This window comes from Lathamus discolor, chromosome 2 (genome assembly GCF_037157495.1).
Source record: "Lathamus discolor isolate bLatDis1 chromosome 2, bLatDis1.hap1, whole genome shotgun sequence".
Lineage (NCBI taxonomy): Eukaryota > Metazoa > Chordata > Aves > Psittaciformes > Psittacidae > Lathamus > Lathamus discolor.
Window position 1 is genome coordinate 115367934 of NC_088885.1, and position 63227 is coordinate 115431160.

The following is a 63227-nucleotide window of genomic DNA, read 5'->3' on the forward strand; positions in this document are numbered from 1 at the left end:
ATTTCATCTCTCTTAGCAACCATCAACTATAATTACTCCATAATTTGCAGCCAAGAGCCCAAACAACAAGTTCAACGGAGCTTCAAAATGCATGCAGACCTTTACACACTTTTTGCAAACAGGTATTGCGTGTTATCTCCTGAGGCTGTTCCTTGGGCTGCTCTGCTGTTTCTTCCTTCTTGCCGTGGTTTCCAACCAGAGAGGTCCGATCTTTCTTCCCAGTTTCTCTAAACTTGCCCCTTCCTTTTCAGTACTCCTGCCAGGGTTGCATGCTTTCACTAGGTTTGCCTGAATGACAGCAATCCTCTTTTTGAACGCTAAATTTTGGTCCTCTTGGCTCAAAGCAGCAGCAATTGAGTTCATTCCCTTGGTAATCATTCTGCCTACAGGCACCATATGCACATGATCTTGTTTTCCATTACAGTGAAGGACCTCAGTTTTCTCTTGGAAAGCTCTATCCAACTGTTCTCACTCCTCTCTTCCTCGTTTCCCTCCCAGTGGCTGAGTTTCCTTTTGCTCTTTCATGAACACCAGTTCCCTCTGCGCACTTCCTGCATTCCCTCTTCCACTTCACAGCATGCAGCTTTCTCAGGACCTTTGTCACAGTGTCACTACACACAACTCTGAGAGCAACTTAGGCTGAATTTTTGTACCAGGCACCTATTCTTTTACCCCCAGGTGGCATTCTTCTCTAATAGTCTTAATCAGCTTTTTAAGTACTTTGGAGATGACCATTCATACAAGCAGCACACCACTAGATACTAATAAATGTATGCAAGTTCTGTAACCAAACCACAAGTACATGGAGTATTAGGCACCCTACTTTAAAAAGGAAGATTATTTTGCTGATTTGTAAGAGAGAGAATTCAGGCTGGCTGAACTACTAAAGAAAGCAGAAGTAGCATGGAAATAAACATTTTGAATTACATTTATTATATAAACTGGACAAATATTAGAAACTTAAATGATGTGTAGAAGTCAGCTGCAGACCAATAGATCGTCTCTTCACTCTCAAACTACACCTTTAGAAACTTTGCATGCTTTCTGTATCACATCTACAGCCTACTGAAGACACTATAAACCCTATTACTCCAGATTTGTGTTGCACAAGGCAATACTCTCCCAGTGAAGCATTTCACCAATTTTCAGCAAAGCAGCCTAGAACCATCTGAATTCCCATAGCACAGGACAGAGCAGTGCATGCCCTGAAGTATCAAAGTGATGACAGAATTTACCTCATTTCAGGAGCAAGTTTATTGGTGGCTGAACTCAAATAAAAAGCTTACTTTAATTTTCTTAGTCTACTAAAGTATGGAATTATTTCTGTGGCTTATGAAATAAAAGATTAAATTATTCCCAAATCCCCCACCATGCACAGAATTTCACTAAAGTAAGTTAGGTTTGTTCAATTGTGCTGGTTTGGAGGTGTTTTTAGGTATGTGATACTCTGTCTATAGCATAACCAGTTGGCTTATTTGTAGGGTTGACAGCCTACCCTGCTGAGCTTCGCAGAACTCTTTGGGAACACTTGGTATCTGTACAAAATAACCTCATGTCTAGATACACAGACATAGAAACACATCTCAAAACTGCATGCTGAAGAGGCTGCTATTTTTAGCCATGCTGAATAAAACATTACTTCAACTCTTAGCCTCCAGCCACATCATTAGCTCACCATAATCCTATAAACATTCTCAGAAACATGAAGGGTTCATCTAGACACAGTGTTTCCTTGAAGCCAAGCTACATAATGTGTGTTATCACAGGTTTTTACATACATTAGCAATAACGGACATGACAAGCATTGGTTTACTTAGTATGAAAGTTAGGATCACTGACAAGGCATACACCCATCAACAGAATAGCACAGCTTGGTAGTTTCTGCAGTTAGTCAAGCCTTCAGCAAGCCTGCTCTTTACAGCAGCACAACTTCAAAATCACAGGAGATACCACTTCTTATCAGTTTCTTCTGATAGACTGAAAAGCAGTTAACCTTCTAACCCGTACCTCAAAGAACTCTTGTGGAAACATCCTCTATGAGAATAAAGTGACTTGCGCCACTCGAGTATTTGAGAAAGCCTTAAAAATATGCTAATGATTACTTAGAACTGTGGCCTACAGCTGGACAGCTGAATAGCATCAATAATGATTTTTCTTTCTCTTTTGAGTGCCAAGACAGAAAGAGGGCCAATGAAATAGCGTAAGGTCATAATGCCATGAATCATTTAGAAAGATCAGCCATTCAATCTGCCCAAAAAGCAGAAAACTCAACATGAAGCAACATAATCATTGTTAGATAATACTCAAGTATTCCATTATTTTATCAACCTGATCCAGAGTCACAGTGAATACAACTACGAAAGGTCATGTGCCGTGAAGCAGTTTTAAGACTCTTCAAGAAGTCTTAAGTCCTGGAGACAGTCACACAGTAGTGTTGATCATGAGTAAAATTGGAAAACTTAACTAAAATGGTAGATGTGCTGTTTCATAAGCCAGTGTTGTCCTGTGAAAGGATTTCCTTCAGCCACAAGATAAAGAAACCTGAGACTTGTGTCAGTCTGCTCTAGGTGCTCAATTTTCCCTGTACTCCACTAACCCATCCTAAGCCATAACTCTTAGCTTACCTGGCTTTGCTGCGCTCAGTTGCTTCACACAGCCTTCCCTACATTCAGCTGCTGTTACTCAAAAATCCCCAGCATGTAGCAAGTAATCAAGCTGATCAATGCGTGTAGCAAGCTAAATCAATGCATGTAGCAAGCTGAATCAATGCATGTAGCAAGCTGAATTCTGCGCTGTACCTCAGAATGGGATTCCAAAGGCAAATACAGCAGCCACTACATGTTTCAGTGTACAGCAACACAACATATGGCAACACAACAGGAACTTCACATGAGCAGAGACCACAATGAAGACAGTGCAGGATATATACACAATACACCTGTAGGTAGCTACATCTGTATAGGGAATAAAAGGCCACGTGTCCATACAGTGAATATGGTGTATGTTTTATTCTATTTACAGTACATTTGTTATAAATATAATACATTTCTTGAAAATCTTGAGTAGATTTTTTTTAAAACAGATCAATTGTTATAGTTACATAATAAAGTACGTGACAAATGACGATCTCATGGTTGTGAAATAGTGCATTCTGTGTTGAGATGAATGTGAAAATACTCAAACTGGTTGAAGAACTCATTTTTTGTTTAAACACCTTAGGTGGGACGTGTATGTAAACCTTGAAAGGTCGCCAGTTTCCATAAATACGAAAACTCAAAATCTGGAACTAAAGAACTGAGAAACAGAAGTGGATTTGAGAAACCTTCTTGAGCTTCACAGTAAGGTTGGGATTTATCATGACTAATGGCTTCAGACAGGAAAAAGCCAATGAGGGTTTCTTCCTGAATCATATCCTAATACAGCCACAAATATTAAACACACCATGCTGGAAGTTGTAACAGCAGTTAAGCTGCATTTTTGACAGGGCATATGACATACAAATATGTTCAGATCTCGAGTTAGATTATTTTGTGTTATGAGTATCTTAATTACCAGAGAAGAAATACATTATAAAAGGATAAACTTATTTTCAGTCCAACGTGCATTGCATTGAGAAACAAATTGACAAGTCGTCCAAATATTTTGCTATTTCCTTTCCTACCCAATCTTTAGTAACAAGTTAGATGTTTGAGGTGCTATTTCCAAAAACTGCAGCAAAATGTCAACCAACAACGTAAGAAAAGAATCCCATTTATTTTGTCTTTTAGTGTGATTTTTTTTTCAGGAAGTGGTCAGATATTATTGATAATAATCAGTGCAGGCATGGAGTTCTGCTGACTCGTTTCAAACAAAGTAACTTGGTCCACTAGCTTGGCAAATACTCTGGGAGTTCCAAGATTATAGACACCTGTATGAACGAAGCAAGCTTTCAGCTGCAGACTATAGACCTCCTGGCTTTTAAGTTGAAGCTTGTACTGTGTTTGTCCAAGCCATGTAAAAGATCCATGGATTTCTAGTGCTTCTGGGCTGGAAAAGAAGGTTACAACATTATTTCTTTGCATCTGAAGCATGTATTACCAGTTTACATGATTCCCTCCAAATTCAAGTTTTCCCAAGATTTCAGAAACCACTGTGTGTCCACCACCTCCCCCCCCCCACCCCTTACAGAGATAGGCTTGTTTCTGAAAACTTCAGTAGTCAGGAATTGGGAAATGAAGTGACTATTCTGGCAGGCTCTGAATGTGAGAGTGCCCACTGCCATTTGCTTTAGGAACTGCCACATCTTTTTGACTGCTTGCCTATGATAACTTCCCTTAAGTCAATGCCTTCCCCAAATGCACGGTGCTGTGTTCCACACGCCCTCTCTACCCTTTATCGCTAAGAGATTAAGGTTTTTCTATAGCACGACAAAGACAAGACTTTGAAAGGATAACAGCTGCAATCATAGGTATAGACAGAATTGTGCTTAACATTTTACCAAGATTCTAAATACAGCTTTGAAAAAAAAGTCTATATATATCCCTTTTACCCTTTCCTATTATATCCACACATGCCCATCTGTACAAGGATATACACACTCTGAGACAGAGTACCTAAGTTATCCTTGTGTACCTTTATGGATCCTATGTCCACCCAATTTAACTATGGGTCATTACTTCTTACCAAATACGTCTTAATGTTCTCACACTTAAGATTCTTTACAGCAGCTCTGCCCTTGGCTCAGATGCATCAGTACAGATACTTAAATTTCTCTGGTTCCTAATACAGTGCATACTATATACACAGCATCAATTATATATATGTTTATTGATAAATTCCAGTGTACTCCCAGCTTTCTACAGAACCAGCAGATACACTAACAACAGACATAGTAACAAAAACCAAACTGTCACAGTTTTATGAATTCCCACATAAGGTATTCTTAGGCTTCTCTCTTGAGCTAGAGTTAAATCAGTATGCATGTCACACAGAAATAATCAACATAAATAGACACTGTTTTAGACATATTGCATTAATAAGCTGGGGGGTGTTTAACACATTTCAAGGCACAACTACATTATCCTTCCAAAGACATGTCTTAGCAGTGCTATTACAAGACATGATCATCTCCTAAAAAAAAAAAAACCCAAAAAAAAAAAACCAGTTCAGTGAATAGATTCCTAATGTTAACTGAAAAATAAAACATACTTAAGCCTTCTATCCTCTATTTCTCAATGTGTGTATTAGGTCCTGGGCTTTTAACTTCTTATTTGTGTGAATGGACTGCTGGCAAAAAGCCAGCATTTCCCATGACCAGGCGTACCTCAATTCCTCACAATCTGTCTTCACAATCCCCCTAGAACACTCAGTGAAGGATCTTACAGTCTATTTTGTGGTAAGCATATCAAGTAGCATGATGGAATTGTCACCCGAATTACATGAGTTAAATTGCCTCGTTTTAACAGAAGTGGAAGAAATAACAATGGTATATCATGGTTCTCAATTCTCTCCTACAGAAATCCTTAGTAAAACCCTTAAAAGCAATTCACAAAATATTTCCTCAGTGCTAATACTTCTGCACATAATACTACAGTTCTAAGTGAACAGCCAGGCATAAGAACCAGCTGATAAACCTACAGGAATTCTTAAATGTACCTAAGGTTATATGACATTTTATACTAAGCCAAATTGCAGGAGGAAGTACTTGAACTTCAAAAGTAGTTTTCTACAAGTTACTTTACATATAAAAATGAAAGTCCAACAACAATTTTAACTAATTTAATTTAACTTAATTTAATTTAAACTAAGGTTACTGAAGCCTATATCTCACCAGTTCAAAAGCATTTCTGCTTTTCTAGAAAAAAACTGCAGAGTTAAACTACTCAAAAGTCACAGTTCAACGTCCTGTCTTACCGATAGTCAGAAGTAAAACTGAGCACTAACAGAAGACTCCCATTTGACTGTATGAAGCTTCTACCCCCTCAAAGAAGCCACTGTTGAAAAAACAATCCTATTCTAGATATTCAGTGCAGGTAAGACATTACAAGACTCCCCAGACTAGAAAGCCCTCTCAGAAAATACTGTTTCATTAACATTCACACATTACCTTGTTTTATGCCGCAAATCAATCATCACATCTACAACAGCCTGGGAACAATTCGAAAGTAGGAGAGTGACAGGAACCAGACAGAGGCTGCAAAAGGAAATAGTTCCATAATAAACAAAAAAAGTCTTACCCTGGACAGTTTTAATTATACTCTTAAGTAGTTAAAATGAATTTCACATAATGTAACATGTAGCTATTATGCAACATGTCAGCGTACAGAGCAATATAATCACACTGACTAGAGTTACTTCTAATAAAAGCTATTGATTGAAGCAAACAGCACTGGCTCAACTGAGCCAAATGAAGTTCAGACTTCCCCTCATCCAGCAGAGAAAGGCTAGCAAAAGCACAAAGTTGTCTATTATGACAACAGACATTTCAGAATGGGATAACATGATCCAGTATGGTGTTCAGCACATTTTGCCTACATACTTTTCTTCTGCAGTGCCTCATATAGAGGAATTGCTGGCATCTAGCCTAAAGTTTTTGCCAGAGCAGTGCCCAAACCAGACTGCACATACACATTTGTGTTAATTTAAGACACTACCCTGAACAAAACTTTATCCTGAATAAAACTATTGCTCACAATTAGTATGATTGTTTTTATAAATAATGCTGCAGCAAGAAAGACCCCAAGATATCTACAGGCAGGTAACCAAACTACCAGAGTTGAAACAGATCTATGTATACAGTAAGTGATTCATGTCACTCGAATTCCTTGCCATTGCTTATCACCTTAAATATCCTAAGCTAGACTAACAAGAAAAGAACAATTAGCAACTGTAACAAATAAGATATGAACTTGTTACTGGAACAATGTATGCTTTGTAACTGTCAATTAAGATATGCCACCTTACAAAGTATTTAAATGTCAGGGTTTTTTAAAGAAAGAAATCCACTTCTTTTGACGACTTACTTATATCAATTGAAATTCTAGAAAAATTTCAACAGTAAAGTTCTCAAATAAAATACCTCAAACCTAAATAGATATCTTTGTTACAAATACAAACCCTTTCATGAAATGAAACCCAGAGGGCTTTGTTAGTATCATGCTAACTTCAAAAGACTCATAGATCTTACAGGCTCAAATTAATTCACTCTAGCAGTCTGCTTTTTGACAGGTTAATTCTGGTATGCTTCTATGAGACAAGCCCCAGTGATCTAAACTGTTACCGCCTTCCCTCCTGACATAAATCAGAGCCATGTGCAGCTAATCTTGGCAAATCAGATGCTGTAGATATAATAGTTCTTTTCACTTAAAAGTACCTCTTACTTTCTGTCTAGCTTCTCAAAGTAGCACATTGTTTACTCTGACACCAAAAATAAATACAAAAGCAGGAAAGTATTTTCCTTTTAGTAAGTTTGATCACATTACTATTTAATATCAAAACTGTAAACTGTGGTATTACAGTATTTTGCTCTACATTAAACTTTTACCTTCAAAATTCTGCAGCAGTGAATTTAAGAATTGAGTATGATTACACCCTTGCATATCAGACTTTTATCTTTCATATCATAACCCACACTGCATCTCAGGCACCATAACCCACATAGCATCAGGGGATTTATGTCAAATTAACAATATTTCAGAAGTTCCTAATGAATGTTGCACCTTTTTTGATGAAAAGAATGACTGAAAGACTCTGGATAATGAAGACTTGTCTTGATAAGATTAGAAAGCTGCTCTGGTGTTGGTCTTGCAGGTGCTGGTGTGTTTTCAGGTCGAAAAAACTTTAGGAGAACCATTTCTGGTAATTCCTGAAACATAAATTCAGAATTACATTTAAAATATTGATATAAGGTACTGTGCAATGCAACACAAGAAATCCAGCCATAGAAGCTACAATTCACCATTATGAACTATAACTCCAGGGAAGTAAGTCTACAGCACCAGGAAGCTCAGTTTTTTTCCTATGTGTTTTGTATTTAAGCGTGCTAGATGAAGAACTGATGATTTATCTGCTGCCTTCGAGACAGATTTCACAGCTGCCTGTGAAAATGCTATGTATAAAAGTTTAAGAAAAGCATGCCACTGTTGCAGGACTTTATTAGTGTTTGGTTTTGTTTCTAAGAAAAAGGGACAGCCTTTACACAGCTCCATATACAGCAGCTGTACCTAAAAAAAAACAAAAACCCAAACAAACAATCCATCACCTGCCCTGGGAAGTTCACAACAAGAAAGAAAATACCAAAGTTTCACAAAAGAGATCCAAAGTAAAGCAAACAGAAGTGTACAGGAACATGCTAACAGTGACAGAAGAATTTATAATGCAGAATATCTTAAAAATTGTATAGCAAGCTCTTGCAGAGATAAAAGCTAACTGTCCCCAGTTGAAAACCCAAGCCAAGCACTGACACACTACTTGGGATTCATCCTAACCCTGTCGGCAGAATCAATCTCTGAAGCAGAAGAAATTAGATGATATAAGAAGATGCAACACCAAATGAAGCAATCAGGCTTCATTTGGCCCAGCACTACAGCACTGCTGTCACTCTGTCCAACATCATCTGGATGGTTTTGTTGGACAAAACACAAGTCTCTTTCATGAGCTGGATTCATTCAGGAAGGCGCTGCCTTTTAGTGTTCCTTTACAAATCTATTCCACAAAAAGTCTACCTTTAGAACAAAACAATTTGCAGCAATAAGTGTGACTGAATACTAAAGGGATGTGAAAGAAGATTTAAAAAAGCCATGTAAAGTCAGTAAAATGTAACAAATACTTTAACAGTGATGGATTGTACCTTGTAAGTTGAAAAGAAATACTACAAGCAACAAAACCTGACTCAGTAACAGACACGCTGGGTGTTCTGCAGTATGTATGAACATCTCAATCACTGTTCACCTGTGCTGGTAATACCAGGAAGACATCAAATGTTTTATAAGGCTTATGATTCTTTCTCCTTGAAAGGAAGAGTAGTTTTCTTAAAAAGTAATTTAAGAAGAAAAAAAGATATTTCACAGTAACAGTGAAATGTATTTTAAGCTTTGAATGAATCTGGCATTTCCACCCTACCTTATGACAGCATGAAATGCACAAGAGATGAGATTATAGGCTTTCATTTAAATTGATCTTTCCCTTCAAGTTACAGTCAACCAATTATTCAATGGCCTCTTCAACCACATATCAATATCCTACACACTGTAGTTTGCCCTAGAGTCAATTACCTGTTCCAAGTCCTCCCAATCAGAATTCCCGAGTATTTTTTTTAAACCCTACAAAAGACAAATATGAACGTTTATCTCTACAGACAAAAGCATCATAAAATGCAGCAGGAACATTTACTGGTGAAAGTGCAGAGCGACGTTAATATTTCAAATCTTTAGTTCTAATATTACAGCTCTGTTGAAGGACTGGAAAACAGTGAGATTAAACTATTTACCATCACAGAGCTAAACCTTACTTCCAACCAGCCTAGGTGTGTCTCAGTCAGAAAAGGTCTTTGTCTCCAACTTCAGATGCTCAGAGTCTAGGTTTATTGTAATTGTGTACCTAAAACAAAGGCTAAGACATGACATTTAGTATATGATTCTCCTACCTAGTGGTTCTGGTCAAAACAAAGCACTTGCAAATGGTAACCAAGAAGATACACATACAGATCAGGGAGTTACCTATAAACACCTAATAAATACTGAAGTTTTACAATGCATTAAATTTCTGTTCTACTCTGGAAACTGGGAAACTGGATCTAGCCTATATAAAAAAAAAAAAAAAAAAAGATGCCTATACCTACTTGGGCACCTGTACCCTCTCTTCAAGAACACGGATCAAGCAGGTAACAGCCTCAAGACTTGTGGTTATTTATACTTCAAAACAAAGTAAAGCAAAATCAAGAACCAAACAGGTTGCTGAACCCCCAGAATAGCAGCCCAAATGGGCAAATACTGAAGTTCTGACACCTGAAGTCTGCTTGTTGACCCATTATGATTCCTTGCAAAGCTTCTAGCAATACCATGGGCTAAACTAGACAGCAAACACCATATACTGCATACAAGAAGGCAACAACAATAGTTAAGATGTTCCCTTAAAAAAAAAAAAAATGGTTAAGGTGTAATTTGAAGGCCTCATCCAAGCATACTGGTAGAGATCCGAAAAAGCTTAACTCTAAGAAGCTTCATCATAAGAAGAGTTTGGAAGAACGGGGGGGGGGGGGGGGCGGGGAGGAGAGGGAAGTGCTTTTTGCTGTCATTTTAAATTACACAGCTGTATTTTTAAGCTTCTGATTTGTTAACAAGAAACACACACCATGCAGTAGCACCAGGACCACAGCACTCCCACAGTTACTTTCCAAGAGCTATGAACTGTGCAACTGGTGCTAGGAAAGTTGTTTCTATTTTCATAAAACTTTTTACTCCCCAAAGCCCTCTAAAAAGGCCAGCTTCAAATAAATACACTCAAAACTAGACATAAGCTTGCTGCTCCAAGTAGAATAATCTCAACATTATCTCTAGTACAAAATAATCTCAACATTATCTAGTACAAAAGAGCCAGGACCTTCAGCATTTTGCTATTTCAAAACAAATGTATACATCTTCCCTACTTATACTTCTGACATTGCGTATTACTTGTTCACACTTGTTTAGATATCTCGTGCAACTGTACTAAGCTAAAAGTTGGAAAAGTCAAAATTTTCACCATTCAAAGCATCTTTTCCATTATCTGATAGATTTAATAGACAGGTCTGCTCATAATACGTTCCTTAATTTCTTAGGACACACTTCCAAATTGTAAAGTTCTTCCTTTCTGTCAGATAGATGGAAATAATGATATCCTCACATGCAGTCATTTTAAAGGACTTTTCCATGTGATATTAGACAACTTAAAAGTTTTCAATTTCAAAAAACAAACCTGTCAATAACAGGGTCAATGTGCTCTTAAACACACAAAGTTGAACAACACAATTTGATTTCCAAGTTGTATGTAAATTCAACATATCTGCCCCATACATCTCAAGTTACTTATAGCCAGAATAATTATTAACATGCCCAGTCAAGTATGAGGGACAAATATGCACAGCAAGAAAGAAAACCCAAACAGGAAACTCTGGAATGCTACTAAAGCATAAGTAAAAGCAGAGTACATGAAAGCAGGAGAGTAAGAGGGAGACAAACTAATGTGCCTTTCTCCTTTTCCCATTTTAGATCAGACAATTTCCATTTTTAAACCTCAATTTTAAGTTGGTTTCCTTCACCATGTGATTCATCTATATTCAGTCTAGCTCCTAACCATAGAAATGATGACTCCAGGAACAGCATTTTGCTAACACACCAGCAATAATGCGTTTGAAAACACAAAATATCATCAGTCTATCAATGGGTAAAGCAGCAGATTTCTTTTTTGCTACTTGGAATGTTTCATTCATGGCAATAACATAGGCCAGTCCTCCAAAACTGGTACAGTTTTTTTCCTGCTCTGTATTAATTATGTTAATTAACATAAAATGTGGAAAAAGTCCATTTCTGCTCTTTATGTTTATTTACCCTTAATAATTTTCTTTAAATCAGATTAGTGGAGGGTAAGCAAAGCCTTCAATCCACTCCAACAATCTGTATTTGATTCAAGTACTCCTTCCCTTTTTTTTATTCTGTAAAAAAAACCCCAAATTCCTGAACTAGCACAAGTTGCTACTTCCAGTAATTCACCGTTTGGAAATGTACAGTTATTTGAATGCTACCCTCTCCTACTTTTAAGATCTTCTTAATTCCACCTCTATTAAGAAGCAGTGTTACCAAAACTTATCATCTCTGAAGTGAAACAGTTGAAGGCCAGGTTGGACGAAGCCTTGGGTGACATGGTTTAGTGTGAGGTGTCCCTGCCCATGGCAGGGGGGTTGGAACTAGATGATCTTAAGGTCCTTTCCAACCCTAACTATTCTACGATTCTATGAAACAGTGCCAAAATGCCTGCATCCACGCAGTATGCATTTTATGGGTTTTTACTTCGGGCTACCACAATCTAATCCACAGGACTAACAAACAGCCCAGAAGCACATCATGTGCAGTCCTGGAGCATACCTGGATTAATTCTACCTGGAAGGTACCCACTTTGTGCAATACACAACCATTTCACAATGAAAACAGAGGGCTTTAATGGTGACAGCATGTTGTAAAAAGCACACCTGATCTAAAACACAGTCATAGGCATTTTCTCTCATATAGACTTCAGTCAAAACTAAGTTTACACTCTCTAATGTGTTTCAGAAGTATGGATACACTATTTCCAAATATGCTGGGATGCCCAAGTGAAAAGCCCCTACTAGACCACATCTCAACTTCCATAAGGATGAAGTCTTTGCCAGTCAGAAGTATGCCAAATGCCCCAGCTCCACACTACTACTTCCATGCCACTGTATTACACTGTGCTTTTTCCTTTGGAATCTTCTGAATTCACCAGAGTAGAAAAATACAGAAGACAGCAATGAGAATACTGATGAACAGCCCCAAATGTAAATGGATGTTTGAAGTATTTGAAGGTTTTGCCCTATTATTAAGTGAGGGTAGAGGGATCATGAACAAGAGACAGAATAACTATTTTGGATGCAATCTAAATTGACCCGCTATCTGTTCCGCATCCCTGTTACAAGCATTACATGTTCCACCTGTCCTTGCATCTCAGTCAGTAGTCTCACATCCTGGCTTGGACATATGACGAAGATGACTTTATACCAGTGCACCCAACTACCAGCAGTTGCTGGTAGATTGGAAGAACTTAAACATTACTCTGCCAATGAATACTGATCTACTGTTCTTCTCAGTGCTTTCCTGCAGCTTTGTTTTTTTGAACAGTTCTGGAAGTTTCTATAAATCCAAACTAAATCCTTAAAAGCTGTCAAAGAATTAGTGAGATATTCCAGAACTGACAAAGCAGTAGAAATCGACCAGCACACAGAATTTAAACAAAATACAAAGCAAGCTACCTTGATTTGTTCAATGTAGCTATTTGATGAATTCAGCTAAGATTTGAGTAATTTCTCAGTGGGCTAGAAGAAATAAAGATGCAGACAGAAATCTTGTTCATGTTTTTCCCAAGTATACGAGACCCTGTTCTTGGTTGATAATGGCTATATTGCCAGGCAGACAAAAATTCCTTTGCTGGCTGCAACAGCATGAAGCGGAAGCAGCACAAGTCAAGAAGAAAGTCACTGAAGAGCAGCCACAAATAGAACACATCAAGCAATACAGACAGCAGACTCTTGCATTCTAGGTGCACCCTGTTCAGAATCTGCAAATTTATTTTTTTCCCCAGATCTGAGCAGACCTTTATAATGTAAGAACGGGTAACCAACATTCATTGGGTAAAAAGCACGCATCTCCATCTCCCTCTGCTGTCTAGACCACAGAAAACAACTTCTGTACTGTCAGCACAAGACAGTCAGGAACAGTCTAGTTCCAAGTCCCATGTATGATTTAGAGAATAAATACAGATTTGCATGAGAAAAAATTTGAATGCTACGTACAAGCTTCAATACAATATACTAAAAAAATTGTTAGAAATTTGGGTTCAGGATTCCCCCAGGCCTCCACTCCCAGCTTTTCACTACTTGTGAAAATTTAACTCAAGAGCAAGATAATTCAAAAGACAATACACAGTCCTTAATTGTTCATTATTTTTCTCTACCTAGCCTCATTTAATCCTATTTTGGGGATTCTTTTAATTCTTAAACGTGAACAAAGTAAACTGCTGCAAAGTCTCAAATCAATTAATTTGTTATTCTTCACCTTCCATGTCAGAAGGGTTTATCTACTCTCCTCACAGTATAAAGTGCCAATTAAAAGAAAGTGGTACATGAGGCACATACAATTTCTCAATCCTTAACAGTCCCAAGACTGCAAGCTCTCAAAATCCAAGTTAAATCTGGGCTTTGCTTATTATGAGGATACAGAATCTACAGATTTATTAAAAACAACCACTACTACTCTTGCACCAGATTTCAAGTGCATCGCAACACAGAGGTATTTTGGCTTCTAACCAAGGTACAGAATACTTCAAAGGAAGCATGTGCCTTATGCTCAAGTGAATACCATAATCAGTACAGCATCTATTTGATTACAGCTGTAATCATAATAAACAAACTAGAAAGATTATAGACAGAATACTTATATAGTATGTATTCCTCAAAACAAATTGAGAATACATCTGGATCATCCTTGTTGCTGGTGGCAGGATTCAGTTCTTAGTTTGAAACTGAATTTGAGGGAGACAGCTAGAGTTCCAGTGCAGTCAACAAGAAATGTAAATTTCTACCTCTACCATGTCCACTTGTTTGTTTACTTTAGGATGCAGTTATGATTCAATCCTACTTGTCTTCCCACCCATTTGCCAGAACTAGACCTCCAGAAGATCATAAGTCCACAATGTTTTCTCTCCTGATGTCTGCAGAATGATCTACTGTTGTATTATTTTTAATGTCTTGAGGTGCATGCACCAGAGTGGGCAGCTGTCACTAGACTAATACACCTAGCATTGCTCAGCATAGCTTGAGTTCACATGTGGAAAGGCTTTTTTGGGGGTGTGGGGGTGTTAAGTGAAAACACAGTCTTCAAACATTAGTACTTAAATTTTCCTATTTTTCAGTACTAATGAACACCAACCAGTTCAGCTCAAACTACACTCCCCTTTTGACCTATTTTCATCTATTTCACAGCACAAAGAAGTAAATGGAAAGATCATCCTAATGATGTGTAAATACTTACAGGCTTATGAACCAAAATCAAGAGCACAGCTTCAGAGTAATTCACAAAATGCTATAGCATTTATAAAAAGACATATTTGTCCTATATTGCTTTCTGCACAAATACAATGTATAGTAGTACTTTTTGCTGCAACTTTGAGTAAGAGCTCACTAAAAGCTATGTATGATGTTTGCAACATTGGTAAAAACAACAGGATCAGCACCAAAGCAAGAACAGCAATGCACTGCTCAGCAGAAGACCAAACAAGTACAAGACTTGTACTTCATTTTGCACATTCTTCTTTAAACACTTGAACTGCATCTAACATAGGTGCTTTTATAGAAATTATCTATAGCTTCCATAGATGTTTCTGATTCATGTAACAGAAGACATCCACCAGTTTCTTACAGATGCTGTTTTCTTTGAACAATCAAACAGGCTACAAAACTTCAATGTGATAAAATATACTATTAATAGATCAGTTCCAGTGAAGCTTTCAATGTCTTTAACTGACCCAGTGTTTCTGCTTTTCTAACATTTTACACTAAAGATCGTCATTTAAAAGTTGTGAAGAGTAGCAGAATTTATAAAAGTGATTTTGTACGACTCAAAACCAATTTCATCACTTTACTATTGACTTTGTTATGAAGTAATTGTTAACTTTGTCTTAGCGCTATTAATAAGCTCCTGATTCTACCATGAAATGCCACAGAACAATTCAGTCCAACTGCATAGCAGTATACTTACTTGTATATTGCTTTTCTCATCTTTAAACTGAGCCTAGCTATTCCAAATAGACAACTAATCAAAGCTGAAGTCAGTCTGGATTATTCAGTAATAACACACATCTAATGTTAGATTCTACAAAAGCACCCAAAGCTATTCCATTTAGAAGAAAACGGATCGAGTCTATTTTCAGAAAGAAGCAACTGTAAAGGAAAACTTCACACTAGATTACCTGCTTCTGAGGAAACGAAAAAGCCTCCTTCCCAACTGTATGAAGGGCAACATGATGCTGGCCCTCCAAAATAAGCTGCTTGTTGTCTTCCACAACATATGCCTACAAAACATAATACAAAGACATTGGCAGACCAGAAACCACCATAAGCATCATAATACAGAATTACTGTCTTTCCCTCTAACATAAGTGGAAGATGTTGTACTGTTCAAAATTTAAAGACTAGCATGACATATTGACTTTACGTGTATGCCTTTAATTTTGCAAGCACAGAAAACTGCTGAAGTTTAGACTGCCAATTTCCACTATTTAGTATTTGTGTTCTGGTAAATGAGATCCTCCCCTTCAAAGACAGACAGGATCACTGTTACAAGTCTATGATAAAAGAAAGCACAAATCTCTAAGATTTCAGAATTTTCTCTTTTAAGAGAAGAGCTTAAAAGAACTGGGTGCATCCAGAGTAATGTAAAACCACTTAAGCATACTTATTACTGTAATAGCTGTTAAGACTGTCTTTGCTTCTTAACACCATTTTAGTTCATTTTCCTGTTTTCAGAAAAAAAATTTCATTCAAATTTTGTACGAGTATACTTAGATGTTTAGGATGCCATATTAAATTATTTTTGTAACAGTAATTTCATGGCTAAATTACTACAAAGCTCATAACCATACATACCTTCCATAGTACGACAATGTTCAAATCGACTTCGCTGCATCTTTGTATCAATCTGACTGTCTCATCAAACAATTGTTTCCCAGCCCTTTGAGATGCATGAGTATGAGACCGCACATGTGTTCTTTTAAATTCAGTGGACAAGCTCTGAAAAAAAAAGTCTGCACAAGGACTGGCTGAGCTTATTATCTGCAAGAAAAACAAAAGCCAGAATGTGTCATCAGGTAAGGATTCAAGCTGACACAAGTTACTCTTAACAGGGCTCATCACTGTAGTGTTATCTTGCTTTGCTTCCCTTTGCAAACCCGCAAGACGCCACACATCTTGGTTTCCATGCTTGCCTTATTAGAGATCAGCCCTACCTAATAAGCTAAAGTAACTCAGGGAAACAGAGCTACAGAATATTGGCCTAAAACTATGAATAACAAACTTGGAAGCAAAAGCTTTGATTATTACAAGACAGCCTACTGTCATACATTAACTTTAGTGGTGAGAGCTGATGTGTCCCAACTAACTCACAATATTCATGAGCAAATCATACTTATGGATACTTTCCTCAGGTCTGCTAGAGTTACTTACCAAGTTAGAAGCATACGCTTTGCTAGCAATAGCACAGATAACAGATTGCACAGGATATTCCCTGCACAGACAGAAATACTGTGCCGTTTGCCAAGTTTGTCATTGTGCTGGGCTTTTCCAATACCAAATCTTGATAAGGAAGTAGTGGTTTCAAGACCAACAACAGTGATACTTGGAGATACCAGGATGAGTAACAAACTTGAGCTTCCTAACCTCTCCTTTTCAAAAAGGTTAGCCTTTCCAAAATGTGCTACTGCATTAGCAAAATACTCATACTGTCTAGAAGGCAGGGTCCCCTCCCCGCACATGACAGGGATACCTTGTACAAGACAGAATACAGTCATACCAGTTCACCTACCTGTTCGTTTCCAAAGACAATGTCTGCAAATGTGTAATTTTCTAAAGGATAAAAACAGAAGGAATCGTTTCAGCATTATGAGAAATCACAATTCCAGCATACAGTATCCAAATAGTATTTTCTTTCAAAGGTCACCACATTCAGGAGAGAACCTACCTTCTGAGTTTTTGCATCTTACTGCTTTAAAACATAACTTTGCTCTCTCTCTGCTAGCAAGCTTAGTATCTGGAAAAAAAAAAATAAAATTTGCAAGATTTTTTTTTTTGCAAGATTTTCCCCCCACCCCCAACATTGTAAGTCCCTCATTAGCCAAAATTCAGCCTTTAAACTTCACAAGTAAGAGCCATACTGATAATACTCAGAAAAGCATGACTGATCAAGCACTGCAACTCTATGCTAGTCACGAGGACACATCTGTTGAGCCCTTCCATCTATTACTAGAGCAGTAAGCAAGTCATAATACAATGACAAGATATAGAGAAAGAAGGAACAGACCACAAGATTCAGTTTACCTGGCTAGCTCACCCTAAATATTACAAAAGAGGAATACTAAGACTAGACTAATTTCTAAGTACTTAAATGTCAGCATACAAGTAAAGATTACATTTGTTATTGTATCTAACCAGCACTTTTTTTTTTTGCCTGGTATAGTTACCCTTTTCAAAAATCAGCAGCTTCTATTAGTGAAGGCAGGATACTGCCCTAGCAATTCTGGTGTATTTCTAATTTCTAATAATAAGAAGCACGTGTCAAATACTGTTGATCGGTTAAATTCAACACTGATATATAATTAATAGAACACTGAAATTTGTTTGTTAAAACAAATCTGTGACCTGGATTTCTCTACATCACAGAAATTAATCTTACCTGTAAATTAAGGCCATTTTTAAAACTGATGAAGTCTGAAAGTTACCTTTCAATATGTTTCTTGAAACACTAGCAGAAGAAAGGTTGTAGCATGTTTGAAAGTGACAGAGCTTTTAGAAATTAATTATTCTGAGAGTCAAACTACTTGTAATACTCTTTTTAACTGCTCTTGTCAAGCAGAAGCTAGACTTGCCATGCTTATGGTGATACACACCTTTGTCTTCAGAGATATTAACAGATTTTTGAAGTTTCCAGTGCTTGCTGTTACTTGAAACTTGTACTATATGAAATTCTTTAACACCAGTCTCACTCTAAGGAAGAGACAAAAATTATGTCAAGACCGATCACAGTTGTAACATCCTACATCACATCGTAAGTGTTCACTGCAAGGAAGCATTGTTAGAATCTTAACTCATTATTCACACCTTCCAGAACACAGTACTAAGGAGAGACAAGGGAATTAAGACCCAATGTAATGTAAAACAACAGTCCCAGTTCACAGCAACTTCCAATTCCAGCAAACAAAGCCACACAAAAAATAAACAAAGATCCCCCCAAAAAATACCTGGAAACTAGTATTTTGGATAAAGGTAACTAATAAAAGCTAGGCTTTTAACTCCAATGCAGAACACTGTGTGCAAAGCCACTTAATAAAAATTCTTCCCTTCCTGGGACTTATGATCTAGCAATGTTCCTAAAGTAATTTTAGAAATTGTTTTGGTTTATGTATATACACAATGAAAAGTAGCTTTTGGGGGTGGTTTTATTTCTTGGAAAGAGTAAGTGAGATGGTAGTGGAAAATTAAGTCTCATACAAGGTTATCTGTTACCTTGGTAAGTACTTTATAAAAATATTCCTTCCCCCTCAAAGAAGGGGTGGACAATATTCACTTTAGTAGACACTATTCGCTCAAAAAAAATAGAGTGTATACACCTTTAAAGCAAAATGACAAATTAGCTTAGTGTTTCCACTACCAGCTGAGTGGTTAGAAATTTTATAAACAGAGGATTCAATTACCTTGCTGTGTGGTTGAAAGAATGGGAGCAGCTTTACCAAGAAAATGAGTAAACTTAGATTAGCATGGTAGCAAGAATTAAATATTTTCATCTGCCTTGCTAAGCCAACAGACCACAACAGATATACCTGCATTTGGAGTACATCAGCAAACAATGCCTTTTAGAGTTTGCCAATAAATATAAACACAGAAGCTTTCTTTCAGTTAGAGCTTAAATTTTGACTTTACATTACCACTAATTCTACCAGTGTTTTCATTGAGAGGCTAGAGTGGGGAACCTGGTTGCCTTATTTAGAACTACCTTTGAAGTTCTGATCATCAATAACATTCATAAATTTGGAATAAATCTTCCTCAAAGAAAAAAAAAATCTAAGCTACAGTACTGGAAGAGATAGATATAGCAGACTTCCAGTGAGTTGAGATAAAATACTTAATGTTAGTAATCTCTTTCCAGCAGTATCTGTACTGATCATATACACAAGGTTTACTTGGTGTTCACAAAACAGTTGCCAAAACACTTATACTTAAGTCTTGGTTCTACTGATGGCACTTCGATATCTGTTGAGCTTTATAACAGTATTATTATTAAAAAGTAAGAACTTACAGTGTTGATATTTTCTACATCCACAAACACCAACATATTGCCCCCTCTGCCTTCTTCGTCTTCAAGTGCATTACTTCTGCAGACAGTAGCTCGAATATGCAGAGACCGGCTAGTACAAATAACTGCAGTGTGCCTTAATACTCTATGACTAGGAAGGAGGGAGAAGGAAAAAAGAAAGAAAAAAAACACAACAAAACATTCTGAACAACCAAGACTGCTGTCCAGAATCTGTCATTAAGAAGTTTAGCTTTTAACAACATCAAAGCTATTAGACAATTTATTGTTTTCAACCACCAAAGAGACATTTTCTTTCTAGCTTCCTATCAAAAAAATACTATATTTAACAATCATGCTGCATGGGTAGGTGCTGTTCAAGCATCCAGTCTCTTAGCCAGCTTGAAATACTGAAAAAAGTTCATGTTACCATGATGAAATCTTTTGTTCAGTGTAGACGAGACTTTCTTTTCCAACATGCAGAAACAAGTCAAGTCATGTTTTTTAGCCTGTATGCCTCAAAGACGTGCTTCCAAAGAAACTAAACAGAGCTTGCGTTAACAGCAAGAGACACTTTGATAGAAGCAGTGTACACTGTAATTTCACACAGAGATTAGATCGTATAGCAGAAAAAACTACTGCTTAGAATAGCAGGTAACAGGCCATTTCTACATCACCACAGAAACTGAAAGAAATTCACATTTATGGTTACAATATTTATAGTGTGTCTTACAAGTATGACAAAAGCAGATAAAACTTACCACATTTTTGAGTGTCTTTTAATACTCTCATAGTAAAACAAAAAGTTAATTTCATGAACACCTTCTTCATCTGGTCCCCGTAACCACATTGGCAGCTGCACTGAAGCCCCAGGAAGAAGAACAGCATCAGGAAGTGGGACGTTTATTACTTCAGGCTGACCTCCTGGGCCAACCCCAAAGTCTACAGAAGAAGCTGAAGATAGCAGTGCTGTACGCACAGAGGTAGGATCTGTCACAACAGTCTTGTAAGCACTACAGTTTTCAGAAGCTGAAGGACTTAGTGGTGTTAGAACAGCAGTATTTCCACCAAACGTAAAAAATTCTGGATGCTTGGACACAACCTTCAGTGCAGTAAGAGGACACTTGCTTACATTCACAAATTCTACATATGCTTTTCTGATTTCTCCACAGAGAAGCCCTGTAGGAAAATTTATAAAGAACACCTGCATGGGAGAGAACAGGAGAAAAGAAAAACCTGAACACTGAGCCAATTTACAAATAAGCATGAAAACAGCAATCAACTTATTTAAACTGCATTGCTCTCTACAGCTTCCTGAGGAGGGCAAGTGGAGAGTGAGGTGCTGATCTCTTCTCCCTGGTATCCAGCAATAGAACATACAAGAATGGTTTGCAGCTGTGCCAGGGGAGAGATTTAGACTGGACATTAGAAAGCATGTCCTTACTAAGAGGGTGGTTAAACACCAGAACAGGCTTTCTAGAAAGGTGGTCAATGCCCCAAGACTGTCAGTGTTTAAGAGGCATTTGGCATGCTTTTAACTTCTAAATTTTCAACTTTATCTGCCTTGGAGTGGTCAGGCAGTTGGACTAGATGACTGATGAAACATTCTAGTCTATGAAGTGTTGTCATTAAGCAGACCAATTTAATAAGCCTACTAAGGAAAATCACTGTGTTCTAACTAACCAACTTGAAGAACTATTCTAGATAAATGGCAAGCAACAGAAAAAAAGCTTCTCTGCCTGTTCCCCCTCACCTTGAAATCTGGTTAAAGAAAGCTGCTGCCAACTAAAATTTTAAAGGGAATGTAACAACCTTTAAATGGTATTCATTTGGAGGCTTCAAGTTCCACTTCAAAAACAGAAGAAAAAACGAACCAAAAAAACCCAAAAAACATCACCCCAAAAAACCCAAACAAAATCCCAAACAAAACAGAAAAACCCCAACCCAAAAAAAACACCACACACCCCCAACATACATGTCTGCCACTGACAGACCAGAAATTAATTCAAAAGATTTAAACAAGAACAAAGCCTATGACTTCACTGTTAGAAATTAATTTATAAACTCTGGATTCAGCTATTTGCTTAAAACTGCCAATAGAAAGTAGCTACATACCTCCAACAAAGGCATTTCTTCTGTAATAATGGGATCTAAACGTCGATCAGGTCCATATTTAATAGAGGTTTTTTCCTCTTTTGTGTTATTAAGTCGAGGCCCTTGGATTTCTAAATCTTGTCGTCCTCGTACAGATAATCCATTGGAGACAAACTTTCCTAAAACAATATATAAAAATTTTGCTTTGTGTTTTTTTACTAATTCTTTTTTCCTAAGTGAGCCAAAGCTCCCTACTCTAATCTCAAAAATCATTCTGATGATGTGGACTTACTGCCCTTTAGGTCTCTACAAGTGCTGCAGGGTGAGTGGGGGGTTGGGGAAGGACATGGAGCATTAAGGTGAAATATTTATTTCCTTTCCCAATTTCCTTCAAACTGGAAAAGTCAAAAGATTTTTATTTCCTTCAAAAGACAGGCTACTACTCTCCAAACATTTTTGGTTTTGGTTTTTTTGGGGGTTTTTTTGTTGTTTTTTTTTTTTTTTTTTTTATTCAAAAGGCTTACAGTTCATAGATAGCTAAACAAGCTTCATTATTTCTTTCAGACACTGTCAAACATGCTTTAATCCCCACTTCCTCCAAAAACTAAATTTTCCCTGTGAGACAGTTTTAGACTAATGACTCAACAAAACAGATCAAGGAACGTGCAATTAATAAGCCATTTATATGTTAATATGAAGGAGAGAGAACCAAAATAAAGTCAAGATGCTAAAAGAAGTTATATCAGCCAAGTTTAAATTTGGAAATCTGTGCAAAGAACTGAAGTGCAACACTTAGACAAAAATTAAAAGCTAACAAAGCGACAAGACCCAGAAAAAAGTGAATGGTAAAAATCAGTGAAAGTTGTTATAGATTCAACACAGCAATAGACAGAACACTTAAATTTTGATTTTTTTTTTAAATAGTTTCACAATTTCTAGATTTTAAAAGGAACAGTAAGTATGGGTTTGGTAGTGATTATTTCCTTTCTTATGGGATTCATGCAGATGCCAATTCATTAATTTCCTGTTTCAGTTGTTTCCCTTGTTTCTACATTCTTACTTGAAAGAAAGCTTTGCATCGCAATAGTTAAACATTAAACACTAGAATCTAATTCTAATCTGCAGAAACCATGTCTCCCCCTTTCAGTGACACACAGCTTCAGGGAATAATACACTTACCTGTCTGCAATCCAACAGAAGGATCTATCCCATCTAATGTCACAGCACCCTGAACAGTGCCAAGATCATAAACGACTCCCAAAATATGTAGCTCCCCTGTTTGATGGGGAAAGAGCTTTAGTCTTGCCTGTGGAGATATGTTAAATTTTTGTTGTTGTTGCTACTAGAAAAAAAAGGTATTATTACATTTTTATGTCCGATTGCTAAAGACACTCACAGCTATATTTACTTTACAGTTGCATCAGATGTAACTGTATTCAATAACTACAAGTTATTTACTGGATTCAAAATTTCATATACACAGAATTTACCAAACCAATCCACACCTGAGAGGTGCTCATTACATTAGGAAAAAATCCTAAATTATAACAAAAATTAACTTTAACAGAGACAGAATCACAGAATGGTTGAGGTTGGAAAGGACCTCTGGAGGTTATCTTGTCCAACTTGCCTGTTCAAGCAGGGCCACCTACAGACAGCTGCCCAGAACCATGTCCAAATGGCTTTTAAAAACTCCATGGATGGGGATTCCACAATCTCTGGGCAGCTGTGTTTCAGTTAGTGCCCACTGCCTCTTGCCCTATCATATCCTCCCCTCAGATATTTATACACACTGATGAGATTCAGAAATTCAAGTACTTCATATAAATAACATCTTCTGTAAGTTTAAATTCAGATCACAACGAGTCTGAACTCCACCCTGAAGTTCAACACTAAGATAACTTTTGACACAAAGTACATTACTTACCACTTTTGTCTCCTCACTATTAATTAAAAATTCTGCTATTGCTTCAGTTCCTATCATGGCACCATCACACATTCCCTGAAAAGAAGAAACAGCTTTTCAGATACTATTACTCCCAGGCAGAAAAAGTGCCATAAATATTACTTCCCACACCTTTCCTACAGTGTTTGCAGTTAAAAGCATACAAATTTCAAACTGCAGGCTGTTAGGACCAGCAAATGCTATATGCCCAGTTTCTCAGGCTTTCCAAGTTAAAGAAGCAGCCAGAGAGCTCAGTAAACATTTACTTGAGAGAAATCCAAGATTTATCACTACATATTGGAACCATTCCCAATCAGTTTCATTGATACCCACAGAAGTATTTATCACATCATTAAAGTAGCAGTTCAGACCAGACCAGAAGGGAAAGCATGTGGTAATCCTAGAGACTTAGTTATATGAAACTATAACTCTGGCAAACACTTACAGCGCCTTTAGAGATCACTATGTTCCAAATGCTTTTGGCTAGGAAACCAAACTCTTAAGGAATTTACTGTAATATTCAGTATCAGAACACATTAAAACCTTAAAAATATGAAGGTGAGAAGAGTCCTTCAGAGGGAAGTTTTGGCAGTATCAGTTGAAGTGTTAGATTAAACAGTACTAAGTAGTTCATCTAAGTATTCAAAACATTCATCTTAATATGATAAATTTTCTTTTTCCTTCTAATTAGGATACCACAATGTTTCTATACCATAACAGCACAGTTTTTCAGAACACACATTTCACTATATACAAGTAGCTACAGGTATTAGATAATACTCCTACTGACGCTGCAAGTCATTTCTGCTGGTCAGGGCTAACGTGACTTCAAAATAGATGTACCACACATACAGTGAGATGTTGGAAGTATTTTGCATTAAGCTTTACAATACTCAGTACAGTATGTTTGTTAACTTGACTGCTTCATGCCCTATGGATCTAGGAAAATCTAAACAATCCATAAGATAATTTAGTGGTCATTTCCTCCTCCCTGCACCCCTCTCTTTTTTCAGATTTACACTTAAACCAGCTGTTTTCATACTAGAGCATTTAAGACTTAATATATAATCCATAACTGGAACTGTGTTTGAAGAAGGATGAAATTTCCTTACCAGCTCTTTTGTTCCTCCTTCATGCTTTGTATTGAAGTCTTTAGGTTGAAACTTCCACAGCAATGAAAGGTCAGTCAAAAGAAGTGGAACTTTCAGAGGGTTTCGGAAGGACACTTCTACAGTTATTGGTTCTGTTAAGAAGTGCAAGAAAATAATTACAACAGGCTGTCCCCACCACAATCTGAGGTTTCACCTAACTCAAAGGATTCTTGTGCAAACAACCTCCACTAGAACATTGGTTTAAAACTACAATAACACAGGAATTACTGTACAAATCTAACTCATTTCTGAAGTTTATAAGCTATAACTTTACCTTCTATCACAGCAAGTGGAAATTTGGAGTTATCCGAGTAGCGATTTAAACAGAACTGTGTTGGTTGAAAGTTTGAAGGTATCATTCCTTTATTTACCACAGAAACAACTTGCTCCTCAAGTTCCTTCCACTGTTGTGATGATTCGGAGTCATACTCTTGATCCAGACTTACATGCGTAGCTGCCTGCTTTTCACCTAGTATGAGTAAGGCAGTCTTAGAAGATGAGAACAGTGGCATACAGAAGTTGCAAGAGCGCAGGACTGGAAGTTTGGTATTGTTAAAATACTTTAAATTCTCAGTTACTGTCATTTTAATGTTATAATTTAGGTAAGTCAGTGAATTGCAAGACATTTCAAATTACACACATGGAGTATAAGTCTATTTGCAAACTGTGGAATTCTAAGATTATAAAATACTACATGGCATTCCCATTTTACAGATCATTTTTACTTTATGACAGACTACAGCCCCACAACACAGCCTTGGTTTATCTAAGAATTTCCACTCAGCTTACTTTATATTCAGGAATCACAGCATTTCAAACACCAAGAGAAAGTTAACTGTAAAGCTAATTTCAAGCATTGGCACTGGAGTCTAGCATTAATAATCCCTCTCATGAAGTTCATTACAGACTTGCATTGAAGCTTTCCAGCTGCGAAAAACAGTGGAAGTCAGCCCATCGCATATGCAGATTTCATATTTACAAGGAATTCTGAAAGCATCTAGCAAGTAGATACTAAGCTTAAGCTTTTCTTTTGAAATTTTATTTAAGAAGTTACCTGGTCACATTAGGTTTACGTAATGATAAATTTTTATTTTTTTAAAAATTACACCAGCTCTTGCAAATATTTTATTTCCATAAAAAAAGAGACTTTAATCTGATTACATAAAACTTTCTAACCTTCTGCTGGTCTTCGATCATGCCCAAAGAAAACACGGGTTGCTGAGCTGTTAATATATGGTAAAGGAAGCTGTGGTAAGGGACCATCAGGTGATAGCTGGGTTACGTTCTGAGGCAAAGAAGAAAAACAGGAGTGTCATGCCATTATGCAAATACATGATGCTCATCTTATACACTACCAACACCTGAATGATGAGGAAGCCAAGTTATAAGCACTCAGTACTTGAATAAGTACTATTTTTAAGATGGAATAAATAATTTCAATTAATTTTTTGATAGTTTCTTCTGCTTTGACATTCTGAAGTACTATCTTTTCTTCAGTAACAGTTTTAAGTCTGTGTAATCTTTATGGAAAAAGGGAGAATAATGATTTTAATACTACACTCTAATCACTATTGTGGCTGCATGGCTGTTACAAGCTTTATTTGATGCAAAGTTTTACTCTCTAACTCAGAATTTGATAAACTACATTCACCGCACCATTACCATTACACAAGACTCACCACAGCTGAGCTGTGGACTTGAACACCAGTCTCAAGTAAGGTCTACTATAGCATAGCAAACACCACAGAAATTCCACTTGCAAACTTTAAGACAGTAACTAACTACACAGCTACAAGTTGTGTGGTGGTATCAGTACTAAACACCCTACAATATACATAGTATACCACAATCCAGAATCACTCATGAACTTACAGCCAACCTGATGAGTCACTTGATGTACAGAAATCCATATTAAAGAACAATATTCACTACAACACGGATGGGGAGTACTTTATAGAACCAGGAAAGGTGACAGAGCTACCAAGTCTTATTAAACATTCATTTATCATCAAAAGTCTCAAAAATCATTCTAAGTTGATCAAGACAGATCCACTAACTCTAGAAGAAACTGAAATATTATAGGCTGCAATTCAGCCATGACCCTCAAAAGGAAGAGTTCATTTCACTGTAATAAAAATACATACAAAGAGTCACACTAATACATATCAGTGGAACTACACTTAATACACAAATGAAATGCAGCATATTTGTTTTTTTGAAGACTAATCTAAAAAATTAACACATCAGCTAGATAAAAATCCACAATCCTGGAACAAAGCAGGTTCAACAAAAATAATTCAATGACTTGATAGAAAATTACTGGTAATAAAAATCACTGATTACTCAAGGAATAAATACAAATGGAAGTCACTTACCTTATATACATAAAGATATTCTCTTAAAAAGGCTCCTTGCTGAGCTGGAGATTGTTTACTATCATTGATCAAAATATGCCTGAAGGCAGACACAGCATTGTCGAGCTGATGAAGCGTAAAGGACTGGCGACCAATAGTGAAGTTAATATGGTCTTCTGCAAGAGACCAGCCTTTCCCTTTGTAAACCTGCATGGCTTGACAGTAGCAACGCAGGGCATGTTTTTTCTGCAAGAAAAAAAACAAGTTGATTTCTCAAATAATGCCATTGTAATTGTAATAACAGTAAGATTGAACAGTAAGTCAGACAACTCACTGAAGTTTCTACCACCACACCCACAATGCTAACTGTCATGTTTGCAGAACTATACCTCATAGCATCTGGTCAATATTACCTAAACACAGAAGTATTGGTTGCTACAGTACAAAGCCTAGCCTGCAAGTTAAGTTCATGTTTTCAGACTGGTCTAACAGGCAGTTAAGTTAAAAGAGCAAATAACAAGAGAAGACTACTTTTAAAACTGTGCTCTGTGTTGCTTTAGGACTGACTGCTCAAGTCTACAGATCTCTTCTGCAAAGGCCTCAGGAGATAAGACAGATTTAATACATTTCATTTCACTGAACTTTCTGACACTTCCAGTCAATCGCGGTTTAGTAGACACACCTGGCACAAAATCCATGCCAAGCAAACCAACAAAAACACAGCCCTACAGTACACACAAGACAAAATTACCAATTGCATCAGCCATTGGAGATAGCTGCTCTGTTTCCAGAGGGGGGGATGGGATAAAAACCTGAGATGCTTTCAAATTGGTATGGTGATCACAGCAGAGTACGAGCAGTAAATCCTTAACGTCAGCAGATATTACTGATGCTTTAAAATAAGGTATTACAGCAAACAGCTGAACTTTAGTAACTGTAGTAACTGTTCACACACCTGTACATTCACTAAAAAGCACGTGGTTAAGGCACCAGGAAAAACAGGTTATGTAAATTTTGCCATTATTTTAATAAATTAGGAGTTTAAGAAATCCCTAGCTCCTGCAAGCTCACTCAAGAGTAAAAATGCTCCTTTACCCACATAAAAAGCCTTGTATTTCGGTGTATAAAAATCGAGACTGAGAAATGAAAACACACAATACTTGAAGCCTAAGTCAGTGATCTTCAGCATTATTTCAAATTCAAAAGTAAAAGACTAAGTTTCTCAATGCAGAAGTCATTTTCAGAAGATCACAGAGCTGTATATACTGCTGACTAACACAAAAGCATTAGAAGCCAAGTATTTTTTCCAGACTAGTGACACATTTAACATGGTTTCCAGACTAAGTATCAAATTCCAGGCATATTTTCCATGTGGAAAGATAATACTTACCTGGCCTGCTTTACTAAATCTATGGCCAGCCAATATCATATAAAACGCAAACTTTCTAACCATAGGACTTTTCATGTTTATAAAGCAATGGGCTGCCTGCTCCAATAGAAGTGCACTGCGAAGATCTGAATCCTATTTAAAAGCAAAAAGGAGAATTAGCCTCAAAGTTGAATATAAAGATATCAGTGGCCTTGTTTAATGCTAACAAGGGCAGTAAGCTGTACACGCTGTGAAGATTCTTTCACATACAAACAAGCATACTACATATAAATATGATGCAGACCCAACAATATTTAGTTTGCTTAAATAACATACTGCTCCCAAAAGTCAGTAGCAAGCTAAGTTGAAAGGGCAGGAATAAAGCTACAAAGACACTTGAGAGAGAAACTTACTAAACTAAGCAAATTTACTCCATGCTTCATCTGTCCTAAGCATCACACTGGAGCAGCTCGCCACAAAGCTAGAATTACCAGTTAGGCTTTCCTGAAAGCACATAGTATGCTATTACTGTTATGTATTTGTTTCTCTCCTTTTCAAACAAGACACTTTCTGGGCTGTTAGAAGTTAACTTAATGCTTAATTTCCATCAATATTACAGAAGTGTTCTAGCTTTCACTTACAGATTCTAAGGATTCACACCACCTAAGCTACAGTAAGCACCTTAGTTACTTAAACTATCAGGTGCTACTGGTCATATGCAGCCTAGTATCCATTCTGGCTCTGGCAAGCCATGCTAATTTTCTTAACCCCTGAATCCTTAATCTGAAAGTATTCCATACAAGAGACAACACATGTCAACAAAAAGCTGTTATAAAGCCAAAGATAACAAATGTACATTTGGCATGTTTAAAGTAGTCAAGCAAGTCACTTGACTAGAAAGAAAAAGACTAACAGTGCTAGTTTCTTCACTTGTAGCATAAACAGTTTTCCTCACTTCATGCTTTATACCTGCTAATTTGCTACCTTTGGCTAGAAAGTATCACAGGACAAGAATTAGAACATAACCTAGAAGTGTTGGGTAAGTAAAACAAGGGGAGGACAAGAGTGGAAAAAGCTACTGTTTTACCTCACTCGTTAAACGAATCAGAAGAGCAGCTGCCTCTGAGTATTTGCTTTGACTTTTTAAGATTTCAGCACTAAGCAGCACACAGCGCTCAGCCAGAACCATGTTCCTAAAGGACAAATACAGGTGTATTAATAAATGCTTATCAAAGCAAGCCATGGAAAACTTTTCACCACAAATCTGACTAATTTTCTCCACATCAGACTGATGTTCTGTTAGTTATCCTTCCTAAAGTAAAATACATGAAAGTTCATCCTCTGCAAAACAACTCCATACAGACCGACTCCTAGTGTGCTAAATCCTGCTATAAAAGGAGCTTTTCAAAAGTGAAAGCTAGAGAGCATTTTTGTGGACAGTATTGTATTTATAAAATGTCAACTAAAATAATCTGATAAATGACAGCCAGAAACAAGATGTGCTGGGTTGACCTTAGTGGGAATCAGGTGTCCACCAAGCTGCTCTATCACAACTCTCACAGCACAACAGAGGAGAAAATTAGATTAAAAATAAGGACAAGGAGATCACTCACCAATTACAGTTACATGCAAAACAAACTTAATTTGGGGATGATTAATTTATTGCAAATTAATAGCAGAATAGGATAGTGATAAATAACAGAACTAAAACCTCTTCCCCTGACTCCTTCCCAGGCTCAACTTCACTCCTAACTGTTCCATCTCTTACCCCCCCAAGAAGGGGACAGGGGCAGGAAAAAGGAGCTCTGGTCAGTTTATAATATTTCATCTCTGCCACTCCTTTCTCCTCACGCTATTCCCCTGGTCCAGCATGGGGCTACTTCCACAGGGTACAGTCCTTCTGGAATAGACTGCTCCACTGTGGTTTCCCCGTGCATCACAGCTCCTGCCAGGAACCTGCTCTGGCAAAGGCTCTCCACAGGCTGCCGGTACCTTCTGGGCATATCCACCTGCTCTGACACTGGGTCCTCCAACAGCTGCAGTGTGGATCCCTGCTCTACTGTGGTCCTCCACAGGCTGCTTCACTATGGTCTTCTCCACAGGCTGCAGGGATGCACCTCCACCCCCTCCTTCCTCATTGACCTTGGTGTGTGCAGGTCAGTTTCTCACCCCTCTCTCACAGATGCTTTTACCCTTAAGTATGTTACCACAGAAGCACCACCAGCACTGTTGACAAGCCGAGCTTTAGGCAGCAGCAGGTATGCTTTGGAGCTGGGTGAAAACTGGCTTTACCCAACACAGGGGCAGCTCTTGCTGTCTTCACCCCATTACCAAAATCTTACCATTTAAATTCAGTCTACAAGATTAGTAAGCACTTTGCTACAAACAGCATAGATCCCCTTCCATCTTACTAACATCAACTAACATCAACTAACATATCTTACTCTTTAAAAAGTTACCATCATTCTGTGTTCTTGTAGCCATCTGGCACTACCACTGTACAGGGGAAGAAAGTTAAGCCATCAGGTCTTTCAACTTTCATTGGATCAATACGAAAGTAAACAACATACTTGCAGATATCTCGATAGGTCTGAATTGCTGTTTCCATATAATGAGCAGGATATGGTCTAGGAGCTCCAGGCTGAAGAAAAGCTGATACTGCTGCCATTTCCTACAACAGAAAGTCAGTACTGTCATTGTAGCTTTTTCAACAAATTGCAAGCCTCAAAATGCTGAAAAACATATTTCAACAGTTACCAGTTCAAGATCTTCATCTAATCAATTACCAACATATAAAAGCATACAATACACTAACTGCTAAAAGATTTAATACAATAGCTTATTTACAGCTTTGTTTGTAATTAACCAGACAACAATAAGAGTTATACATGCTCACAGAATTACCTGAACACTACGCAGAAGCATTGATTCAGTACAGCTTTACAAGTCAAAGATAATTCCCTACTGCAGGAATAATCTTTCTGGTATAGTAGGACTACTATCTATTATAAGATCACTGTTTTCCAAGTTTTGCTTAAATTAATTTACATTCAGAGCTTCCAAGGGAACTGTAAACATGCACTCTGAATTTTTACTATTTTCCTTATAGGGTGACAATAGGATAGCAAAGTTTTTCTGCAGTAAGGCTAAGACTTGCAGGTCATAAGAATTAGTAATTAGCTCCACTACAAACCATTCATTAAGAACTTGGTAACTCTCCAGGTAATCTAAATGCTAAGCAACTGTCCGTACTAGATAAATGTGTATTTTTACAAAGGTTTTACATCAAGATGGCACAGTGTATAAGAACGCTTCCATAGCTCTATAAAGCAGTTTTAAATTTCGTCAAGTTAACCAGACTACACCCCGCAAAACACAGCTTCTATAAAGTATGAAACCAAGCTTCTTGTTTTTCCCAGTGCTCCCATTTATCTTGCTGAAAATTATTTGTCACTCATACCTGCAATCTCAAGATAAACTAATGAATGAGTATGTGTTTACAGTGATGTTCAGCAGTGACACACTCAAAATATATACCTCAAAGAGTCTTAAAAAAAAGGTACAATACCATATTTATAGTGACATAGCCTTGACTTCCTGGCAAATAAGTATTTCGCCAAAATCTTAAATACTATAAAACTATATCACACCTGGTTTCAACTTATCAGACTAGAAGTTTAAAGACCCATTTTGCTGCAGGTTGCATTCCAGGTATTCTCCTTTTCATATTTCACATTTTAAGAATTAACTCTGCAATTTTTATTCACACCTTCATTCCCTTCACAAAACAGCAGCAAACAGATTTAAGAACACTTTTGGATTTGCTAAAGATACTCAGCAAATTTGGCAAGACCCTTTTAAATATGGAGGTGAAGAGATTGCATTTTGATACCTTCAGACAAATACTAGAAATTATTAGTAAGAGTTCACAGAATGGTTATGTTAAGTATAGTACCAACCAGCGCTCCAGCTGCATACAGCATTGCCTGATCATTTAAGAAGTCTTTCTTTGCTGTATGGTAACAGCTATATGCAAGTTCATAGTGCTGCACCAAAAAGCACAAGTCTGCCATTTTCCGGATTTGAAGCTCCGGTGCTTCGGGTGGATACCTATAAATACAAATATTTAAATTCAAAGGGATAATTTTTACTAACTATAGCAACACATGCTCTATAAAGTTACCTTAATTTCTATTCACAAAGTAGAAACAGAAACTGCACTGGTTCAGCCTCACCCAAAAAAACTGCTAAGTGAAGCTGCACCCTTTCTGCCTTATGCAACTTAGTTTCACACCTCTTCTGATTAATGAGATTCACTGTTCCACTAACATTCAAAGCAGGCATTCTTCTAAGCCAAGAAATACTGAAAAAAGTATGCAGCTATCACTGAAACTGCTCAGTAAGATTAAGCGTTAGAGCAAAAGAGCTGTATCTGAAGGAAAAATAAGACTTGGACTGTTCACCTAGCTGTACTTATTTCTGCCCATTTCTCTTCACAGAAAAAAAAAAAAATCCACTAAAATACTATGCCTTATGCAAAAACACTGGGCAAGTACCTCTCCTCTACAGGCATCAGTCTAATTTTCACTTAGTCAAATATATATGCATCACTTCAATGATTATCAACTACAATTCCACAAACACTTGTCAGTCAAACTTAGTAGGAGGTAAACCATGCTTACAAGTCCAACACAGAAAGCAGAAATTAACAATATATTTATTATGAATCCAAAGACACACAACATGCAAATTTGCAGCTGTATGTAAGTGTCAGGGACATTAACAATGTCCAGGAACTATTTAGACTTTTGTGGTTAAGACAGCTTAAGAGTGCTTTACATGATTATACATCCTCACTCACAGAGGGAAATTACAAAGCATACAAAATGAATATTGTGGTGAATTTTAAAACCTGGTTTTAGTGTAAACTACAGGTACAAAAAGTACAAAATTCCCCTTAATTGAGCTCTGAAACACACCTACAAAAGCAATATACTTAACAATTAACTACATTAAATTACAGTTACCTAAACAAACAAACAAAACCCCACAAACCAAAATACACACATCTTTATACAGCTGTACTGAATTTGGCTTAAATAAGAAAAGAAAAAGCTTGTACTAATTAAAAAAAAAAAAAAAAACCCTTACAACAGACCATAGCTTCTTTTTATTACTATTACTCATTAAAAAGGAGTAATTGTTAACATAGAAAGCTTCACTATAAGAGGATGATCACTCTGTAAACAGTTCCTTTTAAACCCTTTAAGTTCTACTAATTCTAATTCTTTCTTGTACGTATTTAGGCATAGTACTTTTCATGATTTCTCCAGTTAAAGTCTTTTACAATATTGCTGATTTAGATCTTTGCAGTACACCATCAAAACAACACGGGCCCTCTCTCCTCCCCAAAAATAGGTACATTTTCAGTTTAGATCTAAAGGTAAGGACTGACGTTACTTACAGCAAACCAGAAGTATTCTTCAGTTCATTTATACTTTTCTCTGGAACCTTGCTGCCGCTAAACCATTTTTTAGTAGCGGAAAACAGTGATCGACTCAAGCCCTTCCTGGATATTAACTGCAAAGGAATACTAAATTAGAGCACTACACTGCAGGAAATATACTAATATAAGTTAAACTAATATAAAAACCTAAGTCCTAATGGTAATGCTGTTTGCTACACTTTATATTCACTTCTCCGTATCTTCATAAAATTTTTCAAGTGTAAACATGGTCAGCAAACACTAACTCCCAAAAGCCAATTCTGGGAGGTGTTCCTTAAAACATATGATGCATCAAAACTCCTCATACTTAAAGCTATAACCTGAATGAAGAATAAAATGGAATTACAAAGTTTAGGTAACAAACTAGTATTTGTGTTCAAGTCTAATGCTAAATATACTAATTTCATTGTATTAATGTAAGCAAATCCATCTTTCCACTGTTTAAGACCATAGAGAAGAACATTTAGGACCTTACTGTGATGGAAATAACGTTAATACATGTCCTTGACTTAACATGGGCATGATACTATCATACTTCCAAAAAATCATAGTTCAATAGCAGAATATTCAGTTGCAAAAACTGCTGAGATGACAACAGAACTGCATGATGTTGGGTGTCCGTGCATTTCTCCCCTGTCAAGAAGGAACAACTGAAGTACACAACTTTAGCTGTGCATTCTTATGTGGAAACACAAAAAATACATTTTCTTTCCCAGACTAGAACCATCCAGAAGTATAAAATATGAACATTTTTATAAGCAAGGACAAATATCCCTGATAATAGTTCAGACAGGCTTTCACAAAGAAGCCACCTTGCACTGAAGCTTTGTTGATACAAACTGCTTTTAGGAGGTTTTTTAGGACAAATTAAGCAAAAATGATAACTTGTGTTATTTCTCTTAAGTTTACCTATAGTTTTCAATAAGAGCATTAGATGCAGAAGGGAGTACTAATTTCAGAACAGATTTTTGGATAACTGGATTTATACCCCAGCTGTTTTTTCTTATTATGGCACAAAGTGTTTTTAAGAGTAAACTGACCTGATCATTAAGTTGCCGAATTGTCTTCTCTATGTGTGGCAAAAGTCCCCTAAATGTGAATTCCTGTATGAACTGTCTAATTCGATCATGATCTGTGAGTGTTAAACAAGCACCATGAGGTGTTCCAGAATTTGATTTCTTTGAGTCTTGCAATGACGTGGCAGCCTTCGTGTAATCAGTGCTATCTAAACTGCCGCTGGGATGATCCAGTTGAAGTGGGTGAGTCTTAAAGTTATTTGGCAGGCCATCTGTTGAAAGATTGAAACAAAACCTCCAGTAAATATAAAAGTATTTAAACATTTTTTGGTTTAAATGTTATTTTTATTACCCTCCCTCAAAGTAGTTCTTACTCAGAACTCATGACAAGCAAAGCTATTCACCAGTTATTCGGCAATACAGATCAATGCTGAGCAGACAGCACCAAAGCACTACTCCAGCATTGCATCACTCCTGAAATTCTTCAGAAAGCTCAGTGAACCTCAGAAACAACATGACTAAATATGTATATTGGTTCTCAAGTACAGTGCAAAGAATCCCCAAATATGCTGACTAGTATCAACAACATTGAAGGTAACTATGTAAACATTAAACTCAAAGTCAAACATTCACAAAAATTAGAAATGCAGCAATTACAATGGCTCCATTGGATCCATTCACTCTTTTCTGTTTATGTAAGGGAAAAAAAGAAAAAAAAAACAACCAAGCAAACAAAAAGACCCCAACTCATTTTCCATGGCCTTCCAAGCAATCACAAAGTAAAACAACCTTCTCAAAAGTCCAATTAGTTCAGTGAGAGTGGCTGTTGACCACTACTGCATCTAACTATCCAAACTACAGTGAAACTGTCTCAGTTTAAGACTTCAGTAGTTCTCTATTATTTCCTTTGTTCACCTAGCTGTAGTTGTAAATGTTGTAGCTGTTTCTATATAAGAAAATCAGCTTGCTTTATCTGGCCCTAGCTAGCACTGAGCAATGCTGAGTCATGAAAGAAATCTTTGATAGATTTTACTCATGAAATGTAAACCTCAGTATGTAAAGTTCAAACAGCAGCTTGCAGAATACATCCAAGCTGTAAGGCCCCAAAAAAAAAACCAAAAAAACCCCAGCTTTTCTAGGGAACTGCGGAGTCTCCTACATATGCCAGGTCTCACCATGCCTTTCAAATCAGGTATGAAGGATCTGGGCTGAGTCAGGCCAGACAGTGCGTGATACCTCACTTCTTCCCTATTCAATAATGCTTCTCATCATTCACACTAACCACAACTTCTATTATGATGAAAATTACACATTTAAACCTGTGTTATTTTATTGTCAGAGTCTGCAGACAATATGCTTCATTGTACAAAAGATAAGCCCAATACATCAAGAGCCATCTCATTAAAAATGTATCAACCAATTACCACCAATCCAGTAGATCAGCACCACAGCATTTTTCTTTGAACACTATGTTACACTATCTTTGAGCATTTAAAAAATTTACTTCAAAGTTCCCACAAATATCACTTGATTACTGTCCAAGCCATGAGACCACTGTGTAAATCCTACCATACCAATGTTTTGACAGAAGCTGTAAGTATACCTTCAATTTCACTGTCTAAGCCATCTGATATTAAGTGATCACTACTCTTGTTTGAAATGACAGTATAAGAACAGTCTTCATAGCAATCCTGCCGGAGGAAAAGAAAAAAGTTACAATTTTAAGAATACTAGAGCACACACAAGAGTTGGTCAACAGTAGTTGTTAACTTTCAGAGCAATTAACTGAATTATTACTAAAGCAGGTTTGTTTTTAAGTGGTTTGTAAGGCTTTAAAAAGCTGTACTACTGTAAAGGTCCAAGTTATATTCACCAAATGAAGCAAATATCTTCTGGCTTGCTCAAATAGCTTTACTATCAACTAAAGCAAGCAGCTCTTACATAGCCATGCCTACAGCAGTGAAAATATGCTCCCTAAAGCAACACCTGATAAAGCTCATGCAAAAAAAAAAAATCACCTATGTTGGACAGTTGACATGGGACAGAAAAAAGAAAAACAGTTTATGGTGGAACATTACTTAGTGGTCCTCTTGGCTAACAGAAGAGGATGTTTTGACTTCCCAGTGCCAGCTAGATTTGGTAAAGAACTATAATTCCACAATCCAACCTTTTAATCAGAGGCAGTTAAAACTGCAAGTCATTCAAAAGCAAACTCAAGGAGGAATATTTTTGGTCCTGAAGCCAAAGACGGACATTTATGCCAAACTGAACTCAAGAGTTTGAGCTAACACACACACACACATTTGCCATCTTAGCAGATGACAGAACAGACTGGACTGCAGCAAGTTACAAGAAAACACACATATACCTCCATAAAAAAAAACACACCCTCAAACTTCACTGTTTAGTGAAGTACAGAAGATTTGGGGGGAAGAAGGGATTTAAGAATGAAAAAAATTAATCAAAAAGAAGGTAAAAAGTTACTATGAATAGTACACTTGAGGTTACTCGCTTTTGTCAGTACATAAAATACACGTCTCTTATTTCAGGGCTCCTGTCAGTCTATTTCAGACTGACTAGCAGTTCAGCACTCCTTAGTGTCAACTTAAGTAGCATGGAAGCCAGTTCTTAGAGAGGACTCATCTTATGCCCTCAGAAAAATTAACAGCTATGTTAGAAGTATCTTGACTGCCTATTAGCCCATTCTGTAGAAATACACACATAATACTATTGCAAAGTTTAACACAATTAAGACTTTCATATACACCTTACAAATTCTTTTTAGAATACTGTAATACCTGGTTCTGGATAGTGTTTTTCTGAAGGTACTGACTCCAAGGATCTGGTATCTGTTCATCTGTTCCTCTATTAGACACCCGAGAATTTATTTTCAGCAAATAGCAACCCTGAGTTCCATACCTCTGCTTCATCTCTTCATAAATGCAGTCAGCTCTGAAAAAAAAAATAATCAAAAACCACACAATATTTATCCTGTCTTGATATCAAACAATTCTATTCTAAGTGTGTACTGCAACAAACTATTTCAGACTACCATCCTTGGGGATTAAAAGGAAAACTCTCCTATTTTTAAAACACTCCTTTATTAAAGGGTGAAACTGAAAAATCTTTGAGAACCAGTTTTGCTTTATCACTTCATAAATGGATACAGCTCTGAAAAAAATAAAACATTTTCCCTACCTTGATATCAAAACAATTCTATTCTAACTGCATACTGTAACAAGCTATTTTCGACTATTATCCACAGGGATTAAAAGGGAAACTATGCTATTTTTAAAGCAGTCCTTTATGCAAGAGTGAAATTGAGAATCTTTGAGAATGAGTGAGCTAGCAAAGAAAGCATCTGCCTCAAGAAGCTAGGACTAACTCTTTCCATTTTATATGAACACAAACAATAGATCCAAAAATAATGACATCTGCCTTGATAATGGCCAGCATACTAGTTACTGGATCCTACCATATGTACAGTCTCAACAGACTTTATAATACAAACATTTCAGTGAAAGCTTTCATCTATAAATTCAGTAAAGGTAGAAGACCCACCTTTGCTCTTCTCCTGTGCTTACGTCATGCAATAACACATAGTATTTGAGAGTGTTTGGTATAAACCACTTGGGATATAAGTATTCACTGCTATGTTGAATTCGATGTTGTTCTTGAGACAGCTTCAGAAATTGCTCTACTGGCTCTGGTTCACTAGAAGAAACTACAAGCATGCCTAAATTCATAGTTAAGGACACTTCCCAAAAGAATCCAGGAAAAACCTCTGATCATATAATAAAATAGGAAGTGCATAAAATGAGACAAATGAGTACAATGTTTAAGCCTGTGAAACACGCTTTCACAAAAGTCTGTGTAATTAGAATTTGCCCTTAGTAACTATAAAACAAACACTATTAAGCACTCCTTTAACTAACATCTGAACATGAGATGGAACAGGAGTCTATACTAAATCCAAGCTTAAGCTGATACATAATAGCTAATAGTCCATCTAAGATTTTAGATACAGACTAACTGTTCACATATGAAACAGTAACTGAAATTAACCTTCAGTTTTCAACTTTCAAAGACAGCTGGGACTTTAAAGTATCACTTGAGCAACAATAACAGCTGGTATTTATAAACACAGCAATATCATCTGAGTAAAAAAACATGTTCAGGTTTTTACCTCCCTGCAACTACACAATTATTAATGAGGAACATTCTGCTCTGGTACACATACTCACCAAATCAAAGACCTCACCAAATTCAGAGAGCCCAGAAAGCAAGTTGTACTTTAAATGTCATGAAAATTTAGACATCAAAGGCCAGAATCAATATTTTGCCAAGTTAATTCTGCGCAAATGGTTCTCTGTAATGGCTATTAATATACCTGTTCCACCATACTGAAATGATAAAGTACAGTAAAGGGTTAAGAACAGAGCAGGCATTATGAAACCTGCAGTGTTATAATTTTTGTAATGCTAACCATCATGAAACAGTACATATTTTTATTTTCCCTGTAGAAAAGTAAATAAGGCACAAGTTTTCATGGGGGGAGGAAGGGTAGAAAGGGGAAGTTAAAGCATTTAGGCATCTTTCCAGGCTCCTTTTCATCCAAAATAGCTCAAAGTTCACCGATTTTCCAAAACGCCCTCCCCAACCTCCCCCTCCATCTGCTAGAAAAAGCTAGAAAAAGCAGCAGGTGCACCCCAAACAGTAAGCCTCTGTTGTACATAAGGTAAAGTCAACAGATAAGATCTACAGCAGAAAGCATTTCAGGATGAGGAAGTTTAGTTTACAGGTAATTAGGCTAGAGTTAAGTTTTAGGGAAAAAAAAAAACAACCAAAAAACAAACAAAAAAAACCAAAACAAACAAAAAAAACCCAAACAAACCCACAAAAAACAACAAACAAAAAAAGACCCACAAACCAAAAATGTTTTGGTTTAAAAAAAGAAAATGACCAAAAAGGAAAACCCTGACTCCCCTTATTAAATTAGCCTGTACAGACATAATGGTGGGGGGAGATATATTTCAAATCTTATTGTCAAAAAGAGTTATTGCAAAATTTCAAAGCCTCCATTTCTACAGTCAGCTGTTAACAGCCTTCACTAGAGAGCTCAAACACCCAAAGGATACATGCAACATAGTGGTTTAAGAATTCATGATCTGATGCAGGCATGGACTGAAGAAAACATTCTCTGTAATTCTCAAACCAAGGAGTAGTAGCTGGAATACACAATAAGATAGGATAAATTAGAATATTTGGCAACACTTCTATGTACTCTTTTATGAAAAGGAAATATGAAAGACTACACCTAAAAGTGAAGCTTGTAAACTCTGACAAGGTTTGCATGGCAGGGCAAAGAGGGGGAAACAGTTTAAGGAGAAAGCACCTAAAATATACACAAGTGGGAGAAACTGTAACACTTGAATCAAATCATGTAAAACTGAATTGTATCTTAAGTACCAACTTCCTCAATATAAGCTCACATGTATTCAGTCCTTGATAGAGTAACTAACTTTATCACCTCTTTAAACATACACACTTGGGAAAGGGAAAGAAAACCTAAAATTTCTTTGAAGACTCATTGAATTTGCCTCACTAGGGATGTAAAAATTGATTGAAAAGCAAACTTAGAGTATGTAGAGGAATTAAGGATTATTAAAATCCTAGCCTGCCAGTCTGTCTAAAGCTTTTTACAAGTGTTGTGACTTGACAGTAGTCCCTTTCCTCTGCCCTGCTAAAATAAACAGTGCAGCTGGCAAAGCAGTGATCAAAAAAGCTGAAAGCTCTCATCTAAGCTGTACCATGCAATGCCTCATAATGTTAATCTGCCATGTTCAAATGCCCTTTTCCAATATGGATTTTGTCTTCCTAAGCGCAACAAATCAAGAGGAACCAAGTACGCCTGGGACATTCAAAGAAATATGAACTTAAAAATCCTGTTTCTTTCCACTCCGACTTTCATTCAAGTAATGAAGTATTTTTTCTTTCAAGCCTGTTTTATGCCACCTCAGTATTGCAATTCCTTCCCTCGAGTGGAAAAAAAAGACCCCAAAGCAAAATCAACCTGATTTGACACTCAAGTTAACTAGAATCCAGTGTAAACTCACCTGCAAACTTGAAAACAACAATTTTTTAACAGGGAAAAAAAAAATGCATTGAGAAATCATGAAGATATTTTCTTTATATGGCCCCAAGAAAACACATTTCTTGATTTAATTCATGTCAGAATTTCTAATGCCTTGTAAGGCCTCACTCCACCGCCCGCCCCACCCCAACCTACTCTCTCAATTTCTTAACTAACTTCAGTAAAGTGAGTTTCATTTTTACATTGCATTTTACAATGCATTAAGCTAACGCATTTTGCTTAATCCTACATATTCAGGACTTCTTGCATCAGCTTCATCCACACAGAAGTCAGATATAGTCACACTTCATAACTGAACTCAGCCTGGCAGTTAGCACATCTCACATTAAAAAAAAAAAAAAAAAAGATCTGTACAAGGCAAACTTCTAGCTTTTGATTATAGCCTCCCTTGCAACTGCTCTCAGCATTCATCTAGGGTATAAAAAGCCCTTGGCTTTACCAAGTCCTACATGTAAATACGACAGCTATTTCAATCAAGGGAAACAGCTCATTATTAAAAACAAACCATGAGAAAGTGACTCTCATACATATTTTTCACAAGTATAACCAAGCCTTGTAATAACTCAGTTTCAAACCAATGATAAACTGCTTAAGGCCAAAATTCCAACCACATTTTAGTTTCAAGCTGTTTTCAGTTTCCTCTTTCTCTTTTACAGATGAACCACAGCAAAAAAGCTTTTAAAAATCTAACACAGCTATAAACAGGGATCCACTACTTTGTTCTGTGGGATGGAGTTATCCCCCTCTTGTCTCTCTTTCAGCCTATTAAGAACCTTGGAAGTGGATAAAGAGGCAACTGAATCTCCTCTACACAACCACAACCCATGTAACAGTATTCACTCAAGAGCAATTATACGGTTGTTATCATCCATCGCAGATTTTTAAAATAATAAACATGTACCATATTCAAAATAATATTTTAAAAATTCACATTCCATAGCATGTTATTGCAGTGCACAGCAACACTGTCATTTAGGCACATAGACCTTATGTTTTGCTTTTTTCCAGTAGTATATTTCCATTATAATAAACAAGCATAACTGAAGTATAATAGGAAACTTGTTGATATGTTCAGAAATTGTTAAGAAAAAAATCTGGTAAGTAATATTCATATATAACAGCTTTAGAATGCAAAGTCTACTTGATGAAGTTTTGTACTTTTCAGCTACCTGACTGATCAAGATGAATTTCACAGATAACGGTACTCTAGCACATTCAAAAAGGAAGGCATTTAGCAGCATCTTAACAGATATTATTGAAAGGACAGTTATTACTAACCAAAGGCATAAACTTCAATATCTAAAATGGAAAAATCATAAAAATCTGGCTTACAGACTGTAACACGACCTTCACTCTAAGAAGAGAGATCAAAAAAACAATGCATTTTGGTAGCAATAAGTCTTATAAACCAAATGGGAATGTATTAGAAAGATTTTTTTTTGTTTGTTTGGAAGAGTCATTCTCCAGAAAGAACATCAATGTAACAGAGACACAGGTGCTCTAAGCGCGGTCAGCACTTAAATTCCAATTTGAAAAGCACTACTATACCCTGAGAGGGAAGTTCTATAGAGAAGCAGGAAGTATTTATATTTGAAATACACAGTGACAGAATACAATTCCTTAAGATCAAACAAGATAGTGCTTTTACAGCATCAGGTCACTTCCCACCACCACTCTGGACTTACTGATTGTATGGAAAGACCAAATGATTTAGATTAGCAGGAGTAGAAATGTGACTAGAAGAAAAATTAAATAACCATCACCAACAATTTTTCATTTAGGAGGGAAAAAATGGAGGAACACACATCTACGCCAAGAAGAGTGCTAAACAGTTGTAGCAGATGGTAAGGAAAGGTAGATGGGGCACATGGAAAAGGAATAAAGGGCAATTTGGCAAGTTGGCACCAACCACAAAAAATACCTGAATAAAACGTGGATGTGTTCAGTTCCATCAGTGTCTCTTTCCAATTATTGTACCAAGGAACACTAGCTTTAACTGAGCGATCTGATAGAAAAAACATCATATTATTATACTAAAAACACACTGTTGGCTTTTACACTCTGGTAGCATGAAGCAGAAAATCTATACCATGCAGGCCTATCAGGGAATGAAGGTATTTGATTCCAGCTAACCTTAATCATAACCATTTCAGGATCCTCAACATTTGACAGTGTACTTTAACAGAATTCAATATTAATTTCTGGTTCAGCCAGAACTCTGGGCTTGAATAAAAACAGAAATCTATAAAGTAGTAAACAATTAAGTTTATACTTAGATACCATTTTATTTCTGTAGTTGGACGATACTATAAATAAAACACTTGTTTCTAAGATTTCTCAGCCTGTAGTACCACAGTTAAAATAACTGAAGATGTTAGCTGCCAGAAGTGGTTGTCCCAACATTCTCCCTTATCTACACATCATATTCCTGCATTGCTGCATGCCAGCATCAGCATCATGCAGCTCTGAACAAACATAGCCAGGAAAGTGATCCAGCTGAAAACCTATTTGAGAGAAAAAACTTAAGTCTTTAGTGGAAACACTTTTCCTCACTCTACATCTACCAGCAGATGGGAAAAGCAGGCACGGCTGAACATCAGCACCCCTTCAGCAACCAGCCAGGTCTCTCAGTACAAGGATATGGAATTATGAGACTATTAAACAAGTGTAATAAAGAATGATTACTAACAATTAAACCAATTCATTACAGTAGTTCTAAACCTTTTATAAAAGAGAGCAGGATCACGTTCCCAGTGCTAGAAACACTCATACGTGAGCTTCTTAAAGACTATGTCCTCCTTCAGAACCTTCAAATTAGACTGCACTTGATCATCATTAAAGATTAATGAAATACGTTTTAATACTGCTACCCCAGAAAACTAATTAACCAAAATAGCAAATTAAAAAATAGAGTATTGCACATTTCTATGCTAAAAGATTATGTTTTGTTGCCAGGAATGAATGCTTCCATTGGTTTTCCACAAAATGCTCTAACAAAGTTGAGAAAAATAAGTTTCTTAGTAAACACTCATAATTTTCTATGTAGGAAAAAGAAAATTCTTGCCAAAAAGCTAGGGCCTTCCTCACACCCTCCTACAATGTAATGGGATCCAAGTTTCATCATCAATAACACTGTACCAGTGTTTTGTGCTAAAGTCCTAAACCAGGTATCACAAAACTAGGAAGTTGTTACATGATTTTGTCATTCTCCATGATCTTACATGTCTCCTTTTGTCAAATAAGCATATAGCCAGTCCATATGGAAATAAAAACCTAATCATTGAGAGACAGAAGATAGTCAAGTATGACAATTTGCACATCTGAGGCTCCAGCAGCTAACAAGGAATACAAAAGCAGTTATTTGCTTCTACAGCTACAAAGCACAGCTTGATACAGCCACTCTTTTTCTTCCCTTCTTCCAATACCTCACTTTTAAATTAAGATCATTAGACATATTTTGGAAAAGTCTCTTCACTGAAACCATTCTGCTTTCTTAGGGTCTTCCAATCTCTAGAATTGAAGCAGACTTCCCCTCAAAAATATTTCACAAAAAAAAAAAAAAAGAAAGCAATTCACCAATGTCGCAGATAAACAAGGGCATGGAAACTGGAAAAGGTGCAGTTTCAAATAGTCCCTAAAAGCTAGAATTTCCAAGCTCAAGTCTTTTCCTTTTCTATCAATATTTCACATCAAGTTGAGGATGTACCTTATAAATTAGGTATCAAATATGGAGAACTATGCAATTTTTCATCAAGATAAAATACAAAAAAATGTTATCAGTTACTAATTCTCATGAAGCTTCATCAGTCTTTTGCTATAGCAGAGCAAAATTCCTTACTGCATGCTGAACTTTCAGTACAATAAATTACTCATTTAAACAGGACAATGAATACATGCTTTGAATTAAGTATGTACTCAAAGGCTTTAATGGATTAGGGTCTTAGCTGGGAGGAGTTTAATCTTCTCAGCTCTCATGATCAGGTCTCATTCAGTATTATTCACAATGCGTCATCCTTTGGAGATATAAACCCAACATGTTTAGCATATTCTAGCCATTTTGACAGTGAAATATGAAGCACTGAGTTTCATGGCAAAAAAAAAAAAAAAGAAGAAAACCAAAAAACCCCAAAAACAAACAAGACAAGGAATCACACACCTTTCCTCAAAAACCTCTTTTCCCCTTACACTTGTTATAACAACTTCATGAACTCTATGCATTAAGCACTAAGTAAAAATAAAACCAGAAGTCAACAGGACTGGCTTCAACATAAATCTGTACTTTGGTACCAACATTATAAATAAGCTCTGATATTTATTCAGCCAAGTGTAACAAGTCAGCATTATCAGTTTCGTAACAAGAAAACTTTGTGCTATTAACACAACCAAATATGTATTTTCTACATTAAAGTAATATGACTTAACACAGGTTCAGAAAATTACATTATGACACATTAAATTAAGAATTATTAAGTTTAACCACCCTTCTGGCATGATACAAAACCAAAACTATTTGATAACTCTGAAGTTTCAGTAAAAACAATGACTCAAGACTGATCAACTCTCAGAGCAATTTTAATACGTGCCATGAAGTTGAAATCAAGGTTAGAAACCTTACAGTAAATTCCAGATTAAGTTATGAAAAACACAATATTATTACATACCACTTATGTTGAGATCATAATCTCCAGCTGTGATCACATTAGCTACCAGTCCTTCAGCAGGCTGACTGACAGACACGACATCATTCAAAAGCTTTCGAATGGCACCTGGCTGAGGTGGGTGAGTAATAATGTTGTTGACAGCAATCTTCAAATTTTTAATTATGTGAAGCTGATTATTAGGATCTCTCATGTGAACTGAAAAAAAAAAAAGAAAAGGAAATTTGTTGAGGAATATAACAGAGTTAAAATTGTTACCATACATTAGGATTTCTCCAACAGGTTTTCTTCTTTGAAGGTTACTTTCTTTACTAAACCCTTCTATCATCAATTTTAGATCACAGTCCATAATACCTGAATATTAAGAACAGAGAGGGGGAGAAGGCAAGAACAAAAAAATTACTCATGTTCAACATCAAGCTCATCCAGGCAGACTGATGAAAACACAGCATAGTATCTTAGCTTGTAAGAATATTCACTCAGAATAACAATGTACTCAAAAATGCATGCCCTATACTGCTGCACCCCCTTCACTGTGGGACGTACTCACGCAGAAAGCCTATAGTAACCACATATGGATTTCACCTAACATCTCATCTTCCCAGGAGTCACCAGTTTCCGAGGAAAAACCTCAGTACCCAATAGCATTCAAGAAACCTGACAGGGACAGCATAGGGTTAGTTCATCCAAAAGTCAAGGTTGGTAACACCAGTATTTTGTTCACTCCTAAATACTTCTTTAAAAATCAGAAAAAGCCTTACGAGTATTAAATACCTATTTCAGAATCCGGCATGAGAGTTTTGCCTATAAATACTGGACTGTTGCAAGCAGCCTCAAAACCAATCCCAACAATGCAGTGAAAGTGTCCATGGACCTAAAGTTTATAACAGAACTACAAGCAGCTGGCAAGCACCTAAGTTGCTACTGTGAAGATGCTGCTTTTTTAGAAGTGGACTGTTACCCATCAAGATAATATTCAAAAAAGGAAACATTCCTTATTAAATTGAGCCTTGAAAAGGATGATACCAACCTTACGTAATTAGCATACAGTAATTCACACTGTTTTGGCTTTGTGCTACTTATAAAAAAAAAATAAATAAATCTTTTTCTTCCATTAAGACCAACTTCCTGAAGAAAGCCATTACACAGAAAATATCATCAAAAAGAGTTCCAAGCCCATGCAAAGGGGTCAATACCAAGCCTAAAGGATAAAGCAGCAAAAACTCCGGGAAGATAATTAATGAACTTGAACTTTTAACTAAGATGATTAATGCATTTAACTGAAAGGTAAAGCTGAAATTCCACACAACTGAGACAGCTATAAGAAGGGGGCCTTTATTTTCTATGTTTAGAAAATACCACTGGCAAAGCTCACTTTTGTCTTCAATAATATGAGACTGCTTTTGTTCCCTAAGTCCCCACTTTTGTTTTGGTGTTTTTGCTGGTGTTCATAGTCTCAGTCTCCTGAAGACCAAAATATTATTAATCAGAAGAAAACTAAGGCAGTTGTTTTGTTTATTTGTGTTTTGGGGGGGGGGGGGGGGTGTGTGTGTGTGTTTTTAGGGGTTTTGTTTGTTTGTTTTTGGTTTGGTTTGTTTTTTTTTTTTTTTACACTTTTGCGTACTGGCCCACCTTTCTGCTTAAGGCCTAGCTCTGCAATCTTTTCACTAAAAGAAGAGATTGCAGCCCAAAGTTATCTTACAACAAAGTTACATTTTACCACAAGCAATAATTGGAGCTTCACATGACTTGTAAATGCAGAGCTTCCTTTGTAAAATCTTTGTGAAACTTGCTGCCTCACGACACGCTTGTTTTTGTTTTTTTTTTAAAAAAGCATGCATGACATTTTCAGCAGATGTTACGATTTTGGGCCTGCTCTGACTTCTCATGTCCTAGAATAACTAGGTTGGAAAAGACCTTTAAGACCACCAAGTCCAACCTTCACTCCAGGTCTGCCAAGTCCATCACTAAGCTGTAACACTGAGGGCCCCCATCTACATATTATTCGAACACTCAGGGACAGTGATTCCACCACTTCACTGGGAAGCCTGTTCCAATGCCTGATGACCTTTTTGGTGAAGAAATGTTTCCCAATATCCAATCCCATGGATATGCCAACCTCCCATGGCACAGCTTGAGGCTGTTACCTCTTGTCCTATCAACTTGGTACTTGGGGGCAGGGGGAAGAGACCAGCCACCTTCTTTCTCTGTCCTCCTTTCAGGTAGTTGTAGAGAGCAAAAAGTAACATTTTCCCTGTTTCAAACCACAAGCATCACCAAGCCATCCAGACTGCAAATGCAGGTGGAACACACAGAGTATAGCTACCTAAGACACCTGGCAATATCAGGTGTACAGCCCTTGACTCTTTTGCATTTTATTTTCACATATCCATGTTTAGCATATAAAGGGCAGCACAAAGGAAAATTCTTCTTCTCCTTAACTTGCAACTAACCACAAAATTTACACTGTGCAGGTCTTGGACTGAGTAGCCTGGAGAGCACTCCACACCTTTTACACAAGCCTTTTCAGAAGTAACAACTACACAAGTCAGCCAGATAACACCAGATGTGTTTACAGTCCACTTTAGCTGTTAAAGCAGGCGCCTGTCACAGTTCAAGTCTGACTGGTGTACTTCTGCCCTCCTCACTCACACATTCACTCCCAACCTTTAGCCAGCACTGAAGCCCATGGAAAAACATAGTGAAGCAGTTCAGAGAACTGATCCTGCCCAAAATGACCTGAAAACACATGTTTTTTTCACCTGTAAGTTTCAGATTCAAATGGTCCATCAATGCAGTCAAGGGCAATTGTGCTGGCTTAACTTAATTCATTCAGTTCAACCTTTCTATCAGAAAGCTCAAGGGGAGGAACTGTTTTTCCATCCCATCATATAGCTACATTATCAACCCTACTATCACGTAATGACTGAAAAGATCAAATGTAGAGGAAGAGGGACAGACAAAAAAAACTAAGAAGCCAATTTGCCTTTACCAGTGCAGCTCTAACAGTAAAATTCATCCTAGGTGTCTCTCCTAAAAATATAATAGCCATAAGAATGAAAAGCAAACATTTCTGTATAGCACGCAGATGATATTTCTGGCATATGTGCAATGCTAAGGACATAAAGGACAGACGTGAAACACCACGTAAAGCTTTCACCTGGAACCCACAAAACTCTTATCTGGAACTCTAATACAAAATTTCAACTGTTACGTCTCCATCAAGTGCTTAGAAAGAATTTTGACAAAAGCAGAAGTAGTAACATACCTTAGAAGATCTTTCTCATCAGAAGCTGAAAATAATCAGTATTAGTTCATATAGTATTTTTAAAGATTCTTAAACCCCTGATGTTATTTTAAAGAAAACCTACCTTTATCATATATACATTTGTTAAATTAAGCATCAATTGTTACTAACAAACACAATACTTAAGAAGGACTTACACTTTGAAAATAAATGTTAAGGTATAAAATCCACAATATACTTTTGGCTTCCTTCATTAAAGAAGGATTAAATTTTGGGGAGGGCTTTGTTTTTCTCTAAAGTCAAGACTCAGACAGTAAAGTTGTTCACTCAATTTTTTAACTTTTTCTCCTTCAATAACAAAAATAAACTTTCTTATGAAAGTTAAGAAGCTAAAAATTACAGTATGGAGCACTTAGACACTGTGTTCAGGATTTCCTACCATCACAATTTGCTATACTGTAAGGGTATTTTTGGCTACACCAACATTAACAAGTTGCTGATAGGCAAAAGTTGATGAGTAGGTTAATACTGATTAGTGCAAGGCCTGCCCCACCTCCCATCTACATTATGTGTATTTATGGAGTTTGATATGAAATCTTGAAATTCAATATAATCTGGTCTCCTTGGACTGAGCAACCACAAGAAGCATGTGGTTTAACACTACCTGAAGAATCAAGTAGCAGCCTGGGTCTTCACATCTCTGTTAACATGTGAAGGACAATCAATACAGGCACAGTAGAAAACTTGGTTTCTGTGTATCAGAACTGTTTCACACATAAACAGGATATTAATTTCATTACTGCCCTGCTTCTCTAAGTGAGACTACCAATGAACATGCAGCCTTCAAGAGGCTCATAAGCTATGTAAATCCTAAACTTCAGAGAAAAAACTATATTGTAACAGGACTAAAAATGCAAACCAGTGACTGAGCTCTTCAAATTACAGAAGATTTCAGGAAGTAACACATGGACTTTATGAAGTTTTGCACTATTACAAGGGACAGCTTATTTCTAGAGATGAAATACTGAATCAACTCGATTTTACATTACGAATTCAGTGAAATAGCCACTAAGTAAAGGCAGAAGTATTACTAAAGAAGGACAGCATTTCATGTTGCCTTAAGAAAGAGTTGTGCTTTCAAGTGAAACCATCAAAACAATCATAAGCACTGAAAATGCAGTTGTGGAGACATGCATGTACACACAGTCTGTTGTACCATGCTGATCATTAATCATGCCTCTCCTCCTGTTAACTGGATATGAAAAACACCACAGAAAAAATTTACTTCTAAGTCTGGCCAAACCTATTAAGGTGGAGCCATTTGAGAATTTATCCTACATTTCCACATCTTGTGCAGAGGATACAGTTAGCAGTGTCATTATACAAAAGCATGTGCAAACTCCAACTAGTAGCTCCCCTGCCACAGAGCTCCACAAATTCTGGAGACAGAAAAACTGCTTATCATTACACAAGCTCATGAGAAATTTCATTTTACTCTTCTGCCCAAAGCAAATGCCTAGTACTGCTTTCCCTATACTCACATATGCTTGCTGGCTTTCATCACAAGAAGTTACATATAGCACAAAGTAACATTTTCTCCATGAAGCTAGAAGAGGAACTCACACTTTGAGTGAAGAACTGCAGTCAGGCTTGCAGCCTGTTGAATCAAAATAAAGAAAATAAGAGTAGTGAAAAACCCCACTGAACCAGCTTCAGCTTCTTGGTTCTCTGACTCTCAGGTCAGGTTTTGAACAGGATGGTTCAGACTCTCAAAGTCAGGCAGCCTACACAGAACAGCAAGGATGCTTCTTCTCAAAGATTCATTACAATAGCCACAGCTGCAAAATTAAGAAATTAAAACTGTATCCTGGGGACTTAGATGCAGTTCATGATGATGTTCACTTATACTACTCCATGACAGACCTTGCAAAAGACCAATTACAGAAACACGAAAAACCACTACAAAATGATGAAAATCAAAGGGTGAAGTTTTTATAGTAACACAAATCAAGTCCTGTCAGTCTCTCAAGTAATAAGCTGAAATTCCTATGTTATGTCAAGGGAGGGAGTCTAATCTTTAGCCACAACTAACTCCTCTATTAAAAGAGGATGATGACTACTTTGGTTTATAATCATATTACCGAGGTCTGCATTTACACAAGGAACACTAGGGATAATTCAGGTTCACAAGTTCCTTAACTGCCACAACAGTTGGAACAAAAATAGTCATAATAAAGCAACAACAGAATAAAGCATTCTTCAAAATAAATGCTGCATTTTGAATAGTCTGTCTGGTTTTGTTTGCTAGATAAATTTTGAAACCCTTTCGCCAAAAAAACTAAAGAGATATTTAAGAAACTTCAGAACTCCAAGGATGTGAGCTTCTGTGCTTAGGATTTTTATCTCTGCTGCATTCTCACATAGCTCATGAGTGTTGCTAAAGACAAACATTTATAAACAAGTTATGGTTAGTAAGTTATTGAGACCTGCCAGAGATTTAAGGCAGATTTTTAACACATACTAGTTTTTAAGTTGATGCTATTTTTTTTAACAGCAATTCAAAGATCTCACTCAAGTGACAGTACAAGCTCCATTTGCTTGCACTGTTTCCTCAACACATGACATGAAGAGACTCAAGTCTGAGCTAGGTGTCTATCAGAAACCACGTCTAACAAGTGTCACCACACCGCCATTCTGACAAGTAGTTCTATTCCAACGCTGTCCTGCATATTACTCTGATGAGGAGTGACTTGAAAAGCATGTCTTAAACAAAAAATATATATCCAGATAATTAGGTAAAGCATCACAGTAAAAGAACCCTACTGCTCCTCTCAAGTGGTTAATTTCCAGTTTTGCTGCTACTTTACATAGTCATTTCACCTGTGCCACATAACCAGCTCAGCTCCTACCTTCTCTTTGCACAGGTCTTACTCATAGAAACATCAACAAAAGAAGTATATACAGTGAAAGTACAAGTGAGAGAAAGCACAGACATGTAACCAAAATTACAATTAACGTTTCTGGAAGACAGACCATACTTTCGATGGCTGGGCACTTCACTAACAGCCTTACTACAAGTGTCAAACCCAAGATCTACAGCAAGAGTCAGGTACAAGTATCAGCCAGATAATAGTAAAGTCATTTTAAAGCAAGAAGACATCCGTTCGGAAAAGCCAGATGTACAGACCCCTTTCTCTTCAGCCATGTGCTCCTAGATGTCTCCAGGAGAAGGCTAACTTCTGAGGTTCCATGGAGAAGTACATATCGAATAAAATTAAACGGACTTAATAGCTATCGGGGGTCTTCAGCACACGCGTCTCCGCAAAGCCGGCCACAGCTCCGGCTAGCACCCGACCGAGTGGCCCGGGGAAGGGGTCTCGCCTTCCGCCTCCGCTAGGCTCGGACTCCCCGTGCCGCAGGGCAGGAGGCGTGGCCGCGCCAGCGGGCCAGCCGGGACCCCTCGCCCCTCGGGTGGCCGCCGGGCGGAAGGGAGCGGCACGGCTCCGCCTTCCCCTCCCCGTGTAAACAAGCCCCGCTCCGCTCCCGGCACCGACCTTCCGAGGTGAGGCGGCAGAAGGGCTTCACCAGCTCGGCGAAGCTCAGGTTGTTCTTGCGGGTGAGCCTCTCCGCCTCCTCGCTGCACAGCGCGGCCACCAAGGGCACGAACGAGTCCTGGATGAACTCCTGCACCGACTGCACGCACTGGGCCATCTCCGCCGCCGCCGCCACCCGGGGCGCCGAGCCGGCCCCGCCACCTTCCTCCGCTGTTCTGCGCCCAGCCCCGCCGGCTCCCCCGCCCTGCCCCTGTCCTCCCGCCGGTGCCTTTCCGCGGCCCCGCCGCCTACTCCGACCCCCGACAGCTCAACAGCCGGCTAGCGCCGCCATGTTGCGCCTTAAACCGAGCCCCTCGGGTAGCGCCCGCTCCCGGCGGTCCCCGCGCTCACTCATGTGATTGGCCGAAGGGGCGGTGCCGCGCCGGGGCGCGCACGGGCGGAAGCGGCCGGGAAGGGGGAGACGACGGTGGCCGGGCGGGGGTGCGGTTGTGTGGTTGCTCTGCTCCGCCCCCCGGAGGCTGTTGGTGCGTTCCGAGGGAGCCGCCGTCAGTGGCCGCCACCGGCCGGAGGCGGTCGGCGGCGGGTGCTGCTGCGCCGGGGGTCCCGCTGCCGCCGGGGAGTGGGTTTGCGGCAGGCCGAGGGCTGGCATTTGGCAGCAAACCGCCGTGGGGCTGGCAAAAGTATGTAATTGTTTGGGGGTTCCTCTAGCAGATCTGTCACTGCTCAACTGGTATATATCCAGCCTTCCAGTACCTAAAGGGGGCCTATAGGAAATCTGGAGAGGGACATTTCACAAGGGATTCAGTGGCTGGCCAAGGGGGAATGGCTTTAAGCTGACAGAGATTTAAATTACAGACAGATTTAAATTAGATATTACAAAGAAATTCGTAATTATAAGGGTATTGAGGCACTGGCACAGGTTGCCCAGAGAAGCTGTGGCTGCCCCATCCCTGACAGCGTTCAAGGCCAGGCTGGACAGGGCTCTGAGCAGCCTGGTCTAGTGGAAGGTGTCCCTGTCTGTGGCAAGGGGTTGGAACTGGGTGAGTTTTAAGGTCCCTTCCAACCCCAAATCAGTCTGAGTCTTACTGTATGCAGGAAATTAATGCAAAACAGCTTCATTTTGAAGATTCCCTTACTAAAGTATTTGTAACCTGAGTGAGGAAGTGACATGGGAGACTACAGTGATATCAATGACAATTAAGAATGAGTAATTTTTAATACTTTCTTTACAAATACAGAGTGCTGTAGTAGGGTTGGGTTTTAATACTACATCAAGGGACAGTCCTTAGGACAGGACTTGTAACCATCACAAAAAAGCCCTTATGTCTTTGGAAATCAAGGCTTCAGAAGTCTATAATAGAGCATGATTTCAAGAGTAGAGTCTGGAAATCATTACCCAATTTCGGAGTATTAGATAGGACTATCAGCAGCAAGACGTTTTTACAAATTACTGAAGTGAGGCAGGTGAGTACAGGAGAGAGCTTATTCTAAGAGAAGACTTGAGATCACTCTTTCCTAAATGCAAAAGTCAGGGGCAGAGATGTTATTATTGCTTAGATTCAATGGGAGATCACACATTATTTTTCAGATGCATGATTTACAAAGGCATAAGAAGCTAAGCCTCGTTATTTCTTCCATTGCCAGAAGTACAGTTCAATTAGTGCAACTAATTTCCATGGTAATCTTCATGTGTAAGAACCTTAAAAAAAAAAAAAAAAAAAAAAAAGAAAAAGGAAAAGAGGTTATTTTTATAGTTGATATTACAGAATTAACACTAATTAATCCTAACTGAAAACTAAATAAAACTCAAAAATAATATCTAGTTGTCTTCCCTAACAAATTCCATAGTTTGGAGATTAGTGTTAACTTATTCATCTAAATTAATTGGACCAGCAGCTTCGTCTGTGAATGAAAAAAATTAGTTATTACTTCAATGTAAGGAAAAAAAACCAACAGACCATATAAGTTGCTGTTTTTCAGGACTGAGTCCTGTGAATGTAATCCAAAAGCTGGTAAATACTGCAGGATAAAATATTTGGGCTTTGATAGATTTGTGGAACAAGGTGAAGGCCAACATTCTGCATTTATGGTTTATCCACATTTGGAAGTTCCCCAGAGCTATTCCAAAATGTTCTCACAAATTTTGTAAAGTATGACCTCCACATGTGTGCTTTGGGGCAACAATTCTTCTGCCCTGTTCCTCTTAATCCGTTATTTCTGAGCAGTACACTATGTTTGGTACACACTATACTACATCTGGTAGGTTGAAGTGGATCAGAAGTCTGGATCCTGTTCATTCATGACTTGATATTAAAAATTACTTTAAAATTCTGACCATCATTATGCATTTCTGGCAGAGATTAGATTTTTTTTATTCAGATTTCTAGCAGAGATTAAAATTTCATGTGGCTATTTGCAATCTTTGGTAGCCACTACAGAGTGAGAAACTGTTCATTTGTATTTTAAGTACATTGGGTTTTCTAATTAGAGCAGCTTTGCATTCTAAACTTACATCTCTTTGCTTAAAATTTATTCTCTGTGTATGAAAACGTTGTACACATTTTCTTTTTACCCAGTACTAGGAATTTTGGTCTCTCATATGTTCTCTTCCATTATGATGCTGTTCAAAGGCCTGGTTCTGTCACACTGCTTTCCTGTAGCTCTGCTGGCTCATGGGCTATGCTGTCCCACAACAAGGTAGTGTTTTCCCATGATCGGGAATCTTTGGTGCAGCCTCTGACTTGCCTGCCCTACTAAGGAGGGATAAACACTACTGTAGCTCAGGGTATTGTATCCCAGATCTGTTGCTAAAAATGGTGTAGTCAAAGAGGATTCAAATATCTTATTTACAAGGCAGAAGTCACATTAGAAGGAATATAATATATCATTGGGAATTACTTCTGTCATTTCCAAGCCTGTCAATGTGTGCACAAAGTTTTGCTTTCAAAGTCTGACAGTGTACAAATAGATAGGACAGACAGTGTACAGGACTCATGAATCCATGCTTTAACCATGTGAATTTTTTAACTGAAAATACTGTATTTTACAGAGGAAGAGATGGATCAAAGGAAACAGCAGGTGAACAGAAGTGAGATTGTAGTGTGGGTGAGACAGGGGAGGCCTAGTCAGAGGGAATAGAAAAAGAGAGCAAATAGTGAGAAAGTGTCTTCAGTAGACAAGTACAAAAACTCACTGAGACAGAAAATGTATCTACTGTTTCAATTAAAACCATGGCTGTAAAATTTGGATGTAAAAGTGCTTAGCCATTACGCCTTTGCTGCTGCCAAGAATGCCTTTTCACTCCCTCAGGCTGGAAGCTTCCTGATCTTACAAGTTCTGTGATTCCTTTTCTGGCAGGTCACTGAGCCAGAGAGCAGGAGCTTTCTGCTGAACTGAGCTACTGCTGAAGAAGTTAATCTGAAAAGCTTTTTCATTTTGCTTTTTTTTTTTCCTCCCACCTATTAATAAAATAATATTTGTATTATTGTGCAGGTTTAAGATTAAAAAGAATATAGAATTGCATATGCTACAATCTGAAATGCATGCTTTCACTTGCAGTTGTTCAAATATGGAACATGTCTGTTCCTCTCTAAGATAGTTACAGGTTAAACTAACCCTTGAAAGTTTACATCATGGACTCCCACCTGCCTGCAAACTTCAAGATCACATATGAGGTTTTGCTCAGTTCAAGCTTCTGCAGAGTTACAGAAGCAATGTTTTGCACAGCAATTCACTCCAGCATAACTTGAAGTGAGATTTTAAGATTTAGCCACAGTCATGCAAGAAGTTACATGTGGAGGGGAGGGAAAGATGGTTGGTTGAGAGTTTTTTAATAAACAACAGTGATACACGAACAAATCATTTCAAGTTAGGTACCAGTATAAATTGGCAGCCAATTAGCTGTCATGGCGTAGCTTCTCCAGGTTAATCCATGACACTGATTTCTCAGCTGTTGGATTTGCTTATGGCCTTCACAAGCCTCCTTACAATGAGATCTTCTGTTAGCTGTTTTGCACAAGCATCACTGGTATGGCAGATGAATTGCTGCCAGAGCAGGGCTGTGGTCCCTGCATTCTGGTATGCATGGGTAGCCCTGAGTTTCACTGCCTTCCATAGATCAGGAAAAAATCGTGAAATGCCCTTCTTCAGCTTGTAGAACAAACAAAAAACAGCACACAGAGACAGAAGAAAGAACATCCAGTGCTGAATCAACACACATTTTCCCAAAAAAAAAGGAAAATAACAATTCTGAAGGAAGATTTTACACAGCAAGGTAGTAAGAACTGTGTCAGCAGCCTCAAGTATGTACCAAGTCCATATATACCAAGGTCACGGTGGCTGGAACACAGCCCAGGTGATCCCATGAATCAATTAAGCCACCCTATCACTGGCTGAAGCAGAAGGACAGATCTGAAAATGCAAGGGCTAAACGGTAAGGTTTACCCAGCCATGCCTCCAGGTGGGTCATAAAGAGGAGTAGATGGCAGCAGATAATCAATATCCAGCTCTTCTGAATCAATGGGACACTCTCCCCTCACACTCACGATCCCCATGGCTTTGATGGCCATGAATGCTTGGTCATGCAGGTTTCCTTCCAGGCATGATAATACAGCTCCTCCTGAGAACAGCTCCCGGTACCTAGAAAAACCTAGGAAAAACCTAGGAAGAGCTGGTAGTTCTTGATTCTGCTCTGGGTGGGAATTCTAAGCAACAGTTCTCTAGAACATCTCTTTTGCTCCCCATAAAAGCAGCCATCTGCCACTCCCCTGGCTCAGCCCAGGATTAACAGCAGTCTTTTATTCTTTACTGATACTGTCCCGAGGCACTTAGGAACCTCCTTTTAGTGACAGATGTAAATCTAAAGAGATTCCATGAGAGTCAATGTAAGTTTTTGTATAAATATAGGGTCTGCACGTAACAAAAGAGAGAAGTAATTAGAAAAAGAAAGGAAGGAAAGCAAGCAGGTCCAAACTCCATACCAGAGGCCTTGGTTCCACTCATTACAAAACTTAGCGACTGGTATAATTCTCACTTTCCTTGTAAGAAAAGCTCACTCTTTCTCACACACACTCTCTCTCACGCTTTCCTTCTCTTTTCCTCATGACCTCAAGGGACTTCTATCTTAAATCAGTCACTGTTGCTGTACATTTCTTTAAACTGTAGATGGATAATCTTCCAGATTCTGGTGGGGGGGGCCTTTGTCAAAGGAATTCCTGGGAGTGTTGTCCCCACTTTATGAAACTGAGTCACTAAATTAACAAAGGATTGACTAATTCTTAATATGTAGGCACCGTTTGAAATCATTTCCTCAAACCAGTTTTATGCTTGCAGTCTTAGTCACATGCAAAAGCCCTATGCATATCAGCATGTGTACTGGAGGATGTAGATTAGTATATGGGTAGTACACAGCTTCAACTTAAAGGTTATCAAAAGCAAGTAGGTACATGTCACATGGATACAAGGCAAGTCCTAGTTATTGTATACATACACAGAAGTGTAGATGAATAACTGGAAATATGAATTTAAACCAGTTAACTTAGAACAGCTCCTTAGATTCCACTGTGATTTCACTGAGCTTAGCTGTCACAGTAATGTCGAATTTAGGCAATCTAAAGAAAAAAAAATATCACTGGGGTAGTAATTGGAGAATTTAAATGTGGAGAAAGCTGGGGATGTGAAATTCCACTGTCAAGTGGATTTGTGATTTCAGAACTTTTCATTATGTTATGATGAACATACTACATCTGTTCACGTGAGGTGAATTCACATGAAAAGCCTCTAAATTAAAGGTGGGGAGGAAAGGGAGGAAAGCTTTTCTTTGCTATGCCATTAAAATAAACAGTAACATAAAGCTCTGTGTAATATAAAGCTTTTATTCATGCCATGCTGTATAGCAAAACACTAAATAAATCCTGACCTGAAACTACCTTTTTAGTTTCATTTGCAAAAAAATGACAGTAAGTTGACCATACCATGCTGTGTATGAGAACTGACCTGATAAATCACTGCAAGGCTATTTACAAGCACACTGCACCAGCAGCACAACGCTGGGGTGAGAGCTGGGTTTCATGCCAAGGTGGGCCTGCTGCCCATGAAAGCAGTGGACAGTTACAGACAGGACAGATCTCCCCCACCACTCCAAGCCACCACTGGCATGGACGTGGGCGGGATTGAGAAGCTATTGTGTCCTTGTGTTATTTTTTATTTAGTCTGTTTTGATTGTGGTTTAAGACCAGATGAAATATTTCATTCATATGGATTTTCTTTACTCGTGTCCACAAAGAAGCTGCAAATTTTCATGTTACCTGTGAAAGCAGTTTTGTTAAAAGATCTGAGATACTGAATTTATAAATTGTTGCTATTCAGTTACATATAAGTATTTTGAGTCAAATGGCAATGTGCTTACTGCAGAGGAACTTGCAAAGAGATCTTTATATTACTTTTTTCCCATCTTTTTTCTTAAAAGGAAATCATGGCACATTATTGTTATATTCAACTGGATTTTCTCTTCTGCTTTTCAACATATTCAAGTAATTACTCTTACAGGCAGAAGGATAAGATGAAAATGAGCCAAACAGTATATTCTCACTTAGCAATCAACATTTTTCTGGCACACAAGAAGTATTTTTCCTAGGTTTTTAGTTATATAAATAAAGTACTACGTAGTGCGAAGTCATGCAATAATAATGAAATGCCTTGGGATGATAACATCACAGTTTTCCATTGTTCACCAGATACTACTCCAGGGGATAAAATCAATTTGAGATTTCCTGTCTTTACTATGATTAGAATCACCTCTGTCTTTTCACAAACAGATTTCTTTTACCGCATTTAAGAGAGCAAAGCAAAAAGACTAAATAAATCTTTCCCGATCTTTTAAAGAAATTCAGTCTTTGAATCAACAGTGCAGATTTTCTTTGCAAAGAGTATTCCAATGCCCTATAAGCAAATGGAAAGGCCATCTCAAACTTTCTAGAATTAAACAGTCACAATAATCAAGTAAATGCAATTCATCTACCACACCACAGGCTGATTGAATAGAAAGACATTTTTTCCATGCAAAAAGGCATGAGAAATAATGTTTCCAAACCAATTCTGTTATTTGGGTGCCAATTAATAGAATTTACAGTATTCCTTGGAATTTCCCTGTTCAGATTCCCTGTGACTATAAATTGTCAGGGATGCCAAAAAATGAAATAAATCTGAAGAGTAGGAGAAAAGCAAAATAGAAACACGTTCGTTCTGTGTGTCTGCAGAGTTTAGGGAAAGATGAAACAGCCCTAATAGCACATAAAATCTATGGGGTTTACTCAGTTTAATAATTCTTTCAACTCCAGTGTTAGCTGAATAAAATCAGCAACAAAAATAGCTATTGAGCTGGGCGTTTCTGTTTATCTTGGGAGACATCATGTGGATGTCTACTTAAGGGAATAGTTTCACAAGTAATGGAAACCAACTTAAGCCTCAATTACTGACAGAAAAAAAAGCTGTTCCACCCTCCCCAGTTGCTCTCCACTTCGTGCAACCACTTTGTACTTCCATTAAGTCTTTCTCAGCTGGTGGACACATAGTCACCTGGAGCAATGAACTAATACATCTGAAAATTAACCATATTTTTAAGAAGTGTTGCAGCTTACCATTTGGCCAAAGCTGCACAAAAAGGATAAAGGACACATGGCTCCAGGCAGGAGATGGAACTGGCCCTTTCAAAGGAAGCCTGGGCTGTGAGTGACAGCAGCCATTTGCAAAACCACCATAGAGGTGATGAAATGTTCCTTAGTGTGAACTGGACCTGCAGAGGCAATACACAGGATATAACTGGCAGCTTTAGTTTGCATGAGAAACGTGCTTGCTCACTGCACTTTGGGCTCATATGACGGAATGGTTTTAGGTGTAACTGAACTAGAAAATGCTTTTCATTGGGCACAGCTACTGCAGTCCAGCTGCTAATGGGAGTCCAGTCCACAAGCCAAAAAGTCCATCAGCTGTTCCAATCTACAAAATCTACTCCTGTTAGGATGCACTACTTGCTAATGGAAACATAGCCACATATTACCTTCTCTCAGCTCCATTTTGGGGGTAACTTCAATCATCCGCTACTGTCTGCACTGAAAGCAGCAGAGCTGCTTCCTCAGTAACGACTAGGCAAAAGGCTGACAACAGGGAAACAAAAAGCATATAATTTTGTTTGTTGAGATAAATTATTCTGCACCAAGTTTCCTGCTGAATGTAAGAAATAGTACTTTTATCCTGCAATATCATTCACCTTCTCAACTGCTGCATTGTCATTTGAGCATAAAGGAATTAATTCTGATCTAGATAATACCAGGAGTCACTGAATTTAGTGTGCAAAACTGTCTTCACCAAACATCAAAGTGTCTTCATACATCATCAAAGTCATCATATACTCCTCAGCTGAGACTGCCAAAGAGGTGTAGTGCCTCTACTCTGAGTATGGTCTGTGTAGCTATCCCCTTTTTGAGCAATTTAAAGGTTTTGTTATAGCTCACCGCCGCTTTCCCTCCTGCTCATGCTAGTCCTGGGGCTTCATTTCGCTCTGGTCCACCTTCCAAAAGCTCAGCCTGGTGGAGCAAGCTGTCTAGATCCCTCAGCTAGCCACCAACTCAGGCCTGCTAGTTCCTTTCCAGGAGGTTAGTTCCTTCAGGGGAAAACACACTGTAGGTACAAAAAAAGAAAACCAATTTATTCGTTACAAGTAATTTCTACTTAAAATTGTTCAGGAAAGCAGTGAGTGCTACTGGTCAGACAATACTATGTGAAAAAGCAATGGGAAAATCTAGGAAGCTAAGCTTGCAGACATGGGTTACTAGCTTGCAAAGAAACACTGGGGAAAAAATAACCACACCTGTGTTCAAAGCTGGACCTAGAAGGGCAATACTGTGAGGAAAAAGTATTGGACCCAAATCCCCATTAGATGAAGAGGACAGAGCAATGGTTTAAGGGCAAGTGAAGAGCCAGCAGGAGAGAAGGCCCTTGTGGCTACGGCAGGATGGTTAATGAATCTGTGTGGAAGCCACAGCTATAGATGGGATCAGAGCTGGAGGCAAATATGAGGAATGGGGAAGTCAAAATAGGAAGTTTTTAAACTTATTTGGCTTTACATAGATTATTTTCATGAATGTTGATAACAAAAAATAAATTTCAGACACTGTTTTTTCTCATTGCTGCTTTTCCATGAAAGAAACATGGAAACTAAGTAGTATCATAAGTTAACCTGAGAATTTAAACCTTCTCTGAAAATGCTAACTAGTAAAGATATCTGTTCTTACATGGCTTATCATTTCAGCTGAATTCAGAAGGGTTTTCCCTGGGGGAACTCAATAGTTCCTCAAGGTACAAGCAGAAGTTGGAGATCAGATCATGATTTTATAAAACCAGCTTTGTGGCAACACACGCTGTCATCAGGCAGCGTGTGCCTATTTCAACTGACCTTACCCAGTTACATAATTTTATGACTTGCTCTAACAAAGAGTAAAACATTCAGATTTTAGAAAGCTATGCCAAATAATATCATTGGCAGATATGACTTTCTCATATAATAGTTTCATTAAAATCAGGTAAATAGATGAAGGGTCATCATGTAAGGAAGGTTACTGAAACTGAAATTCGCAGTTCAAGGCAACAGCATTTGCTGTTACATGCATGCTCTAGTGTCTCTCTTTGGGAGTGGGAAATACTTGCCTCTTTTTGACTCTTACAAATGACAGGAAACTCATACAAGGAAATGGTCTACAGTCTTAGCATTTTTAATTAGGACAAGGAAACAAGGAGGAAAGGCAGCTCGGTGTGCTCTTTTTCAGCCAGTCAACAAACATCCGTTGTTGTGCTCATACATTTCAATTGTAAAACCATGGCAATTGTAAAACCTGGGTGGGGAAGTGCTCTGTCGGTCAGCAGCAGTGTTCATTATATGCACACTCAGGTTACACACAAGGAAATGTACCCCAGATCCCCTGTGTCTCATCCTCTTCTATTATCCCCATCTTTCTATCCTTGTATTGCCCCTAGATTTACTAGGCTTGAATTTTCTTAGGCTTCATTTGGTAATTTTTATTGACATATTTATGATTGCTATCTACTTCTAACTATTGTCTTGCCATCCTTTTCCAGAGAGGGGTTTTAATAAAATTGTTCATTATAATATTTGTAATATTGTGGAACACTTAACCTGTAACAAAGTCTTCTGATGCACACCCTGATTTTCATTAATATCAGTAAGTTTTTCCCCTAATACGTTCTCAGATTTTCTTATTTCTTAACTAATTTTTTCTCTAGGAAACTGATCAGGCAGATGTAGACATCTGATTGTTTTTCTTTTGTTACCTTTGCACTTAATTATCGTACAGTGGGTAA

At 37.8% G+C, this 63227-nt stretch overlaps 1 protein-coding gene across 2 annotated transcripts; it reads right to left on the reverse strand.

Moving 5' to 3' along the window:
* Nucleotides 1-2984: 2984 nt before the first annotated feature.
* Nucleotides 2985-53097, reverse strand: TRAPPC8 (trafficking protein particle complex subunit 8). 2 transcript variants are annotated; one of them, XM_065668184.1, is made up of 31 exons: nt 52854-53094; nt 46056-46250; nt 43316-43399; nt 40379-40468; nt 38802-38976; nt 38039-38192; nt 36844-36931; nt 35265-35512; nt 34183-34298; nt 32678-32828; nt 31289-31389; nt 29806-29911; nt 28740-28871; nt 27371-27595; nt 26172-26280; nt 25270-25464; nt 24957-25087; nt 23827-23901; nt 23079-23205; nt 21921-22078; nt 20567-21009; nt 19812-19959; nt 18406-18502; nt 17481-17549; nt 17325-17365; nt 16391-16576; nt 15715-15816; nt 9252-9299; nt 7698-7843; nt 6086-6172; nt 2985-4026 (listed from the first exon to the last, which is right to left on the reverse strand). In XM_065668184.1, the coding sequence occupies exons 1-31, from the start codon at nt 53008-53010 to the stop codon at nt 3792-3794; spliced, it is 4419 nt and encodes a 1472-aa protein (XP_065524256.1). In that variant the 5' UTR covers nt 53011-53094; the 3' UTR covers nt 2985-3791. The 2 variants fall into 2 exon arrangements, with proteins under 2 accessions (XP_065524256.1, XP_065524255.1); XM_065668183.1 differs by lacking the exon at nt 9252-9299 and having other exon boundaries at nt 52854-53097.
* Between the last annotated feature and the right edge of the window lie 10130 nt (nt 53098-63227).

Bases quoted from the DNA above. Each gene is read 5' to 3' on its own strand.
- TRAPPC8 (XM_065668184.1), bottom strand. From the start codon at position 53,010: ATGGCCCAGTGCGTGCAGTCGGTGCAGGAGTTCATCCAGGACTCGTTC. The intron at 26,281-27,370 runs GTAAGTGACTTC...TCTTTGCCTCAG, and splicing joins AATATCTTTATGTATATAAG to AACGTAACCCAGCTATCACC. The intron at 25,465-26,171 runs GTTAGAAAGTTT...TACTCATACTAG, and splicing joins TGATCGAAGACCAGCAGAAG to GTGAAAAGCAGGCAGCTACG.